The sequence below is a fragment of the Trichechus manatus genome, unplaced genomic scaffold (assembly GCF_000243295.1).
Source record: "Trichechus manatus latirostris isolate Lorelei unplaced genomic scaffold, TriManLat1.0 scaffold00240, whole genome shotgun sequence".
Lineage (NCBI taxonomy): Eukaryota > Metazoa > Chordata > Mammalia > Sirenia > Trichechidae > Trichechus > Trichechus manatus.
The window spans coordinates 760,032-814,221 of record NW_004444176.1 but is presented as its reverse complement, the minus strand read 5'-3'; the positions used below and the strand labels follow the sequence as shown (position 1 = coordinate 814,221).

The window sequence follows — 54,190 nt, the reverse complement described above, 5'->3', positions numbered from 1 at the left end:
GGAGTCCTTCAATCTGAGAACAAACAACATCAGACCACAGGCTGACTATAGGACACAAGATTGTATTAGCCAGATACCAATCTAAGAAATGAACTCTAAAGGACTATGTAAAACCAAAACAATCACAACAGGGAACCAGAGAGGTTAATCTGTAACTGACAATAACATCAGAACAATAAAAGAGGTAATAAACGGTGTACGTATAGAACCTTCTAATGGAAAGGAAGGCAAGGCGATACCAAGTAATAATAGACTGGTTCACATCTATGAAGATAAGGGTAAATTCCAAGGTAACCACAAAGAAAGTTAATAAACCTACTCATCAAAATAAAGAAGAAAAACATAAAGTCTCAGTAAAAACAAAACCTACAAACACAAAACAAATAAAAAAAATTCCCCAAACAAAAGGAACTCAGCACAGGAGAGTAAGAGGAACAAAGAAAACATCAGCACCACACACACAAAAAAAAAGCACTACAAAATGCAATCCCACTCCTAGGAATATATCCTAGAGAAGTAAGAGCCATCACATGAATAGACATATGCACACCCATATTCATTGCAACACTGTTCACAATAGCAAAAAGATGGAAACAATCTAGATGCCTATCAACAGATGAATGGATAAATAAACTATGGTACATACACACAATGGAGTATTATGCAGATAAAGAAGAATGATGAATCTGTGAAGCATCTCATAACATGCATGGATGAAACTGGAGGACATTATGCTGAGTGAAATAAGTCATTCACAAAAGGACAAATATTATGAGACCTCTACTGTAAAAACCCAGGTAAAAGTTTACACACAAAAAGAAACAATCTTTGTTGGTTATGAAGGTTGGGAGGGGTGGGGGGGAACTAAACAGACAATAGATAAGTGGTAACTTTGATGAAGGGTAAGACAATACACAATACTGGGGAAGCCATCACAGCTTGTACAAGGAAAGGTCATGGAAGCTCCATAGACACTTCCAAACTCCTTGAGGGACTGAATTGCTGGGCAGAGGGCTATGGGGACCATGGTCTCAGGGAACATCTAGCTCAATTGGCATAACATAGATTATAAAGATAATGTTATACATTCTACCTTGGTGAGTAGCATCTGGGATCTTAAAAGCCTGTCAGCAGCCATCTAAGATACTCCACTGGTTTCACCCCTTCAGGAGCAAGGGAGAATGAAGAGAACAAGATTCAAGGAAAAGATTAGTCCAAAGGACTAATGGACCACAGCTACCATGGCCTCCACCAGACTGAGTCCAGTACAACTAGATGGTGTCCAGCTACCACCACTGACTGTTCTGACAGGGATCACAATAGAGGGTCCTGGACAGAGCTGGAAAAGGATGCAGAAAAAAATTCTAATTCACAAAAAAAAAAAGACCAGATTTACTGGCCTGACAGACTGGAGAAACCCCGAGAGTGTGGCCCTCGGACACTCTTTTACCTTAGTGGTGAAGTCACTCCCGAAGTTCACCGTTCAGCCAGGGATTGGACAGTCTCATAAAACAAAATGGGACTAATGAGGCACAGCAGTTCAGGGACAAGGACTAGAAGGCAGGAGGGGACAGGAAAGGGGGTGATAGGGAACCCAAGGTTGAGAAGGGACAGTGTTGACATGTCATGGGGTTGTTAACCATTGTCATAGGGCAATATGTGTACTGTTTAATGAGAAGCTATTCTGTTCTGTAAACCTTCATCTAAAGTATAAAAAAAGAATTATCTATGTGAGATCAAATTGACAACAGCAACTCAAAAGGTTTGATGGGAAGCCTAGGGGGAAGTGAGTTGAAGATAAAGGTGATGGAATAATTTGGAAAAGAATAGTGAGAATAGCAGCACAACTAGAAGAATGTAATCAATGTCATTGAATTGTACACTTAGAAACTTTTAAAATGCTGTAACTTTGGCTATGTGTATTTTCACCAAAAAAAAGATCCTCCAAGGTCGAGAAGGGAGAGTGATGACACATGGTGGGGTTGTTAACCAATGTCATAAAACAATGTGTGTACTGACTGTTTAATGAGGAAACTATTTGCTCTGTAAACCTTCATCTAAAGTACAATAAAAAAAAATTTTTTTAAAGATACTTAAAAAAAAAAACTTGATGTCCGTCTACAAAACAAAATAAAACAGGACCCATACCTCACACCATACACAAAAACTAATTCAAAATGGATCAAAGACCTAAATATAAAACCAAAAATTATAAAGATCATAGAAGAAAAAACACAGTCAATGCTAGAGGCCCTAATACACGGCATAAATAGGATACAAACCATAACTAACAATACACAAACAGCAGAAGATAAGCTAGATGACTGGAATCTTCTAAAAAGTAAACACTTATGCTCATCAAAAGACTTCACCAAAAGAGTAAAAAGAGAACCTACAGACTGGGAAAAAATATCTGGCTATGACAAATCCGACAAAGGGCTAATCTCTAAAATCTACAGGAAAATCCAACACCTCTACAACAAAAAGACAAATAATCCATTTAAAAAATAGGCAAAATATATGAATAAACACTTCACCAAAGAAGACATTCAGGCAGCTAACAGACACAAGAGAAAATGCTGGAGATCACTAGCCATTAGAGAAATGCAAATCAAAACTAAAATGAGATACCATCTCATCGTGACATTACTGGTACGAATCAAAAAAACAGAAAATAATAAATGTTGGAGAGGCTGCAGGGAGACTGGAACTCTTATGCACTGCTGGTGGGAATGTAAAATGGTACAACCATTTTGGAAAACAATATGGTGCTTCTTTAAAAAGCTAGAAATAGAAATACCATACAATCCAGCAATCCCACTACTAGGAATATATCCTAGAGAAGTAAGAGCAATCACATGAATAGACATATGCACACCCATGCTCATTGCAGTATTATTCACAATAGCAAAAAGACGGAAAAAACCTAAGTGTCCATCAACAGATGCATGTATAAACAGACTATGTTACATACAGACAATAGAATACTATGCAATGATAAGAACAATGATGAATCTACGAAACATCGCACCACATAGAATGAACCTGGAGGACATTACGCTGAGTGAAGTGAGTCAACCACAAAAGGACAAATATTGTATAAGACACTATTATAAAAACTCATGAAAAGTTTTACACACACGAAAGAAACAATCTTTGATGGTTATGAGGGAAGGGAGAAGTGGGAAGGGAAAAACACTAAAAAAACACTAAATAGATAAGTGTAACTTTGGTGAAGGGTAATACAGTACACAATACTTGGGAAGTCAGCACAGTTTGACCAAGGCAAGGTCATGGAAGCTTCACAGACACATCCAGACTCCCTGAGGGACCGAATTACTGGGCTGAGGGCTGAAGATCATGGTCTTAGGGGACATCTAGCTCAATTAGTGTAACATAGTTTGTAAAGAAAATGTTCTACATCCTACTTTGGTGAATAGTGTCTGAGGTTTTAAAAGCTTGTGAGTGACCATCTAAGATACTCCACTGGTCCCACTTCATCTGGAGCAAAGAAGAATGAAGAAAATCAAAGACACAAAGGAAAGATTAGTCCAAAGGACTAAGGGACCGCAACTACCACAACCTCCACCAGATTGAGTCCAGTACAGCTAGATGGTACCTGGATACCACCACTGACTGCCCCGACAGGGATCACCATAGAGGGTCCCCGGACAAAGCTGGAGAAAAATGTACAACAAAATTCTGACTCACAAAAAAAGATTAAACTTACTAGTATGACAGAGACTGGAGAAACCTCAAGAGTATGACCGCCGGACAGGCTTTTAACTCAGTACTGAAGTCATTCCTGGAGGTTCACCCTTCAGCCAAGGATTAGACAGGCCCATAATACAAAACGAGACTAATTAGGCACACCAGCTCAGGGGCAAGGACGAGAAGACAGGAAGGGACAGGAGAGCCTGTAATGGGGAACCCAAGGCCGATAGTGTTGACAGGTCTTGGGGTTGGCAACCAATGTCACAAAACAATATGTGTATTAATTATTCAATGAGAAAATACTTTGCTCTGTAAACCATCATCTAAAGCACCAAAAAAAAATTTTTTTTTCTAATTCCAAATCATCTGAATAATAAAAAAAGAAAGAAAGAAAAGTTTACTCAAACCCTATGAAGCAGTTCTACTCTGTCACATGGGGTTGGTATGAGTCAGAATCAACTGGACAGGACACAACAACAACAAACCATAGGTTAATTTCAACATGGTAAAACTTGACTTTGTTTACTGGTTTGTTGGAAAGTGTCAAAAGTATTGCCTTCATGGTTTTGTCTCAAAAATCTTACAATTAATTTAAATAAAAAGGGTCTTCAATTTTTTTAGGAAAAAAAAGAGAGAATATCCTAAAAGCAGCTAGAGAAAAAGACAAACATTAAAATAATGAGAAAAAAAAAAAGCTGATTTCTCACCAAAAACATTGCAAGACAGAAGACAATGACAGTACATCTGTAAAATTCTGAAAGAGTAATGTGAAACTACAAGCGTACATCATGGCAGAGAGGACAGTATCTCTCTCTTTATCCTGAATTATACAGATTATATCCCTTATTTTGTGGGTGGTTGGGGAAGGGAGTAAGTGGATGAAAAGCTCATCTGATGACATGAGACAAAGTATCTTTGTTTTTTTGAGAATAAAAGCCCCGGACAGTAATGAAGGGAGGATCTAATGTCTATAATGTCTATGAATAAGACAAAGAATAAGAATAAGGGAATTTCCACTGCTTGTCTTTATAGGTACTGTAGAAATGTTTGCTATATTTTAAAGTATGTTACATATGCAACCTTGTGTTAGCGCTACTTTAGGGGAGTGAAGAATCAGGATGATAACCAGCAGGAAGATAACAATGAAGAAAAGATTCTTCATACATAGAAACCCAGATATATAGTGAAAACTAAGAATTTCAACAGAAGCAGGAAATCAGAGCACAAGGCCATTGGGCAAAATATAAGCCCTAGCTGCTACCCGTCCCCATATCCACTTGCTCCCTCCAAGAAATACATGCAGACGTTGGAAAGGATACTGGGTTTTATTGTCATTCACAGGATAAGACATAAAGTTATTGCTATTTATACTTTAAAGAGCAAGATAAAACTAGATTTGGGGACCCCTAGGCAGGTGACTATGTCTGCGGAAAGAGACGATGGAAAAGCTCAATATATCATTGGTCAGAACAAGGCCAGGGACTGACTGCGGAACAGATCATCAATTGTTCCTATGTCAGTTCAAGTTGAAGTTGAAGAAAATTAGAACAAGTCCAGGAGAGCCAAAGTACGACCTTGAGTATATCCCAGCTGAATTTGGAGACCGTCTCAAGAATAGATTTGACACATTGAACACCAATAATGAAAGACCAGACAAGTTGTGGAATGACATCAAGGACATCATACATGAAGAAAGCAAGATGTCATTAAAAAGACAGGAAAGAAAGAAAAAACCAAAATGGATGTCAGAAGAGAATCTGAAACTTGTTCTTGAACGTAGCGTAGCTAAAGCAAAAGGAAGAAATGATGAAGTAAAAGAGCTGAACAGAAAATTTCAAAAGGCAATTCAAGAAGACAAAGTAAAGTATTATAATGAAATCTGCAAAGACCCGGAGTTAGAAAACCAAAAGGGAAGAGCATGCCTGGCATTTCTCAAGCTGAAAGAACTGAATAAAAAATTCAAGCCTCAAGTTGCAATAGTGAAGTATTCTACAGGGAAAATACTAAACGATGCAAGAAGGATGGAAAGAAGAAGTAAGGAATACACAGAGTCACTGTACCAAATAGAATTGGTTGACGTTCAACCATTTCAGAAGGTAGCAAATGATAAAGAAACAGTGGTACTAAAGGAAGAAGTCCAAACTGCCATGAAGGCATTGGCAAAAAACAAGGCTACAGGTACAGGAATTGACAGAATACCAATTGAGATGTTTCAACTAACGGATGCTGCACTGGAAATGCTCATTCGTCTATGGCAAGAAATTTGGAAGACGGTTACCTGGCCAACCGACTGGAAGATATCCATATTTGTACCCATTCTAAAGAAATGTGATCCAACCAAATGCAGAAATTATCGAATAATATCATTAATACCACACACAAGTAAAATTTTGCTGAACATCATTCAAAAGCTGTTGCAGCAGTTCATTGATAGGGAACTGCCAGAAATTCAAGCGGGATTCAGAAGAGGGCTTGGAATGAGGAATATCATTGCTGACGTCAGATGGATCACAGCTGAAAGCAGAGAATACCAGAAGGATGTTTACATGTGTTTTATTGACTATGCAAAGGCCTTCGCCTGTGTGAATCACAGCAAATTATGGGTAACATTGTGAACAGTGGGAATTCCAGGACACTTAATCATGCTCATGAGGAATCTGTACTTAGACCTACAGGCAGTCCTTAGAACAGAACAAGGGGACACTGCGTGGTTTCAAGTCAGGAAAGGTGTGTGTCAGGGTTGTATCCTTTCACCATACTTATTCAATCTGCATGCTAAACAAATAAGCCGAGAAACTAGACTATATGAAAAAGAACAGGGCATCAGGATTGGAGGAAGACTCATTAACAACCTGTGTTATGCAGATGGCACAACCTTGCTTACTGAAAACAAAGAGGACTTAACGCATTTACTGATGAAGATGAAAGACCACAGCCTTCAGTATGGATTACACCTCAACATAAACAAAACAAAAATCCTCACAACTGGGCCACTATGCAACATCACGATAAACGGAGAAAAGATTGAAGTTGTAAAGGATTTTCATTTTACTTTGATCCACAGTCAAAACCCATGAAGTAGTCAAGAAATCAAAAGATGCATTGCACTGTGCAAATCTGCTTCAAAAGACCTCTTTAAAGTGTTAAAAAGCAAAGACGTCACCTTGAAGACTAAGGTGCCACCTGACCCAAGTCATGATGTTTTCAATCACCTCATACGCATACAAAAGCTGGATGATGAATAAGGAAGACCGAAGAAGAATTGATGCCTTTGAATTGTGGTGTTGGCAAAGAATATTGAATGTACCATGGACTGCCAGAAGAATGAACAAATCTGTCTTGGAAGAAGTACAACCAGAATCGTCCTTAGAGGCAAGGATGACAAGACTATTTCTCATATACTTTGGATATGTTATCAGGAGGGATCAGTCCCTGGAGAGGGACATCATGCTTGGTAAAGTAGAGGGTCAGTGAAAAAGAGGAAGACCCTCAATGAGATGGACTGACACAGTGGCTGCAACAATGGGCTCAAATATAACGATTGTGAGGATGGCATAGGACCGGGTAGTATTTCGTTCTGTTGTACATATAGGGTTGCTATGAGTTGGAACTGACTCAATGGCATCTAACGACAATGACAACAAACCTGGTGGTGCAGTGGTTATGAGCTCAGCTGCTATCCAAAAGGTAGGCAGTTTGAATCCACCAGCTGTTCCTTGGAAACCCTATGGGGCAGTTCTACTCTGTCCCATAGGGTCACTTGGAGTAGAAATTGACTTGACGGCAAAGAGTTTGGTTTGGTTTTGGTTTAACAAAAACAACTCAACATCAGAGAATTTTCACGAAAAGATGATCTCCATTAGGACTCTATGTGCATGGAAAATGGACTGAGAGAAGGTAAATTCAGAGGAAAGAAATTGTGAGGAAGGTGGTCCCTTAAAATGTTTTAACTGGCAAGTGATTGGATGCTGTCAGACCAGGATGCTCAACTTAGGAAAACCTGATCTCGTAGTAAACATCTACTAATGACAAGGATGACAAAGCAGAGTGCAAAAATGGGTACAAATTCCCCTCCATTCATCCATGTCCTTGTAACTTGACACTGTAATTCCTCCCATGAATATGCAGAGTTTCTTTCCCTATCCTTTGAGTCTGGATTGGCCATGAAACTTGCTTAGGCCAATGGGACATTGGCACTCATGAGTCGTTTGAAAAGCATTTGTGAATTGAAGGAAAACCAAGAATCTACCACCTACCAGATATGTGATTGAGGCCATCCTAAATCATTCAGCCTAGCCACTCATCAGTTGACCACTGATGCACCAGAGAACCTGGCAGACAACAGTTGAGCTGGACCAGGCCAGAAGAACCATCCATATGACTGCTATGGATTGAATTGTGTCCCCTCCCCCAGGATATGAGTTGGAATCCTAACCCCTATACCTGTAGATGTATTCCCATTTGGGAGTAGGGTTTTCTTTGTTATGTTAATGAGGCCATATTAGTGTAGGGTGTGTCTTAAACTGAATCAGTTTTGAGCTATAAAAAGAGCAGATTAGACACAAAAGCAAGCACTAAATGGGGAAGATAGATGCCACATGAACATCAACAAGGAACAAAGGAATACCAGGTCTACAGAAGCTGAAAAGAGGATTTTCCCCCAGGGCCTACAGAGAGCTAGCCCTTCCCTATAGCCAGCGCCCTGTGCCGTACCTCCATTACCGTGAGAAAATAAATTTCTATTCTTTAATGCCACCCACTTGTGGTATTTCTGTTAAAGCAGCACTGGGAAACTAAGACAATGACCCATAGAATTGTGAAAAAAAAATAAAATGGTTATTTTGGAAATAAAATGTCTTTAATAGATCACCTAGTCCTGGTCATTGTACATATAAGGAAGCTAAAACCAAGAGGGAGATGTGACTTGCCCAAGGTAACACAGTGAGCTTCTGATTGAACCAGGACTACTGATCAGGTCCTCTGGCTCACAGACTGGGCTTTTAACCCACTAGCCATCTTGGGATCTTGGCCAGTCCTGAGGTTCTATGACTCTGTGACTCTATGGTTCTAAAATTCCAAGACAAAGCACAACAATGCCAGTGGTCCAGGAAGCCTTGGCACAAAAAAAGAACATGGTCTAGACTGAAATGCCAACCAAATAATTTTCTTCTATTTCAAAATATCAACTACACCATCATGGATACAAGCAACCCACACAGCCCAGTGTTTCTGGCATTTCCTCCAGAGATCACTATTCCCAGATTGCAGCAAATGGGCCTAACAGCCACACCCTTTGTGCCTAGAAATCTCTTGTCAAAAATACTTGATTCGAAACTGAAACTCTTTGGGGTAAGTAACACTTGTCTCAATGTATGCTGAGGGGGAAAGGGGATAGGGAAAAATATCTGGTAGCACATGTTATAAGTTAGGAACCAATTCCAATGTTTATTTCCACTCAATTCAGGAAATATGGATCACATTTCTACACTAGGTACAAGGTTCTGTGAAGAGGAAAATACGAGTTGAATAAGCCAAGGTCCTTGGGTTCTTGAAGGTCACAAAGTAAAAAATCTCCCAACTGACCATCTATGAGATTTTTCCAATCAAGTTCATGTAAAAGAAAGGAATGGAAATAATAATAATTAAGTAGAAGTCAATAGGCAATCTCCCCACCTGGGTTACTGAATTCTACAGTTTCATATTTTCCCAATGAAAAGTCAGAACTCAGTTGAGCAACATGACATGGTATTTTATATACAGGCTTTTCGCAGAAAATCCTCTTAATACTATAAGTACTCATTTTTCCATTCATCTATGTATTCCATAAACATTAATTGACTGTTTTTTATTTAGCAGTATTTCTTTCAGACAATGTGGAGGTTCAGGTATGTTTGAGGCTATAATTAGAAAACATTTGTCATTCCAAACCCCACCCTCTAAGAATGGAAAATAGAAATTAATGTTTGCTTGTATGTGTGTGTTTTTCTCAGGAAAAAAGTATAGAAATAGAGAAAGACGGTCTGCTAACACGCAGGAGTAGGCCATTAGTCTGTACTGCTTCAGCATCATGTCAAATATAATGGAATCCAAACTTCTGCTAAAGAGTTAATATTTTAACAAATATTTATTGAACTCTGTGCAAGGGGTTATGTTAGACACTGTGGGGGTTACAAAAATAAATACAACCTATTCTCTCTCATTGAGGAGAATAAATCTATAATTTGTAAGTGATAATAAGATGAAAATATTAAGAATTATATTTCAACATAGCATCTAATAAGACCCATAAATGGTGGGGGGCAGGGCAAAAGTAGAGGGAACCCAGAGAGGAAACAGTTACTTCCAGCTAAAAGGAATGCGACAACTTCATGGCAAACTTGTCATTTAAACTGGACTCTGAAGAAGGATAGAATTTCAACAAGTGGAAATGAAGAGAGAGGAGGGAGGCAGCATATGCTAGAAGGAGAAAGCACCATGAACAAAAGTATATGGTAGCATAGTCTGGGAATGGCACAGGAGAGCTGGGAGAAAATAAATTCATCTTAGAAGATGTAAGAGGATTAAAAATTTTTGCAGAGGAATAAGAAACAACCAGAAAGATAAGTTGGGGAATTTCCAAGGATATTATATTCTATCCTTACTAATTTTTATAATATAGACGAAAACCAAGCCCGTTGCTGTCTAGTCGATTCAGACTCATAGTGACCCTATAGGACAGAGTAGAACTGCCCCGTATGGTTTCCAAGGAGTGGCTAGTGGATTCCATCTGCTGACCTTTCAGTTAACAGCTGAATTCTTAACCACTGTGCCACCAAGTGGTTTCTAATATGTAAAATCTAACATATGAAATGCCCTAAAGACAAAAAAAAAAACAAATCAGTTGCGGGCAAGTTGACTCCAACTTATGGCAAACCCATGAATGTCAGAGTAGAACTGCACTCCATAGGGTTGTTTTGTTTTGTTTTTTAAACTTAGTTGCTGTTGTTGAGAATATACACAGCAGAACATACACCAATTCAGTAGTTTTTACATGTACAATTCAGTCACTTTGGTTAGGAGTTGTACAACCATTCTCATCCTCCTTTTCTGAGTTGTTTATCCCCCATTAACATTAATATCACTGCCTCCTAAGTTTCCTTTCTAATCTTTTGAATTGCTGTTGTCAATTTGATCCCATATAGATAGATTTTAAAAGAGCACAGTGCTCAAGACAGACATTCTTTACTAGTTAAAGTAAACTATTTTTTGGTTTGGGGAACACTTCAAGGGATATTTCTTGTTTAAGGTTTAAAGATTATCTCAGGGCAATAGTTTCTGGGTTTCATCCAGTCCCCATGGCTCTACAAAGTATGGATTCCATGAGAATTTGAAATTCTGTTCTGCATTTTCCTCCTTTTCGTCAGGATTCTCCTATAGAATCTTTGATCAAAATGTTCAGTAATGGTAGCTGGGCACCACCCAATTCTTCTGGTCTCATGGCAAAAGATTCAGTTATTCATGGAAGCAATTAGCCACACATTCCATTTCCTCTTCCTATTCCTGACTCCCCTTCTTCCTCTGTTGCTCCAGGTGAATAGAGACCAATTGTTGTGCCTTGAATGGCTGCTTGCAAGCTTTTAAGACCCCAGGCACTACACAACATACTAGGAGGTAGAACAGAAGCACTAAGTATGTTGTTAGGCCAGTTAACCGGGATGTCTCATGAAACCATGACCCTAAAACTCCAAACCAAAGAACCAAATCCCATGAGGTATTTGGTTGTACCTAGCAGCCTCAGCAGCTACTTTTCCCTTTCCTTTCTTTTCTTTTTCTTTTTGTCCTTGTTGTAAACATATCTATCACACAATGTGTGCCAATTCAACTTTTTATAAGTATACAATTTATTGACAGCAATGACATTGACTGGCCGCACAACCCTACTGTTAATCAATGCAATTTTCCATCACTGTAAACCAAATCTCAGTACTTCATAAGCAATAGCTCCTCCTTTCCCCCCTCCCTCCCACCTATGGTAACCCTAATAAACTTTGGTGTCTATATATTTGCCTATTCTTGTCTTTTTATATATTGTCGTTGTTAGGTGCCATCGAGTCAGTCCAACTCATAGAAACCGTGTACAACAGAATGAAACACTGCCTGGTCCTGCGCTATCCTCACAGTCATTGCTATATTTGAGCCCATTGTTGCAGCCACTGTGTCAATCCATCTCGATGAGGGCCTTCCTCTTTTTCACTGACCCTCTACCAAGCATGATGTCCTCCTCCAGGGACTGATCCCTCCTGATTAAATGTCCAAACTATGTGAGACGAAGTCTTGCCATTCTTGCTTCTAAGGAGCACTCCAGCTGTACTTCTTCAAAGACAGATATTTTCGTTCTTTTGGCAGTCCATGGTATGCTCAATATTCTTTGCCAGCACCATAATTTCAAAGGCATCAATTTTTCTTTGGTCTTCCTTATTCATTGCCTAGCTTTCACATGCATATGAGGTAATTGAAAACACCATGCCTTGGGTCAGGTGCACCTTAGTCCTCAAGGTGACATCTTTGCTTTTTAACACTTTAAAGAGGTCTTTTGCAGCAGATTTGCCCAATGCAATGAGTCTTTTGATTTCTTGACTGCTGCATCCATGAGTGTTGATTGTGGATCCAAATAAAATGAAAATCTTTGACAACTTCAATCTTTTCTCCGTTTATCATGATGTTGCTAATTGGTCCAGTTGTGAGGATTTTTGTTTTCTTTCTGTTGAGGTGTAATCTATGCTGAAGGCTGTAGTCTTTGATCTTCATCAGTAAGTAACTTCAACTCCTCTTCACTTTCAGCAAGCAAGGTTATGTCACCTGCATAACACAGGTTGTTAATGAATTTTCCTCCAATCCTGATGTGCCGTTCTTCTTCATATAGTCCAGATTCTCAGATTAATTGCTCAGCATACAGACTGAATAAGTATGGTGAAAGGATAAACCCTGATGCACACCTTTCCTGACTTTAAACCATGCAGTATCCACTTGTTCTATTTGAAAGACTGCCTCTTGATCTATGTACAGGTTCCTCATTAGCACAATTTAGTGTTCTGGAATTTCCATTCTTCGAAATATTATCCATGATTTGTTATGATTCTCACAGGCAAATGCCTTTGTATAGTCAACAAAACACAGGTAAACATCTTTCTGGTATTCTCTGCTTTCAGTCAGGATCCATCTGACATCAGCAATGATATCCGAGGTTCCACATGCTCTTCTGAATCCAGCTTAAACTTCTGGCAGTTTCCTGTCAATGTACTACTGCATCCACTTTCGAATGATGTACAGCAAAATTTTACTTGCCTGTGATACTAATGATATTATTCAATAATTTCCGTGTTCAGTTGGATCACTTTTCTTTGGAATAGGCATAAATATGGATTTCTTCCAGTCGGTTGGCCAGGTAGCTCTCTTCCAAATTTTTTGGCATAAACAAGTCAGTACTTCCAGCACTGCATCCATTTGTTGAAATATCTTTTTATATAAGTCATACATATTTGTCGTTTCATGAGTGACTTATTTCACTCAGCATAATGTCTTCAAGTTCCATCCACATCATAGCATGTATCAAGACTTCATTTCTCTTATTGGCTGAGTAGTATTCCATTGTATGTATGTAACTTAATTTTGTATATCCATTCATCCATTGATGGACACCTAGGTTGTTTTCACCCTTTGGTTATTGTAAATAGACCTTAGGGTTTTTGATGGCTGAGTTTTTGGAAGTAGATGCCAGGCTTTTCTTCTAAGGTGCCTCTGGGTAAACTGTAACTGTCAACCTTTGGGTTAGTGGCTGAGCACACGAACCATTTGCACCACTCAGGGACTCCCAGAATGACCTAAGGAGCTTTATAAAATACATGCAGAGTCTCTAGACCTCATCCCAGAATTACTGAACTGCAATTTTGAGGGGGGTAGGGGCTTATAAATCTGTATTCTCTGAATTAATCTGAAGATCACCGGATTTGGGAGACATTTTTAAAACACTGTTGAGAAGAGCAATTGGATGGGACTTGCATTTTAGAATCTTACTTCAGCATGGACACAACATTGAAATAGAAAAAAAGGAGGTTGGGGCAGAAAGGTCAGTTAGAAAACAATATTAATAATTGAAATGGAGTCCCTGAGTTTGTTGCAAACAGGTAAACACTCAGCCATTAACCAAAAGGTTGGCAGTTCAAATCCACCCAGAGATACCTCAGAAGAAAGACCTGCTGATCTACTTCTGATCACAGCCATTGAAAACCCTATGGAGCATAGTGCTACTCTGAAATTCATGGGGTTGCCATGAGTTGGAATCAACTCGACAGCAACTGGTTTTTATTAAGGTGAACTTACTGTCAAAACATCAGGCTTCTTCCTTGCAAGAGCAATATTTGTTTCTATAATATTTAGGGAATTAAGGAGCAGAAGAGAATGTACGCTACCTGTTGGAGCTCACTTCCAAGAAGGAAAGAGAAGGATGCTGGGCTCTGATTTCCCACTTCCTTCTTTGAAACTCATCAATTGTAGATGGAAAAAGGCCAGGAATACCTCAACATACATCTCTACATATGGGAGAGATTTAGGGTGTACAAAATAAGTGCCCTTACGTTGGACACAACAGTGAAAACAAAAAGAAAAAAGTCAAATACTTCTGTTTTGTAAGTAAAAATAGCCGAAAGGTCAGCAGTTCAAATCCACCAGCCATTCCTTGGACTCGACAGCAATGGGTTTGGTTTTAACGGGTTGGTACTTTTTGCCCTGGTGGCATAGTAGGTAAGCACTAATGGCTGCTAACCAAAAGATCGTCAGTTCAAATCCAACAGCCACTCCTTGGAAACCCTATGGGGCAGTTCTACTCTGTCCTATGGGGTCGCTACGAGTCAGAATCGACTCAATGGCAACAGATTCGGTTTTTTGGGTTTTGGTACTTTTTGACTGTTGGAGATTGAGGAATATTAACTGAAGATGACATTAAGACTTCAATCCTAAGAAAATTATGGTGCCAAAAATAGAGACAGAGAAGGCAGAAAGAAGATGAGTTTTAAAAAGAGTAAAGAAAGCTTGTTTTTGGACATGTTGAATATAAGGTATTAGTGGGACATATAAGTTGTGGATGTTTGACAAGAGCTAGATATGAGTGTCTGGAATTGAGAAAAATGATATAATTTAAGATTCACCTAGTTAAAGATGATAGTTGCTATGGAAGTAAATTATATTACTCAGACCAAGGTGAACTGAAATTAAAAAACATTCTTTGGACATTTTTACCAAAGGACATACCTTCCATTTTTATGTAACATCTTTATGTATTCTGTATACCTTATGTTACATTTTATGTGTCAATTTAGATAATACTCATAAGTCTTCCCTGGCATTTGTCGCACTACTACTTGGTGTTGCATTACAGTGGCCCAGGGAAGAAAAATAAATAAATAGAAAAGATGGGGACACCCGTGAGGAATGTGCTCCTTTAAACAATCAACTACACGAGACCAAACAGTCAACATTTACCCAAAAGCAAAGATGAGAAGGCAAGGAGGGACAGAGAAACTGGATGGATGGAAATGGGGCAGGTGGGGTGGGAATGATAAGAGTGCCAACACATTGCGGGGATTGTAACCAATGTCACGGAACAATTTGTATATGAATTGTTGAATAGGAATCTAATTTGCTGAGTAAACTTTCACCTAAGACACAATATTTTGTTTTAAATGGAGAGTGCTCTGATCCCAGGAGAGTGGCAATACCTCCACAGGTTCAGAGTATTGGTCATCTTCAGGAGGGTTTTCTCATGGTCCTTCTCAGTTTGAGGCCAGGCTGTTATGGTGACTTAGAATTCAGTGCTTCTCAAACTTTAGTGTTGATATTAACCACTTAGAGAGCTTTTTAAGACACAAATTTCTCAGCCCCACCTAGAAATTCTATTCAATAAGTATAGGATAAACCTGTTGCCTTTGAGTTGAGTCCAACTCATGGCAACCCCATGTGTGTCTGAGTAGAACTCCACTCCATAAGATTTTTAACAGCTGTGATTTTTTTGAAAGTAGATCACCAAGTCTTTCTTCCTAGGTGTCTCTGGGTAGATTTGAACCACCAATCTTTTGGTTAGTAGTCAAACACTTAAACATTAGCACCACCCAGGAACTTCCAATTATGGGATAGGGCCTCATAGTTTGCATTTTTTAACTAATCTCCAGGTGATGCGGATGTTGCTAGTCCATGAATATATTTTTAGGAACACTGATTTAGATCATTTTCTCTATCACCAATACCAGACGGAAGGACTAACAAAATACCTAGGACCACGGTAAAGGGGCTTCTACTATCCTTCCCTTGTTTACAAAACAGGGAGTTTGCCAAATCCTTTCAACCAGAAGGAGATTTTCTAAAGTGAACCCAGAACTTTGCTTTTTCCTCACCATGACTTTTTCACTATTTGTAGGCTATCCAGATCGTGTTTGGAATGATGCACTTTTCTTCTGGAATGATCATCCTTTTCACCTTTGTAGACCCATACCCGCGGTTTCCCTTTATATTTATTACAGGATATCCATTCTGGGGCTCCATTTTGGTAAGTATAGTCAATTGAGTCCAACTTGAAGCCATGGCAAGTTGGGGCTTGGGGCTGGGGATGTTAGGGAACAGCCATGGGGATGTTAAGGAGTTCTTAGTTATGAAATGAGCTAGATTCATTTGACAGATCAGGGTACTCGTTATATACTTTGAAAAGTACAAAGAAAAAAAAACCAATAAAAGAAAGAAATCTACCTTCATTGAAGTTATTCCCTCATGATTCATCAGTTACTGATATGCCATCATCTAGTGTGTACTTTTTTTGGATCTTAAAGCTGTTTATTTGCCCATTCATTCATTAATTCAAAATGAGTCACTATCAGTTATGAGCAAGATGCACAGAGCAAGGCAATGACAATCGAAGGTTAATAAAGCACAGGCCCTTCTGGCAACAAGCTCTTACTCTAGCAAGTGAGAAAAGCAGGTAAACAGATAATTTCAAGGCAGTGTGATACATGGTATCACAGAAGGGCAGAACGTGTTTACTTAAGCAAAGAGGAAGAAGCAATTTATCCTTTGGAGACGCAGAGAAGGGAGAAGGTTTCTCAGATGTGCCTTTAAGCTGCACAAAGGCATTTATTTAATTATATTTAATAACATTCCATAAACGTTAATTTAGCACCTAATTTAGTGCCAAAGAATGAGCAGTTGAGTGGAGAGTTGAATAATTCCCACAGGGAGTGATGAGTAGTTATGGAGGACACACAGCCCACCTTTATAGTAAGGCACCTACCGAAATGGAGGGGAGTTTTCCCAGAGACATTCTCAGCTCCACCAAGTTTTGAAGGATGAGTGGTTAATCAGGAGAGGACACCTACAGAGGAATGGGATGGGGAAGGGCTGAGTGTGAGGGACAGGAATATCTTATTGCATGCCAAGGGAGAAGCAGGAGCAAAAGGCTAAATGTATGGAAGAGTTCAGCACAGGGAGTGGAGGGATGAGGCTGGAGAAATGGGCCCTCATATTCCAGGCTAAGGGGCTAGTAGTATTTTTCACATGGATGTGCTGTAATCAGATCTGAAGTTTCCATTAGATAGTTATGCTACCACATATGACTCACCTCCATGAAAATGCTGGGATTTTGCAGAATTCCCAGCATGTTAGCTGCAAATCCACCGTATTTTCCCATTCAAGATAATGCATTTGATTGCTAATGGGTAGAAGGGATATTTCCTATAGGAATAATGGAATCTGATCTAATTGTTTATAAACTGATTTGACACCAGTGTGTCATGCTATCAAAACTGAAGTCACAATAGGTACAAAAAGAGATAAGAAAACTCAAGCTGTAAGATTAAAAAAAAAAACTCATAAAATAAATTTAAAAAAAAAATTCATGTTCCAAATTTCTGACCCAGTATTTTGTCTACTGTTCATTTGTGGACAGTCTTACAAGGCATCTTACCCTTCTTACTGCATTTGAGGATTGTGTGAACCAGTAAAGAGAATTTGCAAACAAAGCGGGGAGAGACATAATCTGTAAGAACTCCTTAATATCAGCTAAACATGACATCCATTAAGATATTGATTCTTTTTAACAGTTCATTAATTCTGGAGCCTTCCTAATTGCAGTGAAAAAGAAAAACACAGACACTCTGGTGAGATACATTTTCGTCTTCTTAAAAACTTTTAACTTTGCAATACTTCATTCTAGCCTTGAAGAGGAATTTGGAAAATCATCAGGCCACCATAATTCTACAAACTGCCAAGTTAGCATTGGGACCAGTCAATTGCATTTGCCTCCTTTATTTCATATAATCATAGAACATTAGTTTGTCTCTCTATGAAAGAGAACAGAAGAGAGTTTCCTAGGCCTTCCAGTTTAATTCTTATTTTATAAATTAAGGCACTGAGGCATAAAATAGTTAAATGGCTTGTCCAAAGTTCCCAACCAATTAATGGTAGAATGGGTCTCAAGCATTCCAGTTACTCACCCATTCATTCTTTTTATAAGTATTTTCAATGCCTACTGCATACCAACCATCCCTGGATGGACCAAACAGTTAAGCATTAGACTACGAGCCAAAAGGTTGGCATTTTGAACCCACCCAGAGGCTCCTCAGAAGACAACCCTGACAATCTGCTTCAGAAAGGTCAGAGCTTTAAAACCCTAGAGAGAAGTTCTACTCTGCACTCATAATGGAGTTGCCATGAGTCAAGATCAACTTGACAGCAACTGATAACAACTGCTTGCCAGAAAATTTGACAGGCACTAGCTTGACTCATATGAAAGGCACACTGTGTAGACATCCTAATTAAACCATTAACAGAACTGAGATATAAAGAATGCATAAGTACGAAATTTTAATTTATAGATATATTATAAGTAGAGTACTTTTACTTTTCTTAAAGAAGCAAAGAGTTGAGATTTCAGTTAATAAGGCAATAACTGATTTCAGCAAGGAGTATCTCTCATAAATCTGTAGTTTTAGGAAGAAATTAAAATTGCAGGGAATTTCAGTATTTAATTAAGCACAAGAGTCTTAAACAAAAATGTAAACAGACCATGGCTTTTGCCAAAGCATCAAAATGCAATGCAACATAGCTATTCCTATACCCCCAAATACACCTTTTTTGTGCCTTGTGCACGTCTCCTCACCAACTAACTACAGTAGGCACAGAATGTGGGGGATGGAAAAGTTAATAAAGTTCACTGGATACCTTCATTCTGTGGATAAGGATCCTGAAGCCAAAGAAGTGAAGTTACTCACACCAGATCACACATCCGTTTGATGACACTGGTGAGGCTGTGATTGAAGTCATGCTCCCCAGTCTCCCAGCCTATTGCTTTGTCTACTGCACAAGTTGGGCCTAAGTGATTCCATTATGTTCTTATTCTCTTTCAGATGATAGTCAGCCGAATGATGAATTCTCTTAGCGCCTTGGGAGCATTAGCTGGAATCATTCTCTTCTCATTTGGTCTCACACTAGATCAACACTACATTTGTGGCTTTTCTAACCAACATAGTCAATGCCATGCCATTACCACCTTGTTAGTTGTAAGTATGTTATATCTCTAGGGTGAGGAGTAATGGGCTTAATCAAAAAGAGGTATCTGCATCCAATTAGCACTCTCTATATTTTGTTGTAGACACATGTATTTTCTTTTATTCACATTTACTGAATTCATAATATTTGATAAACATTATTCCAGGCATTGTGGAAGAGAAAAATAAAAACATTACAATCCCACCTTTAGGAATTCACAGATGGGTAGAAGAGGTAAGCCATATGCACAAATATTATAAAAGAGAGAATGATATACTAAAAGAAAAATATAGATACAGCAGTATGGTAGTAGCTCACAAACCTAGATGTACACTGAGATCGTGAGTGGAATGTTGTTATGGTTTTGGTTTTGGTTGGCTTCTGGTAGACTGGACTTCTGGTAAATCATGGTAGACTGAACGCAGGCATTTATTTCTGATCTTTCCCAAATACCACTAAAAGTAAAGGAATAAAAAAAGTATGAATTCGTAAGGAGAGAAAAAATATACAAGACTCGTCAAAAATTGTTGACTCCACAGCAACTAACAACAAGAGGAGTCTGGGGTGGAACTGGTTAGAATTTGCAAACTAGAGGAGTTGCTGGGACAGTCAGTGGTCTCATTACTGGAACACATGAATTCACATGGCATTACTGTCAAAACAGTTTCTCTTTGGTCTTAACCTAACATACGGCTCTGAAGAACCTTATGTTAAAACCTGAAACTTAGATATTTTGCATACTGTGCTTTGGTTAACTTAAACAATTTGATGAATCATAGTACAGTTGTTTCTCAAATCATAGTTTCTGTTTTACTTCTTAGTAATCCTCAGTCACCTTCACTAAAACAAATAAAGACTATGAAGACTACAAAAAGGAAAAAGGAGAAGCAACTAAACTGACAGCTTCAACTTCTCAAAAGCAACAACAAAAACCGTAGGATAATAGACTAATATCTTTAATGTGCTGGGAAAAAAAAGCCATTAAAAAATAATCTATCATTACTCATGAAAATATAAGAACGAAGATGAACTGAAGGATTTTCCAAATATACAAAAACTTAGTTTTCCACCTTCAGACCTTAATTAAAGCAATAATAAAGGATGAATTCCAAACAGAAAGAAATGATAGCACACTAAGATACAAGAAGGAATGAAGAACAAAGAATGTGATAAACGTATGGACAAATATAAATGAATATTTTTTGTGCAAAACAGTAGTGATAGTGATATCTATTGGGATTAAAAATAAAAGTTTAAAATAACCAGACAACATTAACATATAAGTTAGCAATGGAGCAAAATGGAGTTGAAATGTTTGCTAAGGTCTCTTGTTTTACCTAAGAAGAGCGTAAAGATTTGATTAATTTTAAACTTTGATAAGTTATGTTTTAATGCTTATTTTGTTGTTGTTAGGTGCCTTCAAATTTGTTTTGACTCATAGGGACCCTATGTACAACAGAACGAAACACTGATCAGTCTCTTGTGCCATCCTTACAATCCTTGCTATGTTTGAGCCCATTATTGCAGTCATTGTGTCAATCCATCTCACTGACGGTCTTCCTCTTTTTTGCTGATCCTTTTCATTGCCAAGCATGCCAGGGACTGGTCCCTCCTAAAAAACAAGTCCAAAGTATGTGAGACATAGTCTCGCTATCCTTGCTTCTAATGAGCTTTCTGTCTGTACTTCTTCAAAGACATATTTGTTTGTTCTTTTGGCAGTCCATGGAATATTCAATATTCTTCACCAACACCATAATCCAAAGACATCAATTCTTCTTCAATCTTCCTTATTCATTGTTCAGCTTTCACATGCATATGAGGCAATTGAAAATATCATGGCTTGGGTCAGGTGCACCTTAGTCCTCAAAGTGATATCTTTGCTTCTGAACACTTTATAGAGGTCTTTTGCAGCAGATTTGCCCAATACAATACGTCATTTGATTTCTTGACTGCTTCTTCCATGGGTGTTGATTGTGGATCCAAGTAAAATGAAATCCTTTATAACTTCAATACTTTCTCCATTTATTATGATGTTGCTTATTGGTCCAGTTGTGAGGATTTTTGTTTTATGTTGAGGTGTAATCCATACTGAAGGCTGTCATCTTTTATCTTTATCAGTAAGTGCTTCAAGTCCTCTTCACTTTCAGCAAGCAAGGTTGTGTCACCTATATATCGAAGGTGTTAATGAGTCTTCCTCCAATCCTGATGCCATGTTCTTCTTCTGATAGTCCACCTTCTCAGATTATTTGCTCAGCATAGGGATTGAATAAGTACGGTGAAAGGATACAACCCTGATGCACAACTTTCCTGATTTTAAACCATGCAATATCACTTTGTTCTGTTCAAGTGACTGCCTCTTTGTCTAAGTACAGATTCCTCATGAGCACAATTAAGTGTTCTGAAATTCCCATTCTTTGCAATGTTACCCATAATTTGTTATGATCCACACAGTTGAATGCCTTTGCATAATCAATAAAACACAGGTAAACATCTTTCTGGTATTCTCTGTTTTCAGCCAAGATCCATCTGACATCAGCAATGATATCCCTGGTTCCACATCCTCTTCTGAATCCAGACTGAACTTCTGGCATTTCCCTGTAGATGTACTACTGTGACCGTTTTTAATTATCCAGTAAAACTTTACTTGTGTGTGATATTAATGATATTGTTTGATAATTTCTGCATTCTGTGGGATCACCTTTCTTTGGAATTGGCACAAATATGGATCTCTTCCAGTTGGTTGGCCAAGTAGCTGTCTTCCAAATTTCTTGGCATAGGCAAATGGGCGCTTTCAGCAATGCATCCATTCGTTGAAATATCTCAACTGGTATTCCAACCATTCCTGAAGCCTTGTTTTTCCCCAATGTCTTCAGTGCAGCTTGGACTTCTTCCTTCAGTACCATAGGTTCCTGATCATATGCTACCTCCTGAAATGGTTGAACGTCGGCCAATTCTTTTTGGTATAGCGACTCTGTGTATTCCTTCCACCTTCTTTCGATGCTTCCTGCGTCATTAAATATTTTCCCCGTAGAATCTTTCGATATTGCAACTCAAGGCTTGAATTTTTTCTTCAGTTCTTTCAGCTTGAGAAATGCAAGTGCATTTCTTGTCTTCTTAATGACCTTTTGCTTTCTTCTTGTATGATGCCTTTGATGTCATTCCACAGCTCGTCCGGTCTTTGGTGATTAGCATTCAATGCATCAAATTTATTCTGGAAATGGTCTCTAAATTCAGGTGGGATATACTCAAGATTGTACTTTGGCTCCCGTGAACCTGTGCTAATTTTCTTCAGCTTCAACATGACTTTGCATATGAGCAATTGTTGGTCTCTTCTGCAGTTGGCCCCCAGCCTGTTCTGACTGATGATATTGAGCTTTTCCATTATCCCTTTCCACAGATGTAGTCGATTTTATTCCAATTATTTAAGTCAATTTAATGCTTATGGTTCCAGTAAAAGTAAGAAATTAGAGCTAACAGAAATACTTAATCCAATGTGCCCAACAACAGAATACACATTTTTATAATATGTACTACAAATATTAGCCATATTTTGGGAATTAAAAAAGTACAGACTAAAGCCAAAGGCTGATGTCATACAGTGTATGTTCTATGTAATAAAACCATAAAGCAATGATAAAAAATAATTTCAAAAAACCTCTTATAGTTGGATACTGAGAAATATGTTTCAAAGTAATTATTGGGTCAGAGAAGAAATCATAATGGAAATCTTAAGATGTTTTGAAATAAAAGATCAAAAAATTGTATTAAAAAAACTAAAACAATGTTTTTAAGACAATCTATAGCCTTGAAATGTAGATATTAAAAAATATGAAAGTTTGAAAAATAATGGTCCAAGAATTAATCACAGGGAATTGGGAAAAGCAGAGTAAATTAACACAAAGAAAGGAAAATAAAGGAAATAATATATAAAACTAAGCAGAAATAAATAAAGTAGAAAATATGCCTACATAAGAAGGAATCAAAATAGTCAACAGTTGGTTCTTTGAAAATGCCAATAAAATTTACAAATTTTTTTCACTTTTGGTTATGACAGAGCAGTATATATCAGATCAACTTTCCAACTGAGAACCACTTTAAAATCTGGTTAAAATATCAATACAGATGAAAAATAACATAGTAGCCAAGATTTGAAGTAGAAGGATCATGTAAATAAATGTACACACTGAAGTAAACCCAAAATTCTCCATCACTTTCCCCCTAGAGGTATTTACTGATTCCTAAGAGGAGCAGGGTAAATATTTCGGAAGCCAAGCAGAAATAGGAAGTGGCAAAAAAGCTAAGCAGAGAAGTGCTGAGAAGACAAACAAACAAATAAAAATGCTGGTCAGAGTTCACCAATAAAGAGGGGGTCTGGTAAACACCCAGGATTTCACTTGTGAAGAAAGAATACATCCTAGAACTGAGGGCAAGCATGAAATAGACCAGCCTCCACAACACTGAAATCCCTGAATTATTTTAATCCATGATTGAATCTAGGTAACCTTCCCCTAATCTAGCTGCCTGCTGGAAGAAAATTAAATCTTTTTTAGAAAAAGACAATAATTTAGAATTTCTACCACTTTTTATATATTATGTTTATTATTTGGTTAAAATATATATATATATATATATATATATACACTAGTAACACCAGAAAATAGGGCTGAATGTCTGAAAAACAAAACAAACAAAAAAATGATAATAAACTACCCAGAAGTGATCCAGGTGGTAGTGTTATCAGACAGAGATAATTAGGGTAGTTATAACGAGCCGTGACGCTGCAGTGGTTGAGAGCTATGGCTAATAACTAAAAGGTTGGCGGTTTGAATTTGCCAGGTACTCCTTGGAAACCCTATGGGGCAGTTCTACTCTGTCCGATGGGGTTGCTATGAGTCAGAATCGACTCAACGGCAACGGGTTCGGTTTTGGGGATTTTTTGGTTTTGGTTTTTCTTTTTTATTTTATGATTGTTATATTCAGAAAGAAGGGGACAAGCTGGAAAATATTACCAGAGAACAGACAACCATTAGAAAGAATCAAATAGAACTTATAAAACTGAAAAATATGATAACTGAAATGAGCTCTCAATAGAGTTATCAGCATATTATTAGCATCAAAGGAGAAGATAAGTAGAAAGGAAGAGAGTCAGTATCAAATATCAAGACTAAAGCCTGAAGAGAATAAAATGATTGCAAACACTAGAAATAACATCAGGGACATATGGTGCAGAATAAAAAGATGTGACTGACATATGAACTGGAGAGCCAGAAAACTTTTTCTCTTTTAAGAGAAAAAAGCAGTAAAAGCAATAATTGAAAAAATGCTGGATGATAATTTTCTAGAACTGATAAAAGATAAGATACAGACAGATTCAAATAGCTCTATGAACCACAAGCAGCAAAAAAAAAAAAAACTCATATAAGCACATCATAGTGAAATTGCTGGGAAGAAAACAAAAGGATAAAGAGAAAAACCTAAAAAGCAGTGGGAGGGATGAGTGGGAGGAATACAACCCACTCAAAGGAACAAAGGACAAACTTCCACCTGACTTTCAGTTGAGAACTGATGGAATCCAGAAGACAATGGAATGACATTTTTAAACTGCTGAAACACAAAAATGTCCACCTAGAATTCTATGCCTGGTAAAATGTCCTTCAGATGAGACATTGGGAAAATATGGCATTGGCAAGCCTGCACTAAAAAGTATACTAAAGGGATTTCTTTAGGCAGAAGAGAAATGATACCAAAAGAAAACACAGAAAATACTGGAAGGAATAAAGAGCATTGAAAATGCTAAATGTGAGAGTGAACCTAAAAGCATATTGAATGTTTTAAACAAATAATAATTTCTTGTGGGATTCAAACTATTTGTATCAGTAAGATTAGTGACAAAAGTGGCACAGAAGTCAAGAAAGGGATAAATAGAATTAAGGTAATCTTTTATATGTTAGCCTTGTCTGTGGAAGAGTACAAGTATCACATTGTGGTGTCTATTGCAAGTTAAGTAGCCCTGGTGACACAGTGGTTAAGCACTCAGCTGCTAACTGATAGGTAGGTGGTTCAAATTCACCAGCTGCCCTGTAGGAGAAAGATGTTACAGTCTCCTCCTGTAAAGATTGTTGTTGTTAGGTGCCGTCAAGTTGGTTCGGCTCATAGCAACCCTATGCACAACAGAACAAAACACTGCCAGGTCCTGCGCCATCCTCACTTTCGTTGCTATGTTTGAGCCCATTGTTGCAGCCACTGTGTCAATTCATCTCGCTGAGGGTCTTCCTCTTTCCAGTTGACCCTTTACTTTACTAAGCATGATGTCCTTCTCCAGGGACTGGTCCCTCCTGATAACATGTCCAAATTATGCGAGCCGAAGTCTCACCATCATCGCTTTCAAGGAGCACTCTGACTGTATTTCTTCTAAAACAGACTTGTTTGTTCTTTTGGCAATCCATGGTATGTATATTCAATATTCTTCACCAACACCATAATTCAAAGACATCAATTCTTCTTCAGTCTTCCTTATTCATTGTCCAGCTTTCACATGCATATGAGGTGACTGAAAATATCATGGCTTAGGTTAGGTACACCTTAGTCCTCAAAGTGATATCTTTGCTTTTCAATACTTTAAAGAGGTCTTTTGCAGCAGATTTGCCCAATGCAATATGTCATTTAATTTCCTGACTGCTGTTTCCTTGGGTGTTTATTGTGGATCCAATTAAAATGAAGTCTTTGACAACTTCAACATTTTCTTCATTTATCATGACGTTGCTTATTGGTACAGTTGTGAGGATTTTTGTTTTCTTTATGTTGACATGCAATCCACACTGAAGGCTGTGGTCTTTGATCTTCATCAGTAAGTGCTTCAAGTCCTCTCCACTTTCAGCAAGCAGGATTGTGTCATCTGCACATCACAGGTTGTTAATGAGTCTTCCACCAATCCTGATGCCACACTCTTCTTCATATAGTCCACCTTCTTGAATTATTTGCTCAGCATACAAATTGAATAAGTATGGTGAAAGGATACAACCCTGACACATACCTTTCTTGATTTTAAACCTTGCAGTATCCTCTTGCTCTTTTTGAACGACTGCCTCCTGGTCTATGAACAGATTCTACATGAGCACAATTAAGTGTTCTGGAATTCCCACTCTTCGCAATGTTATCAATAATTTGTTATGATCCACACAGGCAAAGCCCTTTGCATAGTCAATAAAACACAGGTAAACATCTTTCTGGTTTTCACCACCTTCAGCCAAGATCCATCTGACATCAGCAATGATATCCGTGGTTCCACATCTTCTTCTGAATCTGGCTTGAATTTTTGGCAATTCCTTGTCGATGCACTACCGCAACAACTCTTGAATGATCTTCAGCAAAATTTTACTTGTGTGTGATATCGATCTTGTTCAATAATTTTCACATTCTATTGGATCACCTGTCTTCGGAATGGGCACAAATATGGATCTTTTCCAGCTGGTTGGTCAGGTAGCTAGCTGTCTTCCAAATTTCTTGGCATAGACGAGTGAGCACCTCCAGCACTGCATCCATTTGTTGAAACATCTCAGTTGGTATTCTGTCAATTCCTGGAGCCTTGTTTTTCTCCAATGCCTTCAGTGCAGCTTGGACTTCTTCCTTCAGTGTCATTGGTTCATGATCATATGCTATCTCCCAAAATTGTTGAATGTTGACCGGTTCTTTTTGGTACATTACTCTGTGTAGTCCTTCCATCTTCTTTTGGTGCTTCCTGAATCATTCAATATTTTGCCCACAGAATCCTTCAATATTGCAACTCAAAGCTTGAATTTTTCTTCAGTTATTTCAGCTTAAGAAATTCCAAGCATGCTCCTTCCTTTTAGTTTTCTAACTCCAGGTTTTTTCACATTTCATTATAATATTTTAGTTTGCCTTCTCCGGCTGCCCTTTGAAATCTTCTGTTCAGCTCTTTTACATCATCATTTCTTCCATTCGCTTTAGCGACTCTATGTTCAACAGCAAGTTTCAGAGTCTTTTCTGACATCCATTTTGGTCTTTTCTTTCTTGTCTTTTTAATGACCTTTTGCTTTCTTCACGTATGATGCCCTTGATGTCTTCTTACAACTCGTCTGGCATCAAATCTATTCTTGAGATGGTTCCAAATTCAAGTGAGGTATACTCAAGGTTGTATTTTGGCTCTTGTGGACTTGTTTTAATTTTCTTCAGCTTCAACTTGAACTTGCATATGAGCAATTGATGGTCTGTTCTGCAGTCAGTCCCTGGCCTTGTTCTGACTGATGATATTAAGCTTTTCCATCATCTCTTTCCACAGATGTAGTCGATTTGATTCCTGTGTTTTCTATCCAGTAAGGTCCATGTGTATAGTCACCATTTATGTTGTTGAAAAAAGGTATTTGCAATGAAGAAGTCATTGATCTTAAAAAATTCTATCATTCAATCTCCGGTGTCATTTCTATCCATATATCCATTATCCACAGCAATATCCATAGTCACCACTAAAAGCATATTGTTTGAAATGTATAATGAGCAAACTTATTGAAATTTAAAACTAGAGTAATAAAAACAGTTTAGTAACTCAAAATTTTGAAAGAAAAGAAAAAACAAATAATAAAATAAAGGAACAAATAAGAAAGATTTAGACTTAAATATATATGTAATTACATTAAAGGTAAACTACTCTGAATAAAAGGCAAAGTTTGTCAGAGTGAATTAAAAAGAAAACTGTAGTCTGTTTACAAGAGACACATATTCTAATGACAAACAAGTGGACTTTATGGTAGGAAGCATTACCAGACATAGAATAAGAGGCCTTTCATAATGACCAAAGGGTCAATCCACAAGAAATCACAATTTTATATTCAAAGTGTGCATATACCTAACAAGAGTCAAGAACATAACAGAAAAATAGACAAAGAATAAGAGGAATGAATTTACACAGAAATAAAATCTAACAGCCAAACACTTACAGAGCAATGCTCAAATTCACTAGTAGTCAGAGAAATGTCAGTTAAATGAACAATGGACTAACATTTACATTCATTAGACCGGGCAAAAATTAAAACACTTACCTCTGGCAACGACATGGTAAAAAGGATGCTCTTGCATATCATCGTTCTGATAGAATAGAAATGTGAAAGGTTACTACCACTTTGGAAATCAAAGGGACAAGGTCTATTTATATGAAAGATATACGGAAGTTTTAGCCCAGGTATCTAGCTTCACTGCAGTTAAACCACGGATTTATAAAAGTATGTGCACCAAAATGCTTATTGCAGCATTATTCAGAGTGGTAAGAAAGGGAAGGAAATGAAAGAAAAAAGGAAGGGGAAGGGAGGAGAAGGAGGAGGAAAAAGAGAAAAAAGGAAAAAGAAAGAGGGTGAAGGAGGAGAAGAAGAAATAATAGAAATAAGTTCCTGTCACTGTATAATAAGTGAATAAATTATGGCAAACTACAGCATTAAATATTGTGTGACCATTAAAACCCATGTGGCTCTAAAATTAGTTTTTCAACCTATAGTTGAAACATGATAGACAAGCATGTTTATAGAACAGAATGACAACCATATTAATCCTTGTAACTTTAATGTAAAATACAGCTCTCAGAAGCTTCTAAATCTTAATTGACATAGCACTAATACGTCCAACCTCTGGGCTAATAAGAAGGTATGTATCCTAATATGTACTCTTGGTCACCAAAATACAAAACATTTTTAGAGACCTTTTGCAGTGATGAGAGCACAATATGCTACTGTCGGCCTATGCTTCTTTTATGTCTCTTTTTCTGCATGGTCCTCTTTTTTTTCTGGGCCCCATGTAGCTGTACAAGCTCTAGCGTGATGCCGGGGAATTTTTCCTCTAACCTGGATATTGTTACCTCACTGTAATCAGAAAAACCAGTACTGTGCTAACACCATGTCTCTTCTTCATTTTTCTTCTTCTTCTGTTACAGGGAATTTTGATTATGTTGATGATCTTCACCATTATTGAGTTTTTCATTGCTCTGTCTTTCTCAATCTTCTGGGGCCAATAAGCTTGTTGCGATTATGAGGAATGGTGTTGAATAGCGCTGTGAAAATAAAGATGTGTTATAACATCATTAGAGATGAATTGTGCTCGTGAAGAAAAGCCAAAAGGAGCATAGAATCTTAAGGCTGAGAACTCTTTGCAGCAAAAGGGAGTGATTCAAAAAGGTGGAAGGAGGATTGGCAACATTTTGGCTGATAAAACCCACCCTGCCTCATTACAATGCCATCTCCTCCTCTCCTTAATTCACGTGGTCATATTGGTGCCACCTCCTCTGTTAGTCGTGCATTCATTCAACTAATGAACTGCAATGTGGGTGTTGCCTCTGTACAGAGAAAGGAACCAAAGCCCACGGTCTGGGTGGCAAGTCATCGAATTCTCGTGATAGCTCCTGCTGATTTCTCCAAGTGGCTGCACCCAGTGGTTCCTACTACACTGACGTGTGGAAAGAGGAGCTGGTTGGCAGAGTGGCTTGGCCCACAAATTTTATATCAATGCTGAAAGATCATCAATGTCAAGAGTCACTTATTATAACAACTAGAATAGTAAAAATAATGAAGGTTAGCAATTGTGGAGCCACTATTATACTATGTTCCAGGCACTGTGCTAAATGTTTTATGTGTTACTCATTTAATTTCACAGATATCCTAAAACGTAGGTCAGTGGAAGACCCACGTTCAATTCCTGGCCAATGAATCTCATGCACAGCTACCGTCTGTCAGTAGGGGCTTATGTATTGCTATGATACTGAACAGCTTTCAGAGGAGCTTCCAGACTAAGACAGACTAGGAAGAAAGCCCTGGCAATCTACTTCTGAAAGATTATACCCAACCAAACTCACTGACATCAAGTAGATTCAGACTCATAGCGACTCTATAGGACAGAATAGAACTGCCCCAGAGGGTCTCCAAGGCCATCTTTACAGAAGCAGACTGCCACATCTTTCTCCCACAACGTGGTTGGTGCGTTCGAACAGCCAGCCTTTCAGTTAGCAGCCAAGTGCTTAACCACTGTGCCACCAGGGCTTCTCTGAAAGATCATAGCCATTGAAAACCCTATGGAGTACAGTTCTACTCTGAAAACACATGGGGTCGCCATGAACTGGAATCAACTCAATGGCAGTTAGTTTTAATGTTAAAATAGAACCACCATATCTCAGCCCTTTAGATTAGCCAGGCAAATAATTACCTAACTATAGCCCTGAGTCTTTAATGAAATAAATATTTGTAGACCACTACATTCAACACTCCCAAGTGTATGACTCAATGATGCTTGACTCTATCTGCATGGATGCCTCCTCATCACTTACCCTCAAAAGTGAAGTAAAAAGGTAAATGTCAGTCCTACCAACCCATCTTTGGAGAATTTCTGGAGTCTTTCTTGTCCTTGGGGACCCACCATCCACACCTGCTTACAGGGTGGGGGCTGCAAAGTTCTTCCACTTAAGGTAGCATGAAGTTCACCAGGCAGTCCCCTGGGGTCTTTTTCAAGAAGTGAAACCCCCTGGTAAGGCAGAAACTTTTTTGTACTTCCTTCGGCACTGATAAGGGTGTGTTAAACCAAAGTAATTGGGGCAAAGCCCAAGGTGGCAGGCAGAAGCTACTGATTTCCGTCACCTGGTATCTATCAGATATCCCAGCCCCAGGCCTGGCCTATCTCACTTGCCCTCTCTCCCCACATTTGTGAAAAACTGGCAGCATCAAACTGAACTAGCAGACGCTATCTAAAGCAGCTCTTGAATCCTGAGGGCTTGGAGACAAGGTAAGGAACCAATTTGCTTTATTTAAATATCTAAGAGGGGGTGATAGACGAGACATGGTTTGGTTTTGGAGCCTGGAAATTCTCACTTTAATCCTAGGGTCTCCCTGGTAAGAATTTCTGCTGGCTTCATGATTTGAGTGGTGATCTCAAGGCTCGCCGCCTACCTACTCCATTAACCACTCTCGCCCTCAAGAATCACCCTGGGCGACCAACTACGAGTCACTCCAGGATAGTAGTACATTACAGCATGAAGACTAAAACATGGTTTCTAACCTGCTATGTTCAAACCTCAGCTCCACCACTCACAAGCCACATAATTTTGGGAAAATTATAATATCTCTATGTGCCTCAGTTTCTTCATCTATAAAATGGGGGCGATGATAATACTTACGAAGATCAAATGAGCTAAAATCCTGCTGCTCTTAGAATTGCTCGGTACCAAATAAGAAAGTCACCGGTCATGGCTATAATGAAAAGAACTCCATTCCTTTTGCTGTAAAGGCTTCTGTCTCCAACAGTAGCCCACTGACTGCAAATACCTGCTAGGCGTTAAGTGTTACAAGCTAACATTTTCTGGATGGGGTTGGTGGACGCCAATCTGAGCACAAAATCCTGCCAAAAACCAATCACATGAGGAGCGTACAGAGCGGGCAGTGGAGACTACGGGAAGCTCTAAAGAAGGAAATAAGAAGAATGTTAAAACCCAAAACCAAACCGAACCCATTGCCATTGAGTAGATTCTGACTCATTTAGGACAGAGTAGAACTGCCCGATAAGTTTTCCAAGCCTGTAATCTTTACAGAAGCAGACTGCCATATCTTTCTCCCGCAGTGTGGCTAGTGGGTTGGAACCACTGGCCTTTTGGCTAACAGCTGAGTGCTTAACCACTGCTCCACCAGGGCTCCTTGATGAATGTTAACCATGGCCACAACTGTTTCCTAAAATCAAATAGTCATTGCCCTCAAGTCAATTCTGACTCATAGCAACCTATAGGACTGACTAGAACTGCCCTATAGGGTTTCCAAGGAGCAGCTGGTAGATTCGAACTGCTAACTTTTGGGTTAGCACCCCGGCTCTTAACCACTGTGCCACCAGGGCTCCATTGTTTCCTAAAGGCAGCATATTATGTGATTCTCCTTCCCTGCTTCCCATAAAATGGCTTGATCTCATTGATTGTCGGGTAAAATGAAATAAACACTTCACCTGGCATCCTGTGCATTTGCAAACATGCCCTGAGGAAGTAGTCTAATTTAATGTCCAATTTAATGGTCATTGAGCTAATGCTTATTAAGTATGTACTACAGGGAAGAGGTTTCTATAAGCAATTTATACTCCATTAGAGAAGTTATCATATAACAGTAGAAAGAAAACAGCTGGTGACAAGGACTACAAAGAACTATGAGCTCAGAAGAGAAATCCTCACAATCAGGTGAGGAGAGCTGGAGCAGCTTCATGAAGTCTTGGGTGATGTGAGTGTATATAACTGCGAGTGTCACTGAAAGTGATGGGGATGGCGGGAGGAGGATTTCCAAGTTCAGAGGCATACAGCGAAGAAAGCAGGAGGAACGTCCGGAGCAGTGACGGGGGAGTAGTGGCAGAGAGCTCAGAAAGTTATGTAAGGCCAAACTGAGGGACCAGGTAAAGGAAGGGCTTCTCGTGGAGGCGACGGAAGGTCAGGGAAGAGTTTAAGCTCAGGGACAGCATGATGACAGCACTGATTTAGGGAGTTTGATCTAGTAGCCTTGGCCAGGATGAATGAGAAGAGAGAGATAGAAGGCAGAAAAATAAGATTTTTGTGCTAGACCAAGAGAGGAAATGAAAACGAAACTCATGGTGTGACGCTGGAAGTAGAAAAAACGTCCACATGCGAGAGATGTTGCAGAGGGAGAGATGGCATGACTTGGTGCTGAGTTGAACATGGGAGATGAAAGAGCTGGAGGGAAATGAGTCTTTAACCTTTTAAGCCTGGGTGTCAGGGAAAATAGAAATAAAGCAAGCTGAGGTCATTGATTTTGCATCACAGTCCTTAAAGAGGACCAGAAGTTTCAGCTGAGTGGCTCTGGCAGAAACCGGGTGCAAAGCGTGGAGGAATGAGCGGGTGGTGAGGAAGTGGACGAAGAGTGGAACGCTAAGCTTTTAAGGTGGGGTTAAAAGAGAAGGGAGATTGGGCACTGGCTGAGGACATTGCTAGATTAAAGGAACGGGGCTTTGAGATTGGGAGACCCCACAGCACGTTAGTCATAAAGGATCCGGTAATATCAATTATTCTTTGAGTGTTTAGTATTTTGTAAATTGCAAATTATCTCATATTCTCAAAACACAATACTATGAAACGGATAAGGCAAATAGTATATTTATAGGAAGATCTTGGATGCCGAAAATGGTTAAACGTTGGGCTACTAAATAAAAGGCTGGTGATCGGAACCCCCCTCAGAAGAAATACCTGACAATCTACTTCTGAAAGATCAGAGCCATAAAAACTCTATAGAGCAATTCTACCCTAAAACACATGGGGTCGCCATGAGTGATGGCTGCTGACTTTTTTTCTGGTTTTATAGTCAGATCACAAGTGTAGAAAGCAACAAAGTTGGGAGCAGCTCTTTCTGCTACCTAACACAACAAACTGAGTGAGAGGCTGAAGATGCAAGGAAGATGTTATGGTGGGAGGAGATAGGCTGAGGAGAACAAGCAGAAGAAAAATAAGAATGGTCCTCCTCAGAGATAAGTGCAAAGAAGACCAGGAAGAATAAAAATAAAAAGCTATCCTGAGTGGTAAAGGAAGAAGTTAAGGTAATGAAAGTGAGGCAGCTTTGAACTTCTCAGTAAATAGTGGAATTATCAGACCCAAAGTCGTTATTCCAACCACCACCCATAAAGGCTGTAAGATCTTCAGTGAGTGAACACCGAAACAATGGTGCCTTTAAAAAAAAAAAATTGCAGAAGTTGCTTCAAGTAATAAGATGGAACAGCGCATAATAAATGGAGTTCTAATTTTAATAGAACCAAAAAAAAAAAAGAAAAAAAACCCGTCGCTGTCAAGTCAATTCCGATCCATAGCGACCCTATAGGACAGAATAGAACTGCCCAACAGTTTCCAAGGAGCGCCTGGTGGATTCCAACTGCCGACCTTTTGGTTAGCAGCCATAGCACTAAACCACTATGCCACCAGGGTTTCCAATTTTAATATAGTTTAGCAAAAAAAAAAAAAATACTATTATCATATTTTGATCATTGTGGGCAGTAACCTGCATTAATCTGCCAACTAGTCTTTGAGGCTAAGTGTGTGTCAGGCATTATTTAAAGTTATTGTGAACAACTGAAAAAAAAAGGTAAGTCTTCAGGAATCTACAGTATTCTTAGATATATGTGGTCTAGTTTCATATACTGCCATGGAATGGCATTTTTTCATTATATAGTCAGTCTACAATGCCCTACTATAAAAAAAACTGAGAATGTTTACATGAAAAATGAAATAACACATAGAAACAGTCACATTTGTGTTTATACACTAATATTTCACAGTGATATTTGTTGAAGGCTCTGTAGAAATACAATTGCCATAGTGAAACACCATTTTAACAAAGAGAAAAAAATATTTTTCCCTCAGTGGTCATTACCGCCATCACCCAGTACAGACAAGTTGATCTTGCTTATACAACAAGAACACAGACACAGCCTCAATCAAGTTGTTGATGAATAAGATGAAATGAAAACAATGGTAATCCAAATATCTCCTTCTGTCCAAACAATTGGTGACCTGGGCTCTTTAAGCTGTCCTCACAAAAATGACCCCTCTGGAGAGGAGTGTGGTGGCTCCAAGCTCATTCCATAACTTGCCATGGGATCTTGGAGAAATGAATTATCCTCTCTGAACCTCCATTTCCATGTCTGCAAAATGGAGACAAAATACCCACTTAGCAAGGAAGGCATTCAGAGAATTGGAAAGTGCGTACACCATACTCCTGGCATGCAGTAAGTGCTCAATAAACAACCATAATTATCTACTCTAGGCTGTGGTGCAGCAGGAATAGCATCAACCTCAAAGTCATGGTGACTGCCTGTTGGTATGGCTCTGTCACTAAGTGTGAAGTCTTTAACAAGACATGTCCCATCCCTGGGCTGCAGTTTCCCTATTTGTCAAATGACCAGAATAGATTCTGAGGTCTGACTAGCTCTAAAAATTCTGTCTGGTGACCAGAATCAGCTTGTAAACTCTTGAGTGCGCTGTATTAACATATTCCTTTTTGTTAGTGGTCTTGTGGGGTGGTTTGTGGTACAAAACAAATCCCCAGTACCACATGACTGCCACTAATCTAGGGCTGGGGCAAAATCAAGCGAGAAGCCCACAGTCAAAGCCTACTCCCTCCCTCCAGCCCATGTCCTAGACAAATACTCTGTTTTCAATTGTTTTATAATGACCCAAATAGCACGCACATTTGAAGGAAAAGGGAGATCATAAAAACAAGGCTGAGTGCCTATTCCTCACAGAGAACAAAGCAGTCTGGTGAGACCATCGAAAGAGCATCAGAGCAGCCCTAATTAGATAGAGCTGAGTCCTCATTTTAAATCTGTAATAGTCATATCACTTTAAACAAGTTACTTAACTTTGCTGTGCCCGTTTCCTCATCTACAAAATAGGAGCAATGTTTCATCCTCGGTCTACTCTCTGAGGCATGAATGAGAAGACAGATGTGAAATCTCTTTGTAAATTCTAAAACCCCTTGCTGTTGAATGGATTACAACTTGTAACAACCCTACAGGACAGAATAGAACTGCCCCACAGGGTTTCCAAGGAGCAGCTGGTGGATTCGAACTGCCGACCTTTTGTTTAGCAGGCAAACTCTTAACCATTGCGCCACCAAGGCTCCCTGTAAACTATAAAGTGGGTACAAATGTGAGACCTGGAGACTCACAACCACCTGTCTTAGAGCGTCCCTGTCATTACCTACCTCTGTGTGACTTTGGTGAGATAAGCAAGCTAGGCGGACTGTCTTCGTCTCCAAGACACCTTACGTGACTTACCCTCAGTAAAGACAAGACCAAAGATGTGTCTCCAGGGAGAGAGTCCCAGGACACAGGTAAGATCCAATAAAATTCACATGGATAATGCAAACAGTTTACTCTCACCTACTAACAAAAATGTTGGTGGTTCCAATCCACCCAGTGGCACCTCAGAAGAAAGGCCTGATGATCTACTTCCATACGATTACAGTCAAAAAAAATCCATGGAGCACAGTTCTACTCTGAAGCACATGGGGTCACCATGAGTTGGAATTGATAGCACTGGGTTTGGTTTGGTTTTAGTTGACATAAATAAATGAATCCCAAAAGAAAGAGAGAAGCTAGGAGTGTGCATTATAGATTGAGAGTTCAGAGAAAGCTTCCCTTGAGAGGTGGCATTTGAGCTACCAAACCAAAAGCAAAAGTGGGTCAATTCTGACTCATAGTGACCCATTGCCAACAAGTCGATTCCAACTCATAGTGACCCTGTAGGACAGAGTAGAACTGCCCCATAGGGTTTCCAAGGATGTAATCTTTATGGAAGCGAATTGCCACATCTTTCTTGCACAGAGCAGCTGGTGGGTTCGAACCGCCAGCCTTTTGGATAGTAGCCAAGCACTTAACCACTGCACCACAAGGGCTCTTTATCTGAGCTACACCTGAATAAAAAAATCATCAGTCATGCACAGACCATCAGACCACTTAAGTCTTATAGCAGCCTATGAAACAAGAATTATTACTATTCCCATTTTACAGTTGAAGAATCTGAGGCCCAGAGAATTTAAAGAATTTGCCCAAAGCCTCACAGCAACAGAAGAGTCATGATTTAAACCTAGGCAGTCTGACTCAGAAACCCATAGTTCTACACAGAGCATTACAAGGCTTTCTTGAAGTGAAAGCTCAAGGTCATAGAGTTAGAGGCGGAGTCGTTGTTGTTAGCTGCCTTCGGATCAGTTCCAACTAATGGTGACCCCATGTACAACAGAATCACACATTGCATGGTCCTGCACTATCTTCATGACCATAAGTATGCTTGAGTCCATTGTTGCAGCCACTGTATATTTTGAGTGCCTTCCAACTTAAAGGGTGCATCTTCCAGCACTACATCAGAAAGTATTCTGTTATGATCCATACGGTTTTCATTGGCTAATTTTAGGAAGTAGCTTGCCAGGCCTCTTTCTTCCTAGTCTGTCTTAGTCTGGAAGCTCCACTGAAAGCTGTCCACCATGGATGACCCTGCCGGTATTTGAAATCCTGGTAGCATAGCTTCCAGCATCAAAGTAACATATAAGCCACCACAGAATGATAAACTGACAGACAGGTGGTGATAGAGGCATAGGGAGGACTAGAGTTAGCTCCCCCTGATTCCATGGGCAATCCTCACCATACTTGGTCATGATGTCTCTGGCCCATTATACTAGACAAAGGCAGATAAACAAACGGATAAGGAAAAGTCAATACAAAATACATTTTCAATATTAAAGCGTAAGAAAAGCTTCCAGATGAGAGGCAAACAGGACACATGGGATATAAGCATGGTGTTCTCTACAAAGAATACTGTGACCATATGTCCTTGACTGAGCTCCCTCCTCCAGAACCTTTCTCAGAACTCAGCAGTAGGCCTTGCCTCGGATCCCAGGCCACTAGGAGGATGCTTCACTGACACCCATGGACGGAATAAAAGAGAAGCATTCAGATGCATGACATGAGAACAAAGATGGCCAAAAGTCTTGTTGTATCTCCCTTCATTTGATCATTTGTTTTATTTTTTAAAGTTCTGAGAGTGAAATGACGACGCCCAGAAATTCACTGAGTAGAGCTTTACCAGCAGAGCCTATGAAAGGCCCTATTGACATGTATCCTGTTCAGAAAATAAATCCCCAGAGGATGCTTTCAGTGGTGGGCCCTGCACAACACTTCTTCATGAGGGAGTCTAAGGCTTTGGGGGTAAGTCAGTTGTCTTCCATTCCATATCCTAGGAATTCTCTGGCCTATTGAAGCTGATGCTGTAGGCCAGACACAGAATTCAACCTAACTTGAAGAGATTTAATCCAACCTGAGGTATTTTCTATATCTGACACAGTGGGCCAAATCTGGGGGGTACCATGAAAGTGATTACCTGGATCACCTCAACGTGATCTATGTCCCTTTTTGGTATTGGTATTGATATTAGGGCTTGTGTATTTAGGGGTCACCCATCCCAGTTTGGTCCAGCATCCCAGGGATGTCTGCCTCTTTGGAAATGTCCCAGGTGATGGGAAAAACTGGTCTGAATAACAAGACAAAGATCTTAGCACTTCATAGCTTCCTTCAGACATTTTACACTAACCCAAGTCAATAGGCAGGACTTCCACCCTTACCCTGCCTTCTAACTTGATGATGATTTCAGTTCATCCATCACTGTCTCTATTCTCTCCTCAGGCTGTTCAGATCATGAATGGGCTCTTCCATTTTGCTCTGGGGGGTCTCCTGATGATCCCCATAGGGATCTATGCACCCATCTGTGTGACCGTCTGGTACCCTCTCTGGGGAGGCACTATGGTGAGTAAAAAATAACAACCGTTTGGGGAGTGATGCATGGAAAATGTCAAAAAGCCCCACAGGCGTATGTCAGATTGTTTCTGAGTTGAGGAAAGTATATGGGTAGGAAATAGGGTATCAGGTTAAAATAATTCAGTGGGAAGAGAGATTGACTGCACTGAGCATGCATCCTGTGGTTAAGAGTCAGGGGTATGCTTCATGTGAATTCAGGGAAAGATACCCTGCATAGATCTATACAGGAAAGGAAGATTGTTCAATGCAAGACTTCTCCAAAGTCAATTTGGGGCAAGAGGCTAGACTTTTGGACTGTATGGCATGGTGGTTTTGAAAGGAAGAAGGAACAGGAACATTCTGGTTCCTCTAACCTGCTCCTTTTTCCCTACAATTCTGGTTACTTACTATAGCACTTGGTGAAATTAGTCCTGTCTCAAATCTCCTTTTGCTCATCAACAAAGCAGCACTCCTTTTGGCTGTTTTGTGTACATATTTTCCAAGCTTGTAGCCCTCTCTTGGTATGGTATGGGGTGGTGATAGTTCTTTCACTGTGACCCTCTCATAGTTGTCACTATGAAGTTGGGTCTGGGAGTAAAAATTTCTAAACAAGGAGAGAGAGAACAAAAGATTCCTCCATTTAACAGCTCAAACATTAGAAAAGGAAGATAAAAAATAATCATTACTTCCTGTAGCAACCAACATTTTAATGAAGTGCCTATGACATTCAGGCCAAATATTTCCATCTGTATTGTCTGATTCTTCATTGGCATCAAAGTCATTTAAATAATTGTGAACCCCAAAAAGCAACTCCATGAATTAAAAAAAAAAACCTTTCAAATTTACAATGTGAATATTAATTGAAATGAAAATGTGGGTTCTGCCTTGTTGTCTCATAGTATTCCTAGTCACAGCCCCCCAGATGGTTGAGTAAAGGGGACAGATTCAACGTAGTTGAGCCTAAATAAAGGAGAATTATGACTGCCGAAAAATGAATGGATCCAATAAGAATGGGTGGATAGTTTAGTGAAAGTGACTGACTAAAGGTCTGGATGGCTTCTTTACAACCAGTTCTCAATGTTATATAGTGATCTCCCTCTCTGTCTCTCTCCTTCTCTCCCCACCCACTTCTCCATCGACCCCTTCTTTTTTTGCAGTTTATCATTTCTGGATCACTTCTGGTAGCAGCAGAGAAAAATCCCAGGAATAGTTTGGCAAGTAATCATATGTCCTTCTTCCCCACACATCAGAGAAATATTTACTTTCTCAGTTGAAAACGGGGAGCTTTGGGATCACAGTAGCACTGAGTTCTCGCTCAACACTAAAATGCAAAGGATCTTCCACAATCCTGTTGTAATTTTATTCATTAAAAAGCTTGGAAATGGGATCCACATGAACTATGCCCATGGAAACAGAAGTAAAGACAGATCTCTGATGAATATGCTTTAGTCTTGTGAATGTTAAATGCTGTGTAAGAATAACAGATCTTTTTGAAAACTGTGTCATTTATCCCAGACCAACATTTAAGGAAATCATCTAATCAATGCTGTAATTGATTCAAGTTCTAAGTTAACGTTTAGGCGTAACCTTGAGTAGGTCAGTTGACTTCTCTGTACCTCTGAGTCTTCACCTACAAAATGGAGGCTGCCATGTTAAATTGGCTTGATGATAAAATGGAATCACATATGTGAAAGTGCTTCAGAGGCTGTGAAGAGCTACACAGTGTGGTTTGTTCATATAACCCTAGGGACTCACTTACACCCAGCAATAGGCTGCTACACAGAGCCCTGATTCTATCCCTTTTGAGTCAGGAGCTCACCAGCAATTTTCTTCCCAAGTACAATGTGAAGACAATTCTCCCTCAACACTCTCTTATACCTTCTAAGCCATTATCAAGTTGAGTCACTTTCAAAGTAAGTGAGGGACTGACTGGACTGAGATGGCCCCTCTCTACAGATGGTCTGACAAATTCAGTTTTGGGGGGAAAAAACTATTTATAAAGACCAAATTACTCTATTCTCCAAATACAGCTGGACATATGACTTGCTATTTGTAGGTCATACAGCCAGAGGTGAAACATATATGTCCTAAAATAAACATCAGAGATCACAAATTACTACGGTACTTTTTAAATATATTTCCTGTTTCAACATTTTATCAGCCCTGCAAGGCAGGGCATTCACACCTCCATGCTCTTATCTGTCCTCCCCAGAGACATCAGCTATAATTTTATTCTGAAAGATGGTTGACTGAGGCTGACTGCAACCTATTTCAGGAGGGAGTTAGGTTTTGGTGGTGGTGGTGATGGTGGTGGTGGTGTTGCTTGTTTCCATTTGATGGTACAGACCTAGAAGGTTCTATCTGCTCCTTCTCTATCTATACACACAACATCATCCCACTTCAGCATGGTGGAAGAACTTCCTTCCCTCTCTTCCTTCTACCTTCTAATGTGGACAGAAAATAACCTGGACACTATTTATCTTCATTTATTCAACAAACATTTAGTGAATGCCTAGTAGGATGGTGGCAATCATACAAGATATAAGAATGAAGGATCACTCCTAGAATTTTGACTTGATAAACTGAATAGGTGGTGGTGGTATAACATGAGAAGGGAAGACTAAGGAATAAAAGAACCAGCTCAAGGTTTTGAGAGAAGAACCACAGTATGATTTTGATGTAGTACCCTGTGAGACAGAACAGTCAATAGCATCTGGAATTCCTTCCTAGCTTACATTCTCCAAATGGAAATCAAACCCAATAAACTAATCTTTGTGTCACCATTTTAGGTCAAAGGGAAAATGATAATGAACTCACTGAGCCTCTTCGCTGCCATTTCTGGAATAATTCTTTTGATCATGGACATATTTAATATTACACTCTCTCATTTTTTTAAAATGGAGAGTCTGCAATTTATTAAAGGCACCAAACCATATGTTAATATATACAGCTGTGAATCAGATAAGAACTCTGAGGGAAGCTCTCTAGCTACACAATACTGTCACGGCATACGATCTGTATTCCTGGTAAGTGTGAAACTGGATTTCTTTCCAGGGAAGAAATATGGCATTTTATTATGACCATCAACTCTAGATTCAGACTACCTGGATCTGCTACTTACTAACAATGTGGCCTTGGGCAAGGTTTTACTACACTCTGCCTCAATTTCCTCAACTATAAATGGGAGGATGATAACAGTGCTTACAGGGTTGGTTTGAGGAATAAATGAGTTAATATATTCAAAGCACCTAGAACTGTGTGTGGTACATAGGAAGTGCTACATAAGTGTTTGTTATTAATGTTTATTGTTATTTTTAACGGTTTTAATACTATTATTGATTAAGTAGGATGCATGATGGAAGAAATAACTAAGTTGTTACAAATTTCTTTTGCCTCAAGGAGATTTTAATGCAGAGTTTAAAGGGAAAAAAACTGCACCTCCCAAGTGCAGAGAGGTTTCCATGGCATGATACCACAGCATCTAAAGCTGGATATAATTTAAGTGAGATTTAGTATATACTCTCTTCCATGTAAAATTGATTCTTCAACTGATTATCCCTGCAACATCCATTAACCATCTGTTGTGTGCCAGGAGTTGTGCTAAGGGATAGGATTACAAAGATTCTGTCCCTGGGTGGTGCAAATGGTTAACACTCTCAGCAGCTAACTGAAAGTTTGGAGGTTCAAGTCCCCCAGAGGCAACCTGGAAGAAAGACTAGGTGTTCTGTTCCTGAAAAATCAGCCATTGAAAACCCTATGAAGCATAGTTCTACTCTAACACACATGGGGTCATCTTGAGTCAGAAATAACAGCAACTGTTTTTTTGGTCTACTCTACTAATAGTTCTCACAACTAGCCATCATTCACCTAAGGAATTGGCCCTTCAATCATTTAATTTTATTCAAAAGTCATTTACTAAGCCTCAGCTATGTGCTTTGGACCTTTATTACATTTTCACCCTCATTCTTCTGTTGTGCTTTAGGGCATTTTCGCAGTGATGCTGATCTTCTCCTTCTTCCAGAAACTTGTGGCAGCTGGCATTGCTGAGAATGACTGGAAAAGACTGTGCTCCAGACCCAAAGCTGTAAGCACAGGCAGTTCCCAGGTTACGAACATCAGACTTACTGACAACTAGTACTTGCCCTTTAATGTTATGTAAATTTGCCCTCACTTTGAAAAGACTGAACCAACCCCTACTCACAACAAACTTTTCATCACAATCACCTTCATTTGCTGCACGTATAGCTTTTAAGTCATTGAAAAGGCTTTGAGCCTTTTCTTGCACCAAAGTAAGGCTAAAGAAGAACCAAATGCACCTGTTCCAACTCACCTATAAATTCAACTTAAATACACAGTTAGGAACTGTGACCGGGGACTGCCTGTAGTAGCCACTCTGAAACCTCCATCTGAAAAAATCACTTCTATAAAGCATCTTTTATGGAGAATGTAATTTAATGAGACTTTGAGACTGCGGAGCTTCATGAAAAATAGTCTTGGCATATTTCTGGAAAGCAAAAAATACCAATAATGAGCAAAAAGGTCTTCACATTTGAAATAAGTCCAAACATTAGACAGAAGATGCAGTTCCATAATATGTGCACCTTACTAATCTTCTATTCGGATTGACTTCAGGTTTCCATCTTGATTTCATAACTCCATACTTAATGTTTGAAAGCAGGGCAGTTGAAGATTAAAGGCTGCTAATTCTTTAACTTCATTTCTCAGTATGTCCTTCTTCTTCCTCCTTTTTCACCCCATTCCTCTTCAAAACAGTTGCTTCAAAAGCCTCCACAACTGGTAGATATGGATATCCCAGAGACAGATCAACTGTTTCAGAACCATAGAATGTTAGATTTAGAATAGAGTTTAGAAATTATCACTAACTCCTTCATTTTGCAGATGAGGAAAACAAGATCAGAGAGATAACATTACTTTTCCTAGGTTATATCCACTAAAGGCAAAGCAGAACTAGAATCTAAATTCCTCTGATATTGCAGTATTCTTTCTCTAATACCACATGACCCCTCCAAGCAGAGTAGCAAATGCCTGTTAGCCTTGAGGATTTATTCAGAGTTGAGTTTTGGTAAGTAGGTGATTTGATAAGTGTTTGAGCACCTGGGAAGTCAATCTCTGTATTTGGAGGCAGATGGGAAATAATATAAGTAGCATAAAAACTAGGAGATACTTGATAAATACTTACAGAGATTGTTGAGAATGTGCCAATGATAACAAGGTCAAGAAACATTTGTTTATTTTGTGTTCTAGAACGTGGTTCTCCTATCAGCTGAAGAAAAACAAGAACAGACAACTGAAATAAAAGAACACGTGATTGAGCTAACTGAAATATCTTCCCAATCAAAGAATGAAGAAGAAATTGAAATCATTCCAGTCCAAGAAGAAGAAGAAGAAGAAGCAGAAATAAACTTCCCAGAACCTCCTCAAGATCAGGAATCCTCACCAATAGAAAATGACAGCGCCCCTTAAAGGATTTTTCTGTTTTCTGTTTCCTTTTTTTAAGCATTAGTGTTCATGGCTTCTAAGAAGATGCATTTACGTATTTCTCCCCATGCATGTATATCCTTCACATTTCTCTCTCTTGCCTTTGCACGGAGTGACCGCCACACCCTTCTGTCTCTCATTCAGAGAATGTAGCAATTGTAGCAAGTTGTGTTTTCTTCTTTCTTGTTTTGGGCAACTTTCTTACATTAAAAAAAAAAAAAAAAGGAAGAATAAGTACTGCAGAATGTGTTCTCCCATCTCCTTGCCATCCCTAAACTATCTTCAATTCCTTCTACATCTGTGTTTTTGGTGGAGTCCCTTTTGCACCATTATTTTAAAGAATGTAAAAATAAACAGGTGGAATATGAAACCTATTTCATCTATATTTTCATGGGCTGATACTGTGACTCATTCTTACAGTTTCCACACCCCATTACAGGATGTTTTAAGGGGTTTATACCCAACCCATTCTGTCTACAAACAGCACAGCTTAAGCATGAAGATGTCTCTGTCATAACTTTCCCTAACTACTAGTCTAGGCTCTTGGTTGCATTGCCTACCTACTTCTAGCCTTGACACCAGAGAAGAAAGAATGAATGAAAGAAAAATGTTATGAGTACCCAAAACGCAAATAACAAATCAACACTATATTTATAGAATGGTTTCCAGTTCAGAAAGTATTTTATCAAATAATTTCATTCAATCTTCCAAGGCCTACAAAGAATCACTGTCCCTATTTTACAAGTGAGCGTTAGTGGCACAGGGGTTAAAGTGCTCATCTGCTAACCAAAAGGTCAGCAGTTCGAACCCACCAGCCTGCTCTGTGGGAGAAACATATGGCAGTGTGATTCTGTAAAGATTTACACCCTTGGAAACCCTATGGGGCAGTCCTACTCATCGTATAAAGTCACTATGAGTCGGAATTGACTCGATGACAGTGGGTTTTACAAGTGATTCAAAGAAGTAAATTAACTTGTAATCAAGTAAAGGTAACTTGTCCATGCTCACAGCTAGTAATTGTGAGGGCCTTGTTTCATAACCAGATTTTCTGACTCAAATTCTGTGATGCTTGAAATAACTTAACTGTCTACCCACATGCCTCAAACTAGTACAGCCAAGTCAACGGGTCTTATGTACTCTTAAACGTACTCTCTGACCAGCACTAAGCAGTGTTGAGAGAGACGCAGCAGAATCAGAAGTTATGTTTTGCCCCTTGGGAATAAAAAGGCTTAGACATTTCAAACATTTGAAAAACTAGTTACATCATTGATATGTAATTAACTGTTAGATGATATAATGCAGATGCTAAATGCTGTAGACATTCTCAGAAAGAAGATCATGCTTGGAAATAACATAATTAGTTGAAATGCCAAGTTTCAGGAAATAACCATCCTGTTCTCAATGCCTGTTCATATCAAAGAGATACTTACCTTACCTAGAAAGAATGTATAACCTAAGAAGATATCACTATACTCGATCAACTACATTTGAGCATTTGCTACATGTTGAGTGCTGCCAGGTTGTGGCAAGTATACAGTGTAGACCACCAATGGAAGACAGTTCTTGTAACTAGAAAAATAAGTAGGCAGAACATTCCTCTGTGTATATACAGTCCTCAAAATTAGCTTTAAACAAATGAAACTACCTTTATTTGTGTTCTTATCTGCAGCAAATGATTCCAACATTAGTGTTCCTCCAGCCTTTACTCTTGTACCTTGGGACCATGGGAGGCTGCTATAGCCTTGAGTGCATATTCGCATAACCCCAACCTGGGATGCCGGGTCATCAAATGTTCATGTCAGTGTATTCTTACACACACATTCCCAAGAAAAATTTTCATAAAATAGGTCACTGATAATGTATTCCTCCCTCTCAGCATTCCAGGACATGACTGAAATACATGACAGGCATCCCTGCCTTGAACTTGAAGAGAGGGAGGACAGTGTTACAGTGACAAGTTCAAGGAGAAAAAAATTAAAATCAGAAAACTTTCAAAAAAGACAAGATCTTATTTCTACCTTATTTTCTCCACTTCTGAAATATAAAGGAGGATCCCTCTCCAAACCCACGGTTTCCTTAAGAATTACAGTTTATTCATTTTCATAATCTCTAATAATTGGTTTTGACCTCATATAACTCTTTTTTAATATTAGACACCTTTAATGTCTACTGTTAAAGAAGAATGAAAATCCTTGATATGACCTTCTCCCTAAATATTCCTTTGGTATTAAATAGATTGCTGTTGCTGTGTGCTTTCAAATCGATTCCAACTTATACAGATACTATAGGACAGCGTAGAACTACCCCATTGGAATTCGTAGGCTGGACTCTTTATGGGAGCAAATCACCATGTCTTTTCTCCCACAGAGTGGCTGATGGCTTCCAACCACCGACCTTTCAGTTAGCAGCCGAGTCCTTAACCATTGCACCACCAGAACTTCTTTTTGGTAATATAGAATCAAGAATTTAATAACATTGGACAATAGAAAACATGTTTTGCACTAAAGTAGAAGATACCTTCTCTGGTCTTTATTATTTTCCTCTCAGTTTTTATTTTTGTAAAAATAATCTTATAACTGTGAAGGAAATAAATTTTTTAAAATATCAATTTACTCACTTATTAGGAAGTCGACCTGTTTTCATTTTTCCTTGTGCTCTTATAATCCTTGCTCAAGGTAGGGTGAGCAACCATTCCAGTTTGTCTGGGTCTGAGGGATTTCCTGGGATATGGGACTTTCAGTGCCAAAGCTAGGATTGTTCCAGGCAAACCAGTATGGTTAATCATCCTAACTCACAGTAAAACATAACTTTAGCTAGTTATAATTACTGCATAATATAATTTGCTTTTTATATATACCTTTCAAAAACAACCTGTTGCCATCAAGTCGATTCTGACTCATAGAGACACTATACGATAGAGAAGAACTGCCCCATTAATCAGAAAAACATTATCTAATGTTTAATATTAGATAATAAATATTTTTCTGATTACTATATAGTTTTCACAGGCATAATTTTAACTGCAACTTAGCATTTCATGAGATCAACATTCCTCTATAATTGGGTACTTAGGGTATTTCCTTTTTTTTTTTTAATCACTTTTGGAGTTACAGAAACTATGACCAAGATACATATTTCCTCTTCTCATTATTCAAAATGTGGCTTCACACTTCAAGTCTCCTGTCAAAGTCTATCAGTAGGAAGTACTGACACCAGTTAAAAATCAGGCAATGAATTTTTATTTCACTTTGAAAGGAAACCAGTCAAAGATCCAATACACAGAAATGGTAGCTTCAGATTGATTTAGCATGAGTTCATTTATGGAGTTTGATTTGTTTTAAATTCTTGGTACATAACCTCAAACACTGATGGTTGTTGTTGTTAGCTGCCATCAAGTCTGCCCCAACTCATGGTGACCCCATGTCTTACAGAGAATAGCTGCTCCATAGGATTTTCTTGGCTGTAATCTTTATGGAAACAGTTCACCAGGACTTTCTTCCAAACAGCCACTGGGTGGGTTCAAACCGTCAATCCTTAAGTTACCAGCCAATCGCAAACATATTGCACCACCCAGCCTCCAAAACACTGATGATAGGGGTGTTCAAATCCAAAATCTTCCTAGACTGTCTGTAATCCTTCACGGTGTTTACTTTCGATGCAAAACCTGGCTTGTGTGTTGTGTGCTAAAGATAACCAAGAAATAAAAAATGAATGTGGTAGAATTGTATGGTGGTACATTCAAAGCTAAGTTAGAATTATCCTATGGAGTTATGTGTGCCCTTGTTCACCTCTTCCCTTGGTGACTTAGAGTAAAAAAATTACCCTTAACATTCTGCTATCAGAGACAACAAAATCTTAAAGGAAGACACAAACTAATCATTAGGAAATTATTAATACATTCCTCCGAAAATATTTACTGGTCCCAGCCAACACTGCAGCACAAAAAAGGTGAGCAAAAAGAAACACACTCCTCTCCTCTTAGCACTAACAACTTTGTTGGGGAGAGAGATTTTAGTAAAATACCCATCACACACCAACTATGAGTAAGGCATACTGTTAAGAACAGAGAGATGTACATAAATAAAACAAGCCCCCTGCCCTAAAAGTTCTTCATTCCTGAAAACATTATGTTAAGTGAAATAAGCCAGACACACAAAGACAAATAAATTTTATGAATCTATTTATATGAAATATCTAGAGTAGACAAATTTATAAAGACAGAAAGTAGATTACAAGTTACCAGGTACTGAAGAGAGGAGAAAATGGGGTGCTGTTGCTTAATGAAGCTTTGTTGTAATGAAACACCAGACTTACACTCTGCTAGAAATAAAAAATAAGAAGTTTTATTGAAGGATAAAGAGTTTCACAAAACCAGGAGACACACAAGTATACAGGCGAAATACTGCAGTGTTTTAAATTGCAGGGAGAACAGTGAGGTTTTTACAGGTGGTAGCATGACTCAAAACAATAAGACACAGCTGCAAACATCCATTAAAAATCACAACATGGAATATATGAGTACGAATCTAGGAAAATTAGAAATTGTCAAAAATTAAACGGAACGCATAAACATCAATATCCTAGGCATTTTGAATCTGAAAATCATATGGTCTACTATGCCATGAATGGCAACTTGAAGAGGAATGCTGTTGCATTCATCCTCAAAAAGAACATTTCGAGATCTGTCCTGAAGTACAACACTGCCAGTGATAGGATAATAGCCATACACCTACAAGGAAGACCAGTTAATACGACTTTTATTCAAATTTACGCACCTACCGCTAAAGCCAAAGATGAAGAAATTCAAGATTTTTACCAACTTACTTCTGCAGTCTGAAATTGTTAGAACATGCAATCAGGATGCACTGATAACTACTAGTGATTGGAATGAAAAAGTTGGAAACAAAAAGGAAGAATTGTTAGTTGGAAAATATGAAAAATAGAAATGATCATGGAGATCACATGATAGAATTTTGCAAGACCAATGACTTTTTCATTGCAAATACCTTTTTTCACCAACATAAATGGCAGCTATACACATGGACCTCACCAGATGGAATACACAGGAATCAAATCAACTACATCTGTGGAAAGAGACGATGGAAAAGCTCAATATCATCAGTCAGAACGAATCCAAGGGCCAACTCTGGAACAGATCAACAATTGCTCATACACAAGCTCAAGTTGAAACTGAAGAAAATTAGAACAAGTCCAGAAAAGCCAAAGTACGACCTTGAGTATATCCCACCGGAATTAAGAGACCATCTCAAGAAAGGATTTGACGTGTTGAACACAATGACCAAAGACCAGACTAGCTGTGGAATGACATCAAGGACATTATACATGAAGGAAGTAAGAGGTCATTAAAAAGACAAGAAAGAAAGAAAACACCAAAATGAATGTTAGAAGAGACTCTGAAACTTGCTCTTGAACAGTGAGTAGGTAAAGTGAAATGAAGAAATGATGAAGTCAAAGAGCTGAACAGAAGATTTCAAAGGGCAGCTCGAGAAGATAAAGTAAGGTATTATAAAGTATAAAGACAAAGAGATTATAAAGTATTATAATGACATGTGCAAAGACCTGGAGATAGAAAACCAAAAGGGAAGAACACGTTCAGCATTTCTCAAGGTGAAAGACCTCAAGAAAAAAATTCAAGCCTCGAGTTGCAATATTGAAGGATTCTATGGGGAAAATATTAAATGATGCAGGAGGCATCAAAAGAAGATGGAAGGAATACACAGCCACTATACCAAAAAGAATTGGTCGACGTTCAATCATTTCAGGAAGTAGCATATGATCAGGAACTGATGGTACTGAAGGAAGAAGTCCAAGCTGTACGGAAGGCATTGGCAAAAAACAAGCCTCCAGGAATTGACAGAATACCAACTGAGATGTTTCAACAAACAGATGCAGTGCTGGATGTGCTCATTTGTCTATGCCAAGAAATTTGGAAGATAGCTACCTGGCCAACTGACTGGAAGAGATCCATATTTATGCCTATTCCCAAGAAAGTTGATCCAATCGAAGGCAGGGATTATCGACCAATATCACTAATATCACACACAAGTAAAATTTTGCAGATCATTCAAATGTGGCTGTAGCAGTATATCGACAGGGAACTGTCAGAAACTCAGGCCAGATTCAGAAGATGTGGGACCAGGGATATCATCGCTGATGTCAGATGGATCTTGGCTGAAAGCAGTGAATACCAGAAAGATGTTTACCTGTGTTTTATTGACTATGCAGAGGCATTCAACTGTGTGGATCATAACAAATGATGGGTAATACTGTGAAGAATGGGAATTCCAGAACACTTAATTGTGCTCACGAGGAAACTGTACATAGATCAAGTGGCAGTTGTTCACACAGAACACGGGGCTACTGCATGGTTTAAAGTCAGGAAAGGTGTGCATCGGGCTGGTATCCTTTCACCATACCTCTTCAATCTGTATACAGAGCACATAATCCGAGAAGCTGGACCATATGAAGAAGAACAGGGCATCAGGATTGGAGGAAGACTCATTAATAAGCTGCATTATGCGGATGATACAACCTTGCTTGCTGAAAGTGGAGAGGATTTGAAGCACTTACTGGTAAAGATCAAAGACGACAGCCTTCAGTATGGATTACACCTCAACATAAAGAAAACAAAAATCCTCACAACTGGACCTATAAGCAACATCATGATAAATGGAGAAAAGAATGAAGTTGTCAAAATTTCATTTACTTGGATCCACAATCAACACCCATAGAAGCAGCAGTCAAGGCATCAAAGACATAGTGCATTGGGCAAATTTCCTGCAAAAGATCTCTTTAAAGCGTTGAAAAGCAAAGATGTCACTTTGAGGACTAAGGTACGCCTGACCCAAGCGATGGTATTTTCATTTGCCTCATATGCACGTGAAAGCTGGACAATTAATAAGGAAGATTGAAGAAGAATTGACATCTTTGAATTGTGGTGTTGGCGAAGGATATTGAATATACAATGAACTGCCAAAAGAACGAAAAAATCTGTCTTGGAAGAAGTACAGCCAGAATGCTCCTTAGAAGCAAGGATGGCAAGACTACGTCTCACATACTTTGGAGGTGCTATCAGGAGGGACCAGTCCCTGGAGAAGGACATCATGCTTAGTAAAGTAGACAGTCAGCAAAAAAGAGGAAGACTCTCAACAAGATGGACTGACACACTGGCTGCAACAATGGACTCAAGCATAATGAGGATCATGAGAATGGCGCAGGACCAAGCAGTGTTTTGTTCTGTTGTACATAGGGTCACTCAGGGTCAGAGCCGACTCGATGGCACCTGACAACAACAAACCTCATACCATATAAAAAAATTAACTCAAAATGGACCAAAGACCTAAATGTAAGAGCTAAAACTATAAAACTCTTAGAAGAAAACATAGGTGTAATTCTTCGTGACCTTGGATTAAGCAATGGTTTCTTAGATATAACGCCAATAGCATAAGCAACCAAAGAAAAAAATTGATAAATTGGACATTATCAAAATTAAAAACTTTTGTGCTTCAAAGGAAACTATAAAGAAAGTGAAAATACAGCCCACATTATGGGTGGGGGGGGACACTAGATAGTAGATAAGTGATAACTTTGGTGAAGGGTAAGACACTACACAATACTAGGGAACTTGACCAAGGAAAAGTCATAGAAGTTTCACAGACACATCAAAACTCCCTGAGGGACCAAGTTATTGTGCTGAGGGCCGGGGACAATGGTCTTGGGGGACATACAGCTCAATTGGCATAATATAGTTTATAAAGAAAACGTTCTACATCCAACTGTGGAGAGGAGTACCTGGTGTCTTAAAAGCCTGCAAGCAGCCGTCTAAGATACATCCACTGATCCCATCCCAGCTGGGGCAAAGAAGAATGAAGAACACCAAAGACACAAGAGAAAGATTAGTCCAAAAGACTAATGAACAACAACTACCACAACCTCCACCAGACTGAGCCCTGAACAACTAGATGGTGCCTGGCTACCACCATCAACTGCTGTAGCGGGGATCACAATAAGGGATCCCGGATAGAGCAGGAGAAAAATGTAGAATAAAATTAAAATTCACAAAAAAAAAGACCAGACTTGCTGCTGTGACAGAGACTGGATAAACCCCAACAGTATGGCCCCTAGACATCCCTTTAACTCAGTACTGAAGTCACTCCCAAGGTTCACCCTTCAGCTAAAGATTAGACAGGTCTATAGGGCAAACAATAACACACCTGTGGAACATGCTTCATAGTTCAATCATGTATAAGAGACTAAATGCGCACATCAGCCCAAAAGCAAAGGTGAGAAGGCAGGAAGGGATAGGAAATAGAAACAGGGAACCTGGCGTGGAGAAACAGAGATTGTTGACACATACCAGGACTGGCAACCAATGTCACAAAATAATTTCTGTATTAATTGTTTAATGAGAAACTAATTTGCTCTGTAAACATTAACCTAAAGCACAATAAAAAAAAGTCCAATGCCCCAACAAAAAATCACAAGAGGAGGTTCCGGGAAAATGGCACTCTAGGCAGAAGCACCATGCCGTCCCTCCACAGCAAAGATCCGAAAAACTAAGCCGAACAGAGAATACAACAATCCTGAAACCCTAAAACATCAAATGGAGGATAAAGAACTCAGCCAAGCACCAAATGGAGTGAGAAAACTGACAGAGAATGGAGAGCGAGGAGAGATTCATGCAGAGATCCCCTACAAGCTAACGCAGCATGGATCTGCCATCTTGGACTCCTATCGGAGACCAGCAAACAGGGGGTAGGAGAAAGCAGCCTCACAGAGCATCCAGTGGGAGACAAAACAACCAGTAATTTGCGATATATGCTTTCCCACCCCCAACCCTTCTTCACCCCGACTCCGCCTCCTCTGCTTCCCGCGGCCACAATCTCTTGACTGGGAAACACCAGCTGCTTGGATTCCACACACCCGAACGGGGTGGCTCTCTGAGTGCAATTTTTTGGCTGCTGGTGTTGCTTGTTTCCACTTCTTTTGATTTCTTTCTTGCCTCTCGCCACCTCCCCCTACTTTCGCTCAAGTACCTCGTTCCGTGCGCCATCTTTGCTTCTTCCTGAGGGGTTGCAGAGCTCTGGTAATTTGTAATATATGCTTTCCCACTCTCTACCCTTCTTCACTGACACTCGGCCCCCTCTGCTTCCCGTGGACACGGTCTCTTGTCCAGAAACAGCAGCCCACACTAGCTGGCTCTCTGAGTGCCATTTGTTGGCTGCTAGTATTACTTTTCTTTTTTCTGCTTCTTTTGATTTCTTACTTGCCTCTCGCCACATCCCCCTCCTTTCACTCGAGTACCTGGCTCTGTGCACCATCTTTGCTTCTTCCTGAGGGGCTGCAGAGCTCCATTCGAGTGTGGAGCTGCTTCCTGGTCTGGGCTGCCACACTGGTGGGATCCCGGGGCTTTTGTTCCTTTGTTTCTTTTGAATTGTTTGTTTGTTGTCTTTTCCTTTTCTTGAGTTGGGAGCCCTTTCTGGCCAGGCAGAGCTGCGTGGAAAGGAGACTCCTGCTCAGCTTCCAAAGAAGTGAGGGGGGGGGGGCGTGCCTGAGGGCATTTCTTTTTTCATTGGGGTTTTTTTTTTTTTCCTGTTTTTTTGAGGGCCTTTCTTGTTCTTTTTTTTTTTAATTTGTTTTGTTTTCTTTTCCCTCTTTTTCCCTCTTTGTCTTTCTTCATTGCTCAGTTTCTTGTCTCTCTATATCTTCCTTCTCTTTCTCTTCCCTGAATACGTGGTGTTGTATACCTCTACACCTTCTTGCCAGGCTGTACTGCAACACCTGAGAGCGACTTCCCCAGACACATAGCTGCACCAGTGGGATCCCTGGGAACTTTGTGGTTCTTTAACCTTACTGATTTTTATTTATTCATTCTTTTATTTCCTTCCCTTCCCCTTTCTGTTTTTCTCCATTTCAGAGTCTCTCATCTCTCCACTCCAATGGCAAGCTCACCTAGCATTCTTTTTTGTTTGTTTGTATGTTTTTGGCTCCTGTTCCTCTCTCCTCTCTCCCATATCAATCTTAGCTCCACACATAACAATCTCCCCGCTGCATCCTGCCTACCTGCACCAGGCTCTTGACATCA

General features: G+C 39.2%; 2 protein-coding genes across 7 annotated transcripts; both read left to right on the top strand.

Moving 5' to 3' along the window:
* The first annotated feature begins 8,774 nt into the window (after nucleotides 1-8,774).
* On the top strand, nucleotides 8,775-29,299 carry MS4A5 (membrane spanning 4-domains A5). The gene is made up of 5 exons (XM_004389321.2): nucleotides 8,775-9,063; nucleotides 16,163-16,291; nucleotides 17,835-17,891; nucleotides 19,140-19,292; nucleotides 29,219-29,299. Exons 1-5 carry the CDS (start codon nucleotides 8,776-8,778, stop codon nucleotides 29,297-29,299), a joined length of 708 nt encoding a protein of 235 aa, XP_004389378.2. The 5' UTR covers nucleotide 8,775.
* A 1,549-nt stretch (nucleotides 29,300-30,848) lies between these two features.
* On the top strand, nucleotides 30,849-44,320 carry MS4A1 (membrane spanning 4-domains A1). Of its 6 annotated transcripts, XM_023743185.1 has the most exons (8): nucleotides 30,851-31,053; nucleotides 35,692-36,131; nucleotides 37,830-38,001; nucleotides 38,476-38,595; nucleotides 39,744-39,800; nucleotides 41,376-41,612; nucleotides 42,569-42,670; nucleotides 43,852-44,320. In XM_023743185.1, the coding sequence occupies exons 3-8, from the start codon at nucleotides 37,843-37,845 to the stop codon at nucleotides 44,068-44,070; spliced, it is 894 nt and encodes a 297-aa protein (XP_023598953.1). In that variant the 5' UTR covers nucleotides 30,851-31,053; nucleotides 35,692-36,131; nucleotides 37,830-37,842; the 3' UTR covers nucleotides 44,071-44,320. The 6 variants fall into 6 exon arrangements, with proteins under 6 accessions (XP_023598956.1, XP_023598954.1, XP_023598953.1 ...); XM_023743186.1 differs by lacking the exon at nucleotides 35,692-36,131 and having other exon boundaries at nucleotides 30,850-31,053; nucleotides 42,608-42,670; XM_004389287.2 differs by lacking the exon at nucleotides 35,692-36,131 and having other exon boundaries at nucleotides 30,852-31,053.
* The last annotated feature ends 9,870 nt before the right edge of the window (nucleotides 44,321-54,190 follow it).

Excerpts from the sequence above, each read along its gene's own strand:
- MS4A5 (XM_004389321.2), top strand. The coding sequence starts at position 8,776 with ATGGTTCTAAAATTCCAAGACAAAGCACAACAATGCCAGTGGTCCAGG. Across the intron at positions 16,292-17,834 it reads CATTCTGGGGCTCCATTTTG|TTCATTAATTCTGGAGCCTT; the intron begins GTAAGTATAGTC and ends TCTTTTTAACAG. Across the intron at positions 17,892-19,139 it reads AGAAAAACACAGACACTCTG|ATGATAGTCAGCCGAATGAT; the intron begins GTGAGATACATT and ends ATTCTCTTTCAG.
- MS4A1 (XM_023743185.1), top strand. The coding sequence starts at position 37,843 with ATGACGACGCCCAGAAATTCACTGAGTAGAGCTTTACCAGCAGAGCCT. Across the intron at positions 38,596-39,743 it reads CTCTCTGGGGAGGCACTATG|TTTATCATTTCTGGATCACT; the intron begins GTGAGTAAAAAA and ends CTTTTTTTGCAG. Across the intron at positions 39,801-41,375 it reads AAAATCCCAGGAATAGTTTG|GTCAAAGGGAAAATGATAAT; the intron begins GCAAGTAATCAT and ends TCACCATTTTAG.